The sequence below is a fragment of the Chroicocephalus ridibundus genome, chromosome 12, assembly GCF_963924245.1.
Source record: "Chroicocephalus ridibundus chromosome 12, bChrRid1.1, whole genome shotgun sequence".
Taxonomy (NCBI): Eukaryota; Metazoa; Chordata; class Aves; order Charadriiformes; family Laridae; genus Chroicocephalus; species Chroicocephalus ridibundus.
In genome coordinates this window covers 17,453,003-17,519,696 of record NC_086295.1, presented here as the reverse complement: position 1 = coordinate 17,519,696, position 66,694 = coordinate 17,453,003, and the positions used below count along the sequence as shown (strand labels likewise).

At 56.2% G+C, this 66,694-nt stretch overlaps 4 protein-coding genes across 8 annotated transcripts in view; 3 read left to right on the top strand and 1 right to left on the bottom strand.

Annotated features, from left to right (window-relative positions):
• The window catches only part of SRSF6 (serine and arginine rich splicing factor 6), a 4,793-nt gene extending 2,292 nt beyond the window's left edge, over nt 1–2,501 (top strand). Inside the window, exons 4-6 of the mRNA XM_063349951.1 lie at nt 193–401; nt 748–837; nt 957–2,501. Coding sequence (XP_063206021.1) covers nt 193–401; nt 748–837; nt 957–1,320 — 663 coding nt within the window. The 3' untranslated portion in view covers nt 1,321–2,501. The remainder of the gene's footprint in view (nt 1–192; nt 402–747; nt 838–956) is intronic.
• Nucleotides 2,502–10,391: 7,890 nt separating this feature from the next.
• Nucleotides 10,392–40,386, top strand: L3MBTL1 (L3MBTL histone methyl-lysine binding protein 1). Of its 2 annotated transcripts, XM_063349861.1 has the most exons (23): nt 10,392–10,527; nt 15,833–15,990; nt 16,242–16,404; nt 18,393–18,616; nt 19,276–19,420; nt 19,544–19,682; nt 20,379–20,502; nt 21,139–21,226; nt 23,419–23,510; nt 24,146–24,250; nt 25,133–25,268; nt 25,783–25,883; nt 28,016–28,167; nt 29,115–29,191; nt 29,640–29,725; nt 30,301–30,411; nt 30,685–30,799; nt 31,055–31,154; nt 32,697–32,894; nt 33,199–33,245; nt 34,179–34,336; nt 35,185–35,247; nt 36,232–40,385. In XM_063349861.1, the coding sequence occupies exons 3-23, from the start codon at nt 16,269–16,271 to the stop codon at nt 36,364–36,366; spliced, it is 2,532 nt and encodes an 843-aa protein (XP_063205931.1). In that variant the 5' UTR covers nt 10,392–10,527; nt 15,833–15,990; nt 16,242–16,268; the 3' UTR covers nt 36,367–40,385. The 2 variants fall into 2 exon arrangements, with proteins under 2 accessions (XP_063205931.1, XP_063205930.1); XM_063349860.1 differs by lacking the exons at nt 10,392–10,527; nt 15,833–15,990 and having other exon boundaries at nt 16,222–16,404; nt 25,792–25,883; nt 36,232–40,386.
• Nucleotides 40,387–40,435: 49 nt separating this feature from the next.
• On the bottom strand, nt 40,436–43,072 carry LOC134522309 (leukocyte immunoglobulin-like receptor subfamily A member 2). 2 transcript variants are annotated; one of them, XM_063349862.1, is made up of 6 exons: nt 43,010–43,055; nt 42,733–42,927; nt 42,612–42,647; nt 42,166–42,435; nt 41,637–41,918; nt 40,436–40,990 (listed from the first exon to the last, which is right to left on the bottom strand). In XM_063349862.1, exons 2-6 carry the CDS (start codon nt 42,764–42,766, stop codon nt 40,875–40,877), a joined length of 738 nt encoding a protein of 245 aa, XP_063205932.1. In that variant the 5' UTR covers nt 42,767–42,927; nt 43,010–43,055; the 3' UTR covers nt 40,436–40,874. The 2 variants fall into 2 exon arrangements, with proteins under 2 accessions (XP_063205932.1, XP_063205933.1); XM_063349863.1 differs by having other exon boundaries at nt 40,437–40,990; nt 42,733–42,907; nt 43,010–43,072.
• A 6,402-nt stretch (nt 43,073–49,474) lies between these two features.
• Nucleotides 49,475–63,854, top strand: LOC134522426 (sacsin-like). 3 transcript variants are annotated; one of them, XM_063350091.1, is made up of 7 exons: nt 49,475–49,569; nt 49,950–50,037; nt 50,227–50,329; nt 50,675–50,821; nt 51,182–52,514; nt 52,751–52,839; nt 53,465–63,854. In XM_063350091.1, exons 1-7 carry the CDS (start codon nt 49,547–49,549, stop codon nt 63,604–63,606), a joined length of 11,925 nt encoding a protein of 3,974 aa, XP_063206161.1. In that variant the 5' UTR covers nt 49,475–49,546; the 3' UTR covers nt 63,607–63,854. The 3 variants fall into 3 exon arrangements, with proteins under 3 accessions (XP_063206161.1, XP_063206163.1, XP_063206162.1); XM_063350093.1 differs by lacking the exon at nt 50,227–50,329 and having other exon boundaries at nt 49,522–49,569; XM_063350092.1 differs by lacking the exon at nt 49,475–49,569 and having other exon boundaries at nt 50,199–50,329.
• Nucleotides 63,855–66,694: the final 2,840 nt, after the last annotated feature.

Here is a 66,694-nt window from a genome sequence, read left to right as displayed (position 1 = left end):
GCGGGAAGCAATAACTTCCTTTAATATCAATGTTCACTTTGATTTAGGTGGAAGTAATTGAGAAGTATTTGTGCGTGAATGCTTAGATGCAATTAATGCTTCTTGCATTTGCTCAGACTTGTCTTAAGTGAATGTTCTTGCAGAGCATAAGCACGTGGAATGCTTACGTTATTCTTCATCTACTCCCTCAAGGATTTCATGAGGCAAGCTGGTGAGGTAACTTACGCAGATGCTCACAAAGAACGTACAAACGAAGGAGTAATTGAGTTCCGATCTTACTCGGACATGAAGCGTGCCCTGGACAAACTGGATGGCACAGAGATAAATGGCAGGAAGATCAGGCTGGTTGAAGACAAGCCGCGGTCGAGCCATAGGCGATCGTACTCTGGCAGCAGGTCAAGGTAACGTTTGGGACACGTTGGTCTCTGTGTGAAGGCTACTTACACTAAGAATGGGGATACCTGCAGTGGTTATCTTCAGTTGATACTTAGGAATAGGAGGATGCCTGGGAATGAATGTAAACGGAATTCTTTTATGTCATACAGCAAAGCCAGGTTTGAGAGTTTTTCATGTGTGAGATGTCAGAGGTAATTCAATGCTATATGGAACCTGGGTGGATTAAGAATACGTCTTCATGTGGCCATACTTGTTTTTGAGGAGTTCTTTAGCAGCTTTTCTCTGTTACATAGCATAGGAGAGCACACCAGACAAAGAATAAGCGACAAATTACATTTTTACTGCTTCTAGGTCACGGTCTAGAAGACGGTCTAGAAGCAGAAGTCGTAGGAGTAGGAGCAGCCGCAGCAGGTCCCGTAGCGTCTCCAAAAGCCGTTCCCGGTAAGTGATACGTTGTTTTCTGTTAGTACAGGAATTGCTACTTATTAATTGATAGATCTTTACAACTGCTATAAGTACAGTTCAGTTCATGCAGAATAAACCCTGTCTCTTTTTGAAAGATCCAAATCCAGGTCACGAAGCAAAGACCGCTCACGTTCCAGATCTAAAAGCAGGAAGTCTAGATCAAAGAGCAAATCGAAACCGAAGTCTGACAGGGGTTCCCGCTCGCACAGCAGATCCAAGGAGAAGTCTGAGAAGTCTCGGTCCAGATCCAGGTCCAGGTCTCGATCTCCCAAAGAAAATGGTAAAGGAGATGCTAAGTCTAAGTCCAGGTCAAGGAGCAGGTCCCGTTCCAATTCTCCGCAGCAGCAGCCATCTGCCAAGGCTCGCTCAGAGTCACCACCCAAAAGAGCTGCATCGAGGTCCCGCTCCAGATCTCGCTCAAAATCTCACTCACGATCAAGATCTAGTTCAAGAGATTAAGACTAGAACTCTCCTCTTACATTGCACACTATTACGGAACATTTTCCTACTTGTCAGGCCATTAGTGTTACGTTAGTACTTCAGAAGTTGGTTTTCTCTCTTGCAGGAGTGAATGGCCTAACTGAGGCATAAGGGTTTAATTTGTATCCCAAATTTGAAAACATGAGATCGGATGGTGGTACAAAGCAGGAAAAGTCCCCCTTTTGTAGAAATTCAGCTAAAAGTTTGATTTTATAGCATTTCCGCAGGAGTAACTTAACTACTCTTAAGTGCAAAGTGGTTTTTATATTAAAAATAAACTGAATATAAACAGGCTTAAATCTGGGCTTTTTTGAAAGTATCATTTTTTCCTATTTTTTTTCATGGATTTAGAACTATGGGTATCATTAGCTTAATAGGTTACAGCTTGCTACCAAAGGCAGGATTGCCTTGCTGGGCAGGTCACATAATTCTCTGGTTCATCTTAATTTGTGGAAGCAGGCTGCAAACTATATAAACCGGTAACAATACTAGAAAGATTTTAGACCAGCAATAAACTTCAAGTTGGAGCATTTGTGTTGTACCTTAACTTGCCAAAAGAACATTCCCCCCCCTGCCCCCCCATACTGTGACTGTATTAAAGGTAATAAGGGTACTCGGGAACCTGTATCATACAGTATTGCTGAAAAATCCTACGTTTCAAACTTGAAAGAATGAAAGCTTTCCGACCTTTTTTTTTTTTTTTTTTTTGCTTGAATATCAAGTGTCACTCAGTTGTCGGACACTAACGTGTCTCTTGGATGTGGTCCAAGTCACTAGTATGTTGTATGGTTTGTCAGCCTCTAAATACCTATTGGATATGAAAAGTAGGTAAAAAAAAAAACAACAACTTGTCTTCCCTCCCTTTTGACTCGTTTATGTTAACGTTTTGCTTCAGACTAGGAGAACTATAATCCTATTGTGTGTAAGTCTGACCTTTATTGGAAATGTAATCTCTTGGAGCTAGAGTTCTAGTCTTAACAAAGGCTTTGCTAAACCACAGTTGCCAATTCACTTAAAATTGTGGAATAGGACTCATCCCAAAAATTCCCCTTTATAGCTAAATTGATTTTTGTAACATGCAATAGCAAACATTAGAACTGCCTTGTACTCTTTATACAACGTGTAGTTTGACTTGTATAAAATTAAATTGGTGACTCAAACTCTTGTGTTTATTGCAGTGTAATGGGATTGGTTTTCTGCCTCTCATGCTGGGGAAATCACAATTTATCCTACTTAACCTCTTTTGCTGAAGTAACTTCTTTGGTTTAGTAAGAGACGTGGGGAGCCCTGGAGCCCAGCTAGCCAGCCGAGCACCGAGTGTCCCGGCACCTTGTCCTTTCTTCCAGCGTGGCTTGGATGTGCAGCAGCGCCTCTGGTCAGAATTTAACCCAGCTGTTCAGCTGAATTGCATCAGGCACAAGGAGCACATCAAGTGCATGATCAAATGCAACCTAATGCCAACTTCTCATTCCTGGAATTGTTTTATGATCTAAAGAGTTCTCTTGAAAATTATTATTTGGTTTCTTACCATTTTCTGATCATATCTAGAAAGCTGGTTGCCTGTTGCATGCGAGTAGCTGTGCTAGTACAAGAAGGGATCCCAGGAGGAGTGAAGTTGAGCCTGATGAGCTCACATTCGTGATGGGACCTGAGTGGAAGCGGTTACGTGGTGCGTGTTGCCATCAGATCGCATTACTGTTGCTTTTATATTGCGCGCTTCTCCATGCTGTTTCTATCCCGAGCATGGAAAAGCGGCTGTGTTTGAGCTGCCGAGCCAGGCTTCCCCGTGATTGTATAACCGTGGAGCTTCACGGATGCTTCTGGCATGACTAAATCCACAGTTCCGCGGGGTGCACTTCGAACTAAAGTTTTATTCTTTGCACCTGGAACGAGGTAGACTCCTGTGTTTAGTTAATTTGTGATAAGTAATTTAAAAAAAAAAGAAGCTGTTTTAAGGTGTGTATTAGCGTAATGACTAGTAAAAAAACCACATGCTGTAGTTCCGATCGCTGCAGGCAGCGCCTTCCCTGCATCGGATTGCAAAGGTGGGGGAGTGCTGGGCGCTTTCTGCAGAAGTCAGACTGCGCGAGAATAGTTTATTTCAGGTTTACAGCCCTTGTGGAAATACTCGCCTGCCTTAAACTTGACACAAAGGCATTTATGCCCCCTTGACTTTATTTACGCAGATGATGGAGTAGGTCAAGACTTCATGGAGAACTGCTCTTCCTTGATGAGCCTCCAGGGCTTGCCAGTAAAATATGTTGCACTCCTCGAAACAGGAATTGAGCTGGTGGCTCGGTTAACCTTTATTATTTTGCACGTGCTTGTAGATATCAGTAATAGCTGGTTTCTAAAACCAATTCTCGCTGCCAGGATGAGAATGGCTTGGCCTTACAGCAGCCGGTAGCCCCCCAGTCTTGGTTAGCAATGCGTAACCATGGCTTTTGCCATCTATATTCTCAGCTTCCTGATACGAGGCTCTTAATGGTTATGTTTGAAGTCATCTTTATTCATGAATTACTTACGGGGAGGGCTTAGATGGGATTTAATCAATTTGCCTGTAACTCCTTTAAATATCGAAGATTTCTTTTTCTGTTTCTGGCGCCACATGCAATGTCTCCCTTGGCTGCTCTGCAAGAGAGAAACGGCCCTTGCCTGCGTGAATGAAGCAGGAATTCCTTGGCATGGCTTGCATCCTTCTGGATTTGTTTGCCCTGGAAAGCGAGTGGGATTTCAGTAGTGCCAGCTACCGAGCCAGTGCAGCTCAGCGCGCGGCTTGCGATAACTCTTTATAAAGAACTCACCAACAAAACCCAAACACCGTCAGCCCTCTGGTTCTGGCAGTGCTTTTTTTTTTTTTTTTTTTTTTTTTTTTTAATGAGTGAAAGACTCAGTCTGGTGTGGATTTGTGATCACAAATGGGATTATTTCTGAGATCTCTTGTAGGTGTTAGGAAAGCGCGGCTTGGATGGGTGTCTTGAGCTCCGTAGAAGAGTGAAAGCCCGCGGACGGCTTGCGTGGGCGCTGCGCTTTGCAGCTCTTGCGTGGGCTTTGCGCTGGCCCGCAGCAGTAGCAATAGTCGGTGGCGAAACCGTCTGGCGTTGCCATCATCTCAAGTTTTTAACCTAACTGTGGAGCCATCTTTTCAGAGATGTGCTTTAGTATTAGGCATCCCGACTCTCCTTTTCTGCATTTGGTATGGAAAATATAAATTTGTTCTTAAAAAGACAAAGAAAGAAATACGCCTTCTCGTCAAATGTGGAGTGCAGGATTGACTTAAAATGTTAGTGTCCCGTAGGAAATTGTGAAGGAGAAATCAACAGTAACATTTAAAAAAAAAGCAAAACTTAGAATCCAGGGCTGTGTTTGGAGTCTGTTCCCAGCCTTTTCCTGTATTTAAAAAAGCATCCCTCCCTGTACGTTGGTGTTCGACAGAAATGCAAGTTCTGTCCTTAAATCAGTGATGCCTGTGAAGTAAAATACCTGCTTTAAAGTTAAATGGTGCAAACACCTTTTTGCCTTTAGCGTGTCTCACTTCAACCCCGGCAGACGGTGGGCGAGTGTTTCTGCATCGCTGGGGTGGCGAGTCCAGGGTGCTTTTCCTGAAGCCGCCTGGAGCCTTGGAAGCAAATTGGAGTCTTCCTTGGACAGCAGTGGCACTGGCTGTCACACCCAAATGGGGAAAGCTGGGATGAACCAAAGTTCACTCTTGCTCAGAATTTCTGCGTGACCCGTCATTTGTGCGCTTGGAACTTAATCTCCTTGACTGCCCCTGCCAGGAGGTCATAAAAGAGAATTCTTTTTCTCAGCTCAAAAAGGTGTTTTCTTCCGTGCTGTGGCTTCTAGCCCAGCGCTTTGAGGGGGAAGAGCCGAATCCCTAATGCCGCTGGTCTGGTGAGGAAGCAAGCTGCAAAACGGGATTGTTCCTGACCTAGGTGGGTGACTGGCTCCAGCCCTGAAGCGTGACACGGGCAGTGCTTTGGGGCCTGGGGGCTACCGTGAGCATCTGGCTGGCGAGGATGGCAATTTGCCAGCCCACAGAGCCAGTGAGGGGGGCAGATGAAGAGAGATGGTTACCTCCTCCGATGCCGCGGCCCAGAAACGCTTGCTTTAGCTTTTGCCTCCGCAGCGTGGGGTTTTTGGAAGCCGGTAACACCGCTATTCGAGCCCCTGCAAGTGGTTCTGCGTCAGCGAGCCCCTGTGCCGCTGTGAAGAACAGCACGCTCCAATAGGCAGGTGGACAGGCCTGTTTCAGGCCGAGCGTAGGGAAATCGCTGCTTAAAAAAGAGCAGGAGGTGGACAAAGAGGAGGATTTAAAATGTGCTGTCACAAGACAGGCCTTTTGAAAGGGCCATTGCCGTTGCGTCACGAAGGGGAAGCGGGTACAGCGTGTCGGTTCGCTGTAAGGAAGAGCGCAACTTTTGTGTTTGATGCACGCCAAAACGCGTGTCTTGCCTAGCGATATTGCTATGCTTGGGGCAAAGCTGTGAGGGGGTAGAATAGACAACACTCCTTGTTTCTACTATAACATTTCTACCTCTTAAATGTTGCGGTTTTCGAGCCCATTTACAACGGGGAGATTACTCTGTCCCAAACAGGATTTGTAACCCTCTTTGTGGGAGGGGCATTTAAAGCATGATTTTTGGGTTTATTCTTCACACATGGAGTAGCTTGAACTGTTTCCAGTTCGTGCTCACACCTGGCTCAGGCTGGGATTGTAACAGCCACGGCGCAATGACCTAAATCAAAGAGCAAAAGTAGGAATTTGGCTCAGGAGCCTGGAAATCCCCAAAATTTAGCTGAGCTGCCATTCGGTACCTCCTTGAGAGATGATGCAAAATGCCGTGGTCGTTTGAAAGATGCGTAGTGCAAACGTTCATCAGAAGGTAAAGTTCCCGCGACAAAACTGGCAGGTCTTTGCCGCGTTTCTCGTGCGCTTTGTAACTGTCTATTTAATGGGAATAGGAATGCATTACTTGGAAAGGTGAGAAGCAAAACTACCAGAAATGTTGCTTTGCGTAGTGGCGGCTATTAACGGTTCAAGAATTTTAACTCTCTGTTCTTGGTTTCATAACGGTATCTGTTAACGTTGCGCTGGGCCCTTTTCCCCCATGTTTGGTTTTGTGGTTAGGTGGAAAGAATCAAAGGCTCTTAACTCTCACAGCTTCTTCACGCATTATTATTTTTGCTAAATGTGGATGCGGGTGGCAGAAGGGAAGTTGCAGCTGTTTCATAATCCAATAAAAAATCGAAATAAACTGCTCTGAAGTGGCTCATAAACTCCGACCCTTTTAGCTACATCTGTCAAGAACGTGTCTAAGTCGGTTGGGTGAACGTAGGTGCTCTCCTCTGTAAGAGGGAATGGATCGCAGCAGTTGGTATGATCCGCTCCGCTGACAAAGTAGTGGCATCGGGAAGGTGTCTGCAGCCAGCGCGTGCTTCGGGATGTACTCCACAACCGTTCCTACTAATACTCTTAAGTTTTGGGCATGACTCTGGCTGCTTCTCTGTGATTCTCCAACTCAAGGGCTACATCCTCCTCCTTTTGTTCACAGAGGCTGACTTCTGCGGGGTGGTCTGCTTCAGTTTCGAATCTCTCAATTACTCGTTCTTAAAAATCAGTATTTTTACTCCTTTTCAAAGCAAAAGCTTAAGTTTTGCTGCAATGTTTTGCCTTCGGGGAAGAACTGGGCGAGTTCAGTCCAAAATACTGCAAACAGCAGAGGGAGAGCTCTGCGGGTGACGGCGGGGTTGGGGGTGCCGGGAAGACGCAGCCTGTGCTCTCTTGTGGATGGAGCTGTGGGAGGAATGAACTTGGGGAAATTTATTGCCGGTGCATGCAGCTCCCGGGAACAGGGTTATCCTGTAAACGTGAATAAGAAAAGTTAGTGCCGTTAAGTCAGTCGGTGTAAAACAGATCACATCTCACCTGCTTGGTGTAATCACGACGTACAGTTGCACCCGGCTGAAGAGCAACGTTTCTCCTAGAAATGGGTGAAGTGCAAAAAGCTTTCCCCTGCGCAACGTTTCTTCCTGGTTCTGCTCGGTGTCGGCTGTCGGAGTCCTTGCTTGGCACCGGCAGCAGAGGAAAATACAGCAGATCGTCTCTCGTGGTGCCAGTGGTGCCCAGTGATGCTGTACAATGAATGGGGAGGGGGGGGCAACGGCGGGGTGCGGCAGCTGCCCTGGGGCGGCACCTCCTCTTCTGCTCAGCTCTCCATCACGGACGTGCCACCCAGCCGGGAGCAAGCACTGGCTATCTGGGGAGACAGGAGAAGACATTTGGAAAGAGCCTCTCCATTTGCCTCGTCCGGTTCTGTTTGCTGACAACTAAAAATCATTGCTCTTTGAGCTGAAAGGGTAACCCACCGCTGCCATAATTCAGGTGTCACCTATGTGTGTTTGACTACCCAGAGCAGAACTGTTTGGTCGTTCCCCGTACACGAAAACCCCCTAGAGAGCAGGAAAGGCAGGCACGGAATTGCAGTCACTTGCCCAGCGGGAATAAAAGCTAGGGATGCCGCTTTGTACTTCGAGCTTAGTCCTCTTGCTTCATGTTTTGTAAGGTCTCTTTCGGGTCAAATGAGCGTGGGACGTGACTGTGGGGGAGGACAGGAACGGCGGGCACAGCCACCCTGTGAACAGCAGAATGCGCGGGGAGGAACCCTGGCCCGACGCGTGCCAGAGCATCTCTCGGAGAGCACAGCCCTGCTGCAGCCCGCGCTGGTAAGGTCTAGTGGTATTCGTGGCAGAGCGGAGTCAGAATAAATTAAATAATGAAAGCACTACGAAGAGTGAAGTTTAAATAAACAAAAGTTCATAGAATCACAAAAGAGCTCAAGTTGGAAGGGACCCGAAAGGATCATCGAGCCCAGCTCCCTGCTCCTCACAGGACTACCTGAAACCAAACCCTACGACTGAGAGCATCGTCCAGACGCTCCCTGAGCTCTGACAGGATCGGTGCTGCGACCCCTTCCCTGGGGAGCCTGTTCCAGGGACTGACCACCCCCTCAGTGAAGAACCTTTTCCTCATGTCCAACCTGGACTTCCCCTGACGCAGCTTCATTCCATTCCCTCGTGCCCCGTCGCTGGTCACCAGAGAGAGGAGATCGGTGCCTCCCCTCCGCTGTCCCCCTCGAGGAAGGCGCAGGCTGCCATGGGGACACCCCTCAGCCTGCTCTTCTCCAGGCCGAGCGTGCCAAGCGACCTCAGCGGCTCCTCCTAAGTCTTGCCCTCGAGACCTTTCACCATCTCGGTCACCCTCCTCTGGACACACTCCAATAGTTCGATGTCCGTCTTCTATTGAGGTGCCCCAAACCGCGCTCCGAGCTGGAGGTGGGGCCGCTCCAGTGCGGTGCAGAGCGGGACAGTCGCCTCCCTCGCCCGGCTGGCGATGCTCTCCAGCCTCTCGTCCCCCGGTTTGTATGTGTAAATTAAGATGCATTACAACAGAGATCGCGGAAATGGAAGTTAAGGCACAGGAGGGAGAAATGGTCTGGTATCACATCAGCCAGAGGGCTTGCTCAGAAGCCACAGATGCCACCTCTTCTTTGCCATTCCCCAGGAATTCCTGATTCTGAATTCATAATTTTTTTTATGGCAAACATAGCCGGGAACAGGGAACCGACGGGAGAAGGTGAATCCCGGGTTGCTTTTCAGGTATCCGAGTTTCACTCTGCTCCTGATTCGAACCTATCTGAAGCCCCCACTACAGCATAAAAGGGTTTATACGGGAAGGCCTTTTCCCATACTGTGCCACCGAAGGTTTATTTGAAAAGCGTGAAGGCGGCGGCAGCAGCAAAGGAAATTCCTGTTAGTTACTTCCTGATTTTCAGGAACTAATTGCTTCATCAGAGTCGACTTCAACTTTTTTTCACGTATTAAAAATTGTTGGGAGTACAAAACTCAAGGGGATAAAAAACTGGCAGATCCTTACACTAGAAACACAAAACTGCCCTCCCTGAAGCAGGAGTGGCCCTGGCCCTGGGCTGGCTCCGGCAGGGTCCCGAGCTGGCCATGCGGCGAGCGGCCCCTCGCCTCTCCCCGGCCGCCCGACAGGCACCGAGTGCTGTTCTCAGCTGCTTTTTGTTCCTTGTGCTTCCAGCCTTGGCTCCTTCCACTCCCACCTTCCGCAGGTAAGTGGGACCGACATTGCGGAAGTGTCTAAAAGGCACGTTCCTCGTGTGGCCATAAAAATGCCAACTGGGTGGCAGGTAAAGCTGCCCCAGGTTTTGAAGCACAGCGCAGGAGCAAGTCCTGCCTTTCCTCCGGAGGACTCGTTGGAGCGATCCTCTCGCTTCCCGCAGATCCTGGGGAGTCGTGTCCGTGTTCTCTGGTTGTTCCTTGAGCCTGAGAGGCTCCTCCACCTTCGCCGGGTCAGCCCGTGCCTGTCCCTGTCGGAGAGGGCCCGGAGAGACGGTGTGGTCTCCGGGGAGCCAGTTTAGGCTGCTGAGGAGAGGAGGACACGTCGTCATCCCCCCGCCTACCCTCCGAGGGGGATTAGGTTAATATCAGTGATTTTAGAGAAAAAGCAGCTTCTGGCTTTCAATCCCCCCCCACACACATCCCCATCCCATCTAACCCCAGAGAGAAAAAAGCAGTGGAAAAGGGTGTTTCAGCCAGTGTGGGCAGCGAGGACACTGGCACCCCGCAGCCCGGCCTGTCCCGGGGTGACCGGTGCCACCGGGGGCTCCTCAGCGCGGCGGGGACAAGCCCAGGCCGGGGCGAGGAGTGTGTGTGTGTGTGTGGGGGCGGCCCCGGGGGCCCGGCCTGGGGGGCGTGGGGGGGTGGCGGTGGTGGTAGTGTCCGCGGCGTCGCCATGGCGACCCCCCCCAATCCCCGCCAGGCAGCTCCCCGAAATCCTGCGGCGGGATTAAACCCCCGCCACTGCGGCGTGGAGGCACCCGCGGGTTGCCATGGCGACGGCGCTCATTAAGTGCATTGCATTTTCACCCTGCCCAATTACCGCCCGCCCCCCCCCTCCCCGCACACACCCGCGCCCCGCCCGGCGCGGCCCCGCTCCCTCCCCCGCCAGCCCCGGGCCGGGCCGGGCCGGGCCGTGCGGGCGCCGCCGCGGCCCAGCCGTACCGCGGGGCTCCGCGCAGCGCAGGCCGGGCCGGGCCGCCCCCGCTGCGCCTCGCAGACAGCGCCCCGGCCGGGCCCCCGCCGCCGGGCCCCGCCGCTCAGGTAAGGAGCGCGGCCGGGCGGGCGCTGCCCCGGCCCCGGGGGCCGCCTCCCCGCCTCGGAGGCGAGGCCCGGGACGGGTGAGCGGGGCCGCGGCCTTGCCGGGGTGGGGTGGCCGCTCCGCGCCGCCCCCTGCAGCCGGGGCGGCCCCGGGCCCGGTGGGGGAGGGACGCTCCGCCATCGCCGCCTTTTATCGAAAGCCAGCTCGGGCTGGGGCAGGGCGGCCCGGGCCCGGCGGGGTGCCGGGGGGCGGCCGGGAGCGGAGCGGGCCGGGGGCTGCCCGCCCGGTGCCCCGCGGGGGGCGGCGGGGCGGCTGCGGGTCCGGGTCCATTTAGGGATGGAACGCTGATGTGCAGCAAAGTGGTTTGTGTTTGTTTGTTTGTTTTTTTTTTTTCCTCTCAAGGCAACCACTATGCCCCAAAGTGGGAAGATAGCTTACTAAAAAAGAAAAAAAAAAATAAACACAAAAAGAAATGGAGGTGCAGGTGTGTATCTTCTTTGGAGTAGTCCCTCCCTGGAGGGGTTCAAGGCCAGGTTGGACGGGGCTTGGAGCAACCTGGGCTGGTGGGAGGTGTCCCTGCCCAGGGCAGGGGGGTGGAACGAGATGATCTTTAAGGTCCCTTCCAACCCAACCGTTCTGTGATATGTTCTGTACTGGTGTGGCTGCAGGTCCCGCTGGGCTGGCTGGTCCCAGCTCCGTGTGTGTGGCACGAGGCACTGCCCAGGCGTGACCCAGCGGTGTCCAGCAGAGACAGGGAACGGGACTGTTCTTCCCTAGCTTTCCCAAGGGATCCTCTCTGGGGGACACAGAGGTTGGAAGCCCCTTCCAGGGTGGCCACCTGACCTTCCTTCTGGTGTTTCTCAAACACCGCGTGAGCACATGCTGTCCTGGAGGCTGACAATGACACCGCTGCCGTCCTTGCAAGGGTCCTGCAGCATGGCGGGCATTAGTCCAGCTTAGTAGGACATGCAACACACAGCCCAGGCTACGGAGAGGATGCTCCATGTGATCTAGGACAGGTTCTGGATTTATTTCTTCATTAGTTGTTAAAGACCGGGCATTTTGAAATATTTCGGAGTCATGTATTAATCCTCTTTGGACGTTTCTGCCTGCTTATAAGTGTAACTTGTACTTGTGGAAAAATACCCTGTGTTATGCCCTAACTCTGTGCGGGGCTGGGTGCTGCAGCAGGGCTGGCGCTCCCGAGAGGCAGTGGCTTACAGCAGCAGAGCGGAAGGTGGGATGCGGGTGTCCCCTTTGTTGCCCCTCTCAGTGGTGGCTGGGGGTCTGCGCTCTGTCGGAGCTGCCCAGGCTTCAGGCTGCCTTCTGGCTTCAGCCTTGAACTTCGGTGGTGTCACCTTGAGCCATTTGGGGTGGCACATGGATCACCAGTAACTGCTCATTCTCCCCACGTGCGGGTCTGAGCAGATCCACAGGCCCAAGAGCAAGTCCCGGTGTCAGTGATGCTCCTGGGGGAGGTAGGTGACACCCAGCCTGAACGTCTCAGCTTTGGTAGCTGTGTCTGAACCTAAAGCTGAAGGCAGCTTGCTGCTGTCTTGCCCTTCTCTCACCGATCTCTATCTTCACGGAATCTATTTGCTATTTTGAAACGTGCAACACGAACAGCTTCTTACTGCATGGAAGGATGTTTCATCCTGCTTTGAGATATTGATAAATCCCGTGGTCCATTCCAAACCTCACCCCACGCTGCAGCAGAACCTAGGAGGGCTTTGTGGCTCCTGATTTATTCCAGAGGAGGCATTGCCTCCTGGGTTTAAAGCAACAGTCAGAGTTGGAAGGGCAGAGGTGTGTGTGCTTGCCTTTCCCTGCTGGGCCACCTACCTGTGCAATGGGTGTTACTGAGTGTGCTCCTGTGTGTATGTGGAGCAAATACTTTCTGCTGTGCCGATAGCCTGCCCTGGGCAATGCCAGAAGATGGGAAGATCCAAGGGAGCAGCTCGCAGTCCATTGTGTCTCTGCAGTGCTCTGGTGTACCGCTTGCAGTTTTAGCATGATCCCTGTTGGTGCTTTTTCTTAAAGGCTCAATTTTGCCGCTGGAGGTAATTAATAATCCATACCTCAGCTGTTGTTAAGGATGGGGAAGTTCTCTGTTATAGCTGAGGAAATTCCTGAAAAAATAATTTGCAGAATCACAGGGTGGTTGAGGTTGGTGGCACCTCTGGTGGGCACCTCTGGTGATCACCTCGTCCAACCCCCTGCTCCATCAGGGCCGCCCAGAGCCAGCTGCCCAGCACCGTGTCCAGGAGCCTTTTGAGTATCTCCATGGATGGAGACTCCACCACCTCCCTGTGCACCCTGTGCCAGTGCTCCGTCACCCTGACAGTGGAGAAGTGTTCCCTGGTGTTCAGAGGGACCCTCGGTTTGTGCCCATGGCCTCTGGTCCTGTCCCTGGGTACCACCGGGAAAAGCCTGGCTCCGTCCTCTCTGCACCCCCCCTCCAGGGGACGAGCTCCCCCGGAGCCTGCTCTGCTCCAGGCTGAACAGCCCCAGCTCTCTCAGCCTCTCCTCGTAGCAGAGACGCTCCAGTCCCTTCATCACCTTCGCTGGACTCTCTCCAGTCTGTCCCTGTCTCTCTCGTACTGGGGAGCGCAGCGCCCGACCCAGCACTTCAGGGGTGGCCTCAGCGGTGCTGAGCGGAGGGGAAGGATCACCTCCCTCCACCAGCTGGGACACTGCTCCTAAGGCAGCCCGGGACACCCTTTGCCGCCTTTGCTGGCTCATGGTCAAGCTGGTGTGTCCACCAGGACCCCCAGGGCCTTTTCCATCAAGCTTTATCTTTCCAGCTGAGTGGCCTCCAGCATATCCCAGTGCAGATTTCAGGAATATTTAGAAATCTGAGAAGCCACAAAGTCAATAAACATGTTAATATTGTTTGAAATACAGTTATTTGCAGCCAATTTTTTGATGAAAAGAAACACATTTTGACCAGACTGTGCTTTCTAACGTGCTGATGGGGCTGTACAGCATCTCTGTGCTGGGAGCTGCTTTTCTCTGTGCTCCTCTATGGCCTGTTGCACACAGCATATCCCTCCTCTTTCCAAACAGAGGATCATTCCCTGGCTTTGCCATGGTTTTGCGAGGGGGCGGGTGTGAAACTGTGGCAGAGTTTGAGGCTTGTGTGTATGGCAATTGTAGAAATGCTTGCTTTCCAAGCCCCTGTGCCGCTGGTCCGAAGCACTGGTGTGCCAACACCCAACGTTTCTTGTTTGATGAACTAGAAACTTTGCGAGCAGCAGAACCAGTGAAGCCCGGTTGCCTTAAGTTGTGTGTTTCGCGTCCAGTTGCCTCTGCACGTGTGAATACGTGTGTGGATCAGCTGTCCCCAGCCGCGGTCTGGTGCTCGGGAGGTTCAACCTGTGCCCTCCCCTGCAAGGTGAGGGGTGATGCGGGGACCCCGTTCTCTGTGCAGGTCCTTGGTTTCCCAACTTGAAAGTTTTGCTTTAGTTCTTCTAGTTTAAGGAATAGCGCCGCAATCTATAGTCCAAATTCATTCTGTTCAGCCTGAACTCACAAGGCCCAGGAGAACCAGTCTCAACAGCATCGTCAGGCAGCCCCGCAAGGCTTGGGAGAGCTTTTTGACGCGTGATAATTACTGCTGGTTATTTCCTGTGCAATTATTTACTATTGTATTTATGTCATAGGCTGCTGTACAGAGATGAGTTTGAGCATCACCCAGCTTTGTCACTGGATCTAGTTATTCCTCTTCCTTTCTAGGCGCTTCCAGTCCCAAGTTCTCTTTAAATAAAAAATAAAAAAATAAAAGAAAAGCCGACAGCTCCCACAAGATGAGGAGTTGTACTTGAAACATTTGACCCGAGTGAGGAGTCAAGGATAAATATCAGATTTAAGTGCCTAAGAAAGCAGATAGGTTCCTAGGTGGTATTAGGAAGCAGCGAGACAGGTTGGCTTGCCCAATTCGTTTTGGCTTTCAGTTGGAGTCTGGTGTCCAGCTGAGTTACTCATTTCCTTCAGTTCTCCTGACAATTAACAGTGTGTTTCTGATGTTGCACCTGGAGGGCCTTAAAGTTCCGTACTATTTGTCAGTTGAACATCAGGTATTTCTGATCAGAAACCTGGCAGCACTGTAAGAGAGAGGAAGAAGTAGAGCACATTGTCCCACTCTTTACCCGTTGGTTGTAACACCTTGATATTAATGTGTCAGGTTTTAAAATTCCAGACTTTACCTTTTGTAGCCAAATTCTTATTTAACCGTGCTTCACTGAAACGGTTATCCCGTTTCCCACATGGCTGTCTTCTCTTTCAAATTCACATCGCATCAAAAGCACCCAAGACGTGAGCGTGGTCCCCTGCTTAGCCCCATAGCGGCCCTGCCTCCATCCTGGTGGCAAGTGCTTTGAAGAGGGTGTGGGAAACAGGGCAGGTCCAAAATCCTTCCCCAGCCCAGTGTCCTCAGACTCCAGCAGTCTCTGGGACACTCAGACCATCATTTTCAGTGGGCATGGAGAAATCTGCCTTCCCTGAGTGCATCCGATTATACTGAATCATAGAATGGTTTAGGTTGGAAGGGACCTTGAAGATCATCTATTTCCACCCCCATGCCCTGGGTAGGGACACCTCAAAGCCCCGTCCAACCTGGCGTTGAACACCTCTGGGGATGGGGCATCCACAGCTTCTCAGGGTAACCAGTGTCTCACCACCCTTACGGTGAAAAACTGCTGGTTTCCTGCTTAGCTCTGTGTGTCCATTGCGTTTTTCATGAGGGCAGGAGCGGCACCGAGCGCCCTCCCTCGCCGAGGCACCCTGGGCACCGGGAGGCAACTCTGGTCTTCCTCCCGGCTTGCAGGCAGGCCCTGGTCTGGGGACATGCTGGTGTAGGCACCATCCTGCCTGCTGGGGCACGGCAAGGGCCAGCTGCTGCCCTAGGGACAGGGAACCGAGGAAGACAGCCGGCAGGGCCACTGTGGCCAGGTCCAGCTAGGAGCTCAGGTCACCAGACAAGGTCTGAGATCAAGCCAGGACAAGCTGGCCACTCAGGTCCTGCTGCCGCCAGACAGCAGCTGGACACCAGCACTGCTGCAGCACGGTGTGGACAGGTTGAGGGTCGGCTGACGTGGGGCCCCTGGGCCCGTGGGTCCCAGAGGAGGCTGGTCAGGGCCACTAAGGCCCAGTAGTGCCCTCAGGGCCCTGACACTTTGCCTGCTCCTTGAAATTCATGGCTAAATGGGTTGAACATCACCAGTTCTGTGAGAGACTCAGCTGCATGCAGTGGACTTCATGTTCCCCACCACTACCACCCCGGTTAACTTGTGAAATTCTCTCTTACAGCCACTTAGAAGATCAGGGACCTCCATCTTCTCCAGGGTAGGATTTGACAACCCTCAGTCATAGTCTGCGTCAGAGTGGTGTAGGCCCCAGTGGGAGCCAAGAGCAGCCATTGCTTGTGGGGAACCTCCTGTGCTCAGACCATCTTATGGTGGGGCCAGGTAAGAAAAAACCCTTGGCGTTTGCAAGACTGAGCTGGGATCTCGCAACAGGGGCTTTACTAGGTCATGTTGGTACCAGCTGTGACCTTCATGCAGTTCTCTCTTGGGTTCAATGGGCCTTTAGTACGTCTTACAGGGGTTTCTACTGGGAGATGGTGGAAAGGGAGGGACCATCTTCCACAGTCTCTTTCTCACTCTTTTGTCATGTTTGTACTTGTACCCAACTCGATTTCTTTCTTGCTGTCTTCCAGTGTCTCGCTCTGTGTCCAGGCAAGGGGATGGACAGCAGAGCAGAGATGGAGGTTGTGAGAAGCACGAAGGGGAATGCCGCTGGGGAGGTCAGCGTCCATGTGGTCACCACCGAGAGCACTGTGCAGAGCACCCACCTGCCAACGACTGCCTTCATCATACCAGGTATGCATGGTGGTATGCCTTCTCCCCGACATTGACGCCTCACAATCCTTGTATATCTGTGCTCCTCCAAAACCTTGGCAGCACAGTGTGCTGGGTGCCTGCTTTGCAGGGCACGTGGGCTCCTGGGTTGCTGCATTATCATACTACCGTAGGATATCTCGAGTTGGAAGGGACCCAAAAGGATCATTGAGCCCAACTCCCTGCTCCTCGCAGGACTACCTAAAACTAAACCATGTGACTAAGAGCATTGTCCAGAGTCTTCCTGAACTCTGACAGGCTTGGTACCGCTCCCTGGGGTGCCTGTTCTACAGATCGACCAGAAGAACCTTTTCCTCATGTCCAACCTGGACTTCCCCTGACGCAGCTTCATTCCATTCCCTCGTGCCCCGTCACTGGTCACCAGAGAGAAGAGATCAGCGCCTCCCCTCCGCTGTCCCCCTCGAGGAAGGCACAGGCTGCCATGGGGACACCCCTCAGCCTGCTCTTCTCCAGGCCGAGCGTGCCAAGCGACCTCAGCGGCTCCTCCTAAGTCTTGCCCTCGAGACCTTTCACCGTCTCGGTCACCCTCCTCTGGACACACTCCAATAGTTCGATGTCCGTCTTCTATTGAGGTGCCCCAAACCGCGCTCCGAGCTGGAGGTGGGGCCGCTCCAGTGCGGTGCAGAGCGGGACAGTCGCCTCCCTTGCCCAGCTGGCACGCTGCTGACTCCTGCTCAGCTTCCATCAACCCAAACCCTCAGATCTTTCCCTGGGGCTGCTCTCCAGCCTCTGATCCCCTGGTTTGTCTGAATAACCAGGATAACCCCATCCCAGGTGCAGAATCCATCACTTGCTCTTGTTAAATATCATACAGCTGGTGATTGCCCAGCTCTCTAGCTTATCCAGATCTCTCCGTAAGGCCTCTTTACCCTCGAGGGAGTCCGCCGCTCCTCCTAATTTAGTATCATCATCAAACTTACTTAATGGACATTCAACTCCTGCATCCAGATCATTTATAAAAACATTAAAGAGCAGTGTCCCTGAAATTGAGCCTTGGGGAACCCCACTGGTGACTGGCCGCCAGCCTGATGTGCTCCTGTTTACTGTAAGTCTTTGAGTCCAACCCGTCAGCCCATTGTTCACCCAGCGTGCCAGGGACTTATCCAGCTGTATGCTGGATGTTTTGTCCAGAAGGCTGCTGTGAGAGACAGTATGAAAAGCTTTCTTAAAATCCCACACCCCCACATCTGCTGGCTTCCCTTGGTCAGCTCGATGGGTGACCTTTTCATAAAAGGAAATTAAGTTAGTTAAGCAGGACTTTCCCCTCATGAACCCATGTTGGCCATGACCAACGACTGCATTGTCTCTCAAGTGTTTTTCAGTAACTCCCAGAATAACCTTCTGCGTGATTTTACCAGGCACTGAAGTGAGACTGACAGGCCTATAACTACCAGGGTCGTCCTTCTTGAAAATTGTTCTTGAAAATTGTCCTTGAAAATTGGGAGAACAATTTTCAGCCCCACTGACCAGCGTCTTTCAGGAGGTGTGTGAGAAAAGCGTGGATATATGTTAGGTGAGATCAGGGGCGTTCTTTAGCAGAAAGTCTCCCAATTTTTCCTGCTCCCGGTGCCTTCGTTCCCATTGTGGAGAAGCCCTGGGCTGCACAGCGTGTTCCTTTGAAATGTAACTAGAAGATGCAGTCCAGGAGCTCACCAGCACAATCTTGCCACATCAGGGCATCCTGGTCATGGGAACAGTCTGAGGTCAGACTGAAGTAGGAACCCTTGAATGAGGATATTGTTGGTGCCACCCTCCAGCACAAGCCATTGCTGGCTGCAGATCTTGTTGGGTCACGCTGCCTGCTTGTGGGTGCTTTAGCCCACAGCACTGAGCTCTTGGCTGGGAAACCATCCTCTTTGTCATTTTGTGCTGCCTTTGAGCATTGTTTGCATCAGTTAAGTGTTCTGTGTATGCCTCTCGTTGTTTGTTTCCTTTCTTCCCTTCTCAAGCAAATGCCACTACCATCAATCTTCCCACGAGCACCTTAGAAATTCAGCGATTCCCTCGGGAGCCACAGAGGAGCACAGGGGCCGAGAGGCCAGAGAGGGGAGCGGGGAGCGAGCCCATCACAGCTACTGTCATTCCCCAGATCAGCGGGGTGCAGACCTGCAGCACGGTCCGTGTGCTGGAGTGGAAAGACGGGGTGGCTACTTTGCCTGGGAGTAACCTGCGGGTAAGTGTAGCCCTGGGCCACTGTGTTTCCTCCCCAACCTTGCCACTCCCCGAAGCCACTTGTCCTTGTAAGTGGCAGTCCCCCAGCCTGTGGCAGGCAGGGACCACCAGGATGTGACATGGCCCCTGGCAGTACCCACACCCCAGCTGGAGGATCCCTCAGCTGTTCCAGCTCTGCGAGGCTCTCCTTGTGCCCCATCCCGTGTCCCTGTGTCCCTCCCGTCTTGTGAACTCAGCAGAGAGAGCACACACATGGTGCCCCGAGGGGCTGCAGCACATCTGCCCTGCACAGGGACGCAGAGGGATGCCCAGAGAGGTGGTGGAGTCTCCATCTCTGGAGACATTCCAAACCTGCCTGGATGCATCCCTGTGCAGCCTGCTCTGGGTGACCCTGCCCGGGCAGGGGGGTTGGACTAGATGATCTCCAGAGGTCCTTTCCAACGCCTACTATTCTGTGGTTCTGTGAGGGGCAGCAGGACAGGTGACTTTGGGGCAGTGCTTGCCTCTGTCATCGAAAGCACTGTCCTCTTGTTGGATGCACTAACGACCAGACAATGTCCCTCTCATTTTCAGAGCTCACATGTACCCACTAGCTATCAAGTTAAATTTCTATCCGCCTTGTTAACTATTTTTCTTTGGTTTTTTTGTTCAATAACATAGTTTCGAATAAATGAGTACGGAACGCTGAAGGTGGTGAGTGCTGATAAGGTGCCTCCAGTGGAAGCTATAAAGGAGGGTCCCACAGAGAAAGATGGGGAGTCAGAGGTGGCACCCACCAGCAGGGACAATCCTACTGTGGCTCAGGGTAAGGGCACCATGGTGGCACTTTTGGGGTGGGTACCATCATCCAAAGCAAATGTCTCCTGCATCCTGCTCCCCTTCCTTTGCTGCACCTTGTGCCTCACTGCTCTTCTCCTCTCTGACTCAGATGTGCCAGAACAGACCAAGCTGCCACCAGCAGAAAGCATGTGCCACTGTGATACCTGTGGCCGGAGGCACGTGTCGGACGGAGCCCGGGAAGGCAGGGGCTTCTGCAGTGAGCACTGTCACCAGCAGTTCAAAGAAAGGTAAAGGAAGGGGAGTCTGCTCCATGCAGAGCCATCTCCATCCATCCGTCTGCCCTCCCTCCCCTCGTCCGCGTGCTCCAGCAAGGGATGCAAGTGCATCTGTCTCTGGCAGGTGCTGGGGACCCCACTTGTTTCCCTCCTTCCTGTAGGCAGGGCGCCCTATCTGCAGAGGCGCGGGGTGAAGACTTATCCCAAGGGACAGCAGGAAGCACGGGAGCCAGACTCTCTCGTGCCCGATTTGTGGCCTCATAAACACATGTCTGCTGGAGCAGGGCTGCAGCGGGAGGTTGCTGCAGTGGGTGCTTCCGGGCTGAGCAGCACTGGGAGGCGTGGGTCATGAGGGCATGTCTAGCCCCTCTGCTTACTAATGTGTGACTCCTGGGACTCGTTTTCCAGCATCTCTGTGTGATTCTGATGCAGCTTAGAGGCCTGCTACGAAACTAGATCGCTTTTGATCCGTCCCTGGGTTCAGGTTTCTGACACCCGAGCGTGTGAGGGTGATTCTGGTCTGTACCCTGGTTCTAATCTCTTGCCAACTTGTGCGCTGAGAGGAGTGCATACGTTAGTTGTGGGGTATGGGAGCATGTGTGAGTAAGAATGGGGTGACAGTGATTCTCCAGCACCTACCTACTCCCTTGCTGACACCCCAGCCATTGCCACGTGCCATAGTGGTTTACTCTTCCTTCCTCTGTGCAGGTCTGTCATTGTGGAAAACTCTGCCAGCAGCACCAATGCCACTGAAATCCTCAAGCCGGTGAAGAAACGAAAGAGGAAGGACTACCAGAGCCCTTCAGAGGAAGAATACGAATCTGAGCAAATGGTAGGAAGAGGGCAGGGAGGGCCCGTGCGTGCGCGTGCCAATGTCAAGGGTGGGCCATGGGCCGCCCCTGTATGCACTGCGGGTGTGCGCAGTTCTTCTCAGTGCTATGTCAGCTATATGTCAAAGGGGTAACCTGTTGGCTGTTAATGCCAAAAAGACTTGAATGTGTGGAGCGTCAGGGCTTCTAGCCGCTTGGCTGGCTGCTTGGCATGCCGAGCGCCTTGGATTCGGCAGTGCTAGACACATCCTGATTGGGCTGTAGGTATCTAACGCTCTCAACTGCTCTCTTGAGTCTAGACCACCAAAGTAAGTGTTGAAGTAAGAGAGTGTCTGTGTGATGTGTATCCCGGGGAAGGAAGAGTGACTTTGACAAGGCAAGGAAGCTCTGCTTGCCAGCCCTGATTGTAGCCGATCCACTCCAGGTGTGATTGCTACCACTCAGCACCAAAATCCCCCTTGGGCTCCCACCATCAGTTCCTCTTGCCCAGCCATTTCTGGGCCAAGCATCAGTCAAATCCTGGATGTTGCGGAGGCACAGTGTGGCCCTTGGCACCAGTGTGAGGGTACAACACAGCATAAACCTCTGTGCAGACCTCCAACATGATGGGTTTCTGTTTTGTCTGCTCTCATGACTAGGAGGAAAAGCAGGAAGAGAGGAAAAGCTCTGCAGGAGACGCTGCCATCAGCAATCCAGAGGCCAACGCGTGGAATGGGAGCCAGCACGGTATGTAGGGGCCGGGTGGGTGGTGGGGTGGGCACTCCTGCCACGGCTGTGGGGTCCCACTGCAGTGCTGCGGGGCTGGGCCAGCATTTTGGTGCTCCAGCAGAGTCAAACACCCAGTGCAATGCGCTGGTACGTGTTCCTTGAAGGCTTGTAAGCTCCTCTGCTTGCTTGATCCTGCTCTCTCTGTCTCTTTCCATTTCTCTCCTTTCCTCTCTTTCTCTCCATGGGACGGGGCACCCTTACAGATACGGCTGTGTCTTCTTCAGGCATTGGGCCGTCCTGTACAGTGCTTTCTGGTCCCTCCGCTTGGGAGCTGATTTTATTACGTGCTCGTGGATACTGTGTTTGTTCCAAGAGGCACTGTCCTGAGCAATAACGTGGTTCTGCGCCGCATCTGGCTTTGCCCCGGCCTTTGGACAGTCTTATGGGGAACTCCCCTCAGGTGATCGGGAGCTCACAAGTTTGGGAGCTGCTCCTGTAGGTCTAGTGCCACTGAAGCCGGGTGATTTGGGGTTGTCTCATCTCTTGGGGATCTGTTCCTGGGCCATATGAGAGGAGATCTCAAATGCAGAGCTGTCGACACAAGAGGGCAAGGAGACAAGCTGAGGGGTGCAGTGTTTGCTTGTTCGTTTTTTTTTTTCCCTGCAGCGCGATGGGGGCGAGGGGGAAGGAGAACATGGGAAAATACTGCAAATAAACACTTACGGGAAATCTTTTGTCTTTGAATAGTGAATGGTCATACTCAAGGTAATTTTTAAATGAAACTGTTCCAGCTTCATACTCCTCTCCATAGCCAAATGTAGGGACAGTAACAGGGGCCAGGTGTTAACCCCTGATGTTACACTGAGTTAACCACTATTAAAAAGGGATCTCATACTCACTTGCCAGGTCCTTTTCTCTACAATATGAGTCCTGAGCATGTAACCTTCCCTGTTGCATACAAGTAAGCAGTGTTGAGCCTTGTTATTTCGGCATTTTATTTCCTCTTACTGTAGAAGTACATCATCAAACAAAATGCACAGCTGGATGCTTCAATGCAGCAGAGTCGATGTATGCTCTGTCTCCAGGTGTATTTGTCATTCTCCAGAAGTGCGGAGCTTGTACTTAATGGATTCCCCAAACATGCCTTCCCCTTTTTTTCTATGTCCTAAAGAATAATAAAGGTGTTCATCACTCCTAAGTGTGAGCAACGCATCTAGGTTAGTAACCTTGCTCATTGAAGCTCAGCTTAATTTCGTCTGTAAGTTCGTATTTTTTTCCATCTTCACTTCCCCTAAGCCCATGGGAGGAAGGAGTTGGTCTGTTCTTCCCCTGCATTTCTGGCCTGCTCTACCCAAGGCTCTCTGCCATGGCTGACCTGTAGCTGTGAATTACTCGGTGCTGGATTAGGCACAGCATTCCTGGAGTCCCTTCAGGCACTACGAAGCAGGGGGAGAAAGTGGCTGGAGAGCAAGAGGCTTGGGTTGTTTCTCATGTGCCTCGGACAAGGCCTTTGTGGCTGTCCCAAAGGTGTCGAAGGCATGAAGGATCACCTCCCTGCCTATGAAGAGACCACACTATCTTCTTTTTGTGAATACCACGGGGGTAAATGCATCATCTGTAGGGCATCAGGGTGGCCCTGATGCACCATGGGGAGATGATGTGGTTGTCTTGGAGCAGAGCATAGCAGAGCTGGTGCCTCTGGAGTGGTGGTGGGAGGTGAGCCCACTGCTGGTTTGACTGGCCGGGAGTCCCTTGCAGCTGGGAGTGATTCCCAGACATCTGGATGGCTCCTGCTCGCTGTCCCAAATCCATCAGTGGTGTGGCCTTTTCAGATGTACTGGCTGGAGGAGGACTGGTTGCAAGAGGTGTCCTGATGCTTTGCACAGGATGGCTTGTCCCTCAGGCTCCTTGGGTGCCTTACTAGGGCGTTGTACAGCAACAGAGGACATCTAGGTCATGGGGACCTGTGTGAGAGGGGCCTTCTTGGCTCTGTCCCTCCTCAGACAGCCAGCCAGGTTTGCTGGAGAAGGGGCTCTGGTAGGATGGTGCTGAGCTTTGCAGGGATGCAGGACTGTGCGTGAGAGCAGGATGCAGCCCCAGCGGGACCCATGCACTCGCCTGCCCTCCACACTGCCCCGAGGCAGGCAGGGACGGAGGCTGGAGCGGACCCTCAGCAGCGCCTCTTGTGTGTGCGTTTGTGCTGCGCTCAGGTGCCAGTGAGGAGAAGAAAGAAGGCTGGTCTTGGGCGTCCTACTTGGAGGAGCAGAAAGCTGTCGCTGCCCCTTTAGATCTCTTCCAGGATGTGAGTTGGGATTTTCCTGTCTTTTTCCCTCTTCCATCTTCTCTTTTCTTTCCCTTTTTTTTCCCACCCCTCCTCCTTCGCCTCTCTTCCTTGCTTCCCTATGTTGCGGGGCTCTGAGCAATAAGCAAGCTCCCGTCTTCACCTGGAGGTGAAGATCAGTCAGCCTCCAGTTTTGATTTGCCCCGAGTCCCCAGCGGGGTGCTGTCCCCACTCCCAAGCGCCCCACATTTGCCTAGGACACTCCTGTGGCTCTGGCAGGGTGCTGGAGCCTTTCCAGCCTTTCCTCAAAGCCAGGTGTGGGATCTCCTGAGGCCACCTTGCTGCGCTGCACCCCTGCTCCCAGGCCTCTGACTGCCGGAGCGCAAGAGGAGCCAGGCCCATGCCCCACTCTCCCCAGCTGCAGCTGTTAGCCCGGGGACACCCTGCCCTACCAGTAGCAAGAGACGCAAACCCACAAGGAGGTGGAAGAATGTGTTTTCCTATGGGAAAAGAATTAACATTTGGACAGAATAACCTGTGGCCCACAATCTCCTGGTCCCAGCAGCTCCCATTGCCTGATGGTTGCTCCTTGGGATGCTTCTGGACCCAACTACCCGTGTCGTGTTTTTACATTGTAGTTTATTTTTTGTTTCCAGTACCAAGTAGCTTCCCAGCACAAGAATGGCTTTAAAGTGGGGATGAAGCTGGAGGGGATCGATCCGCAGCACCCATCTATGTACTTTATCCTGACAGTGGCTGAGGTAAGGCGGCTCCGGTTCCCATGTTCCTTGGTTTCTCCTTGTGTCTGCGCAGTTGGGAGGCTCCATGGGAGGGGAGGTGCTGCCAGCTGGCCCGTGGAGGAGATGGGCTTTGGGCCCTCGCCTGCATGTCACTGCATGAGATGACCTCAATCAAGCAAATGGGGGGTTTCCTTCCAGTTCGTAGGGGCAGGAGACTGCTGTGGAGCAGCCATCATGCCTCAGCCTAGTTGGTCTCTCTCTCCCCCTGACACAGCAGAGCCATGGGGGGAGAGACTGTGGTGACGGCAACAGCTTCTTATCTTTGAGCTGATGCCCCTCAGACAGGTCTGAGCCCTTGAGGTGGAGGGTGTGGAGGGATACCATTGCTCTTCCTTGTGTCTGTGGAGGCCCTCTGTCTGTGGAGCTCTCCTCTCAGCCATGTGGCAGCCGAACCATCTCCCCAGCTCCTCACAGTGCTCCTCAGGCAGCCAAGGAGATCAGCCATACAACAGTGGCTGCTCTTCTTGCTGCTGGAGAGATTTCACCAAAGGAGAATGGCATTCAGCCAAAATCCCTGCGCCAGCATCTCCTCTGGGTGCAGAAAAAGGAATCCTTGGTCTTGCTGGACCCAGCAAGGTGCCCCACCGTGGCATCTCATGCACCACCCTGAACCTCCCTTCTCAGGGCTGGCTTGTCGTGGCCTTGCACTTACCTTGTTCCATGCTGGACATCTTCTGAGACTGGCGTGTGCCTTCCGATTTGGGCACTGACCTATGATTGACCCTTGGCTGCCCTAAGTGGTACTCTGAGATTGCGTGCGGGAGGGGAGGTGCGTACGATGCTCAGCCAGGGACAGGAGGAGGTTTCCATGGTCCTTTCCTTTTCCTGCCTTCCCTCTGGTAGGTGTGCGGTTACCGGATGCGCCTCCACTTTGATGGCTACTCTGAGTGCCATGATTTCTGGCTGAATGCTGACTCCCCCGACATCCACCCCGCTGGCTGGTTTGAGGAGACGGGGCACAAACTCCAGCCACCAAAAGGTAAGGAGTTAGCGAGTCTCAGTTGGTGGGTTGAAGGCGGGGGACGAGTAGTGGGCCCCCAAATGTAGAGCTGGAGATGGGGACAGGGTGGCTCCATGAGGCCCAGGAGAGGATGCTGCTGTGCTGGGGGAGGTTCTGCACGACAACCTTTAAGGCACCCATCACGCTAAAGGTCTCTGCTCGCTCCCATTTTGGGGCAAAGCCCTGACAGCCTGGATGTCCCCGCGCCAGGCGGAAGCCAGCAGCTGTGCCCCAGGGCAGGTGAGGCTGATGCTCGCCAGGGAGGAGCTGAGCTCTGGATTTCCACTCCACTGCTAACGTTTCCTAGCACCACTTCAAAATCAGCTGTTGGGCCTAAGCCATGGGCTTTGGGTTTCCCAGGGCTGCTGTGGACCCCATCCGCCCGCGCAGGATGTGCCTGGCAGGCTGAGGGCTGGTCGGGGATGGCCGGGCTCGGTCTCACGACCTCCTGGTTCCTCTCTGTGAACTCGCTGCTCTCATTTCTCTTCCTGAGGGGTTGTAGGTTATAAGGAAGAAGAATTCAGCTGGACAAACTACCTGAAGATAACAAAGGCTCAGGCAGCTCCTAAGCACCTCTTCATGGTCCGAAACACTGTGAGTAGCAGCTTGTCCTTCCTGCCAGAGCCTGCAGGTTCGTACAATCATAGAATCGTTTTGGTTGGAAGAGACCTTTAAGAAGATCAAGTCCAACTATTAACCTAGCACTGCCAAGTTATCACTAAATCATGTCCCATAGGTTCTCAAGGTATCGCTCGTTACCTGCGAAAAGAGACCGACCCCCCCCTCATTACCCCCTCCTTTCAGGGGGTTGTAGAGAGCAAGAAGGTCTCCCCTCAGCCTCCAGGTTGAACACCCCCAGCTCCCTCAGCCGCCCCTCACAAGACTTGTGCTCCAGACCCCTCACCAGCTCCGTTGCCCTTCTCTGGACACGCTCCAGCACCTCAATGTCTTTCTTGTGGTGAAGGGCCCAAAACTGGACACAGCACTCAAGGTGGGGTCTCACCAGTGGGGGGGGGGGGACGATCACTTCCCTAGTCCTGCTGGCCACACTATTGCTGACACAGGCCAGGATGCTGTTGGCCTTCTCGGCCACCTGGGCACACCGCTGGCTCATATTCAGCCAGCACTCAACCAACACCCCCAGGTCCTTTTCTGCCAGGCAGCTCTCCAGCCGCTCTGCCCCCAGCCTTGTAGCATCCATGGGGTTGTTGTGACCCAAGTGCAGGACCCAGTACTTGGCCTCGTTGAACTTCACACCATTGGCCTCAGCCCATCGGTCCAGCCTGTCCAGATCCCCCTGCAGAGCCATCCTGCCCTCAATCAGATCAACGCTCCCACCCAACTTCTTGTCGTCTGGGAACTTACTGAGGGTCCCCTCATCCAGATTGTTGATAAAGATATTAAAGAGAACTGGGCCCAATACTGAGCCCTGGGGAACACCACTTGTAACAACTGCCAACTGGATTTAACTCCATTCGTAGCCCTCCAGCCATTTTTTTTACCCAGCGACACGTACACCCATCCAAGCCAGTTTCAGGTGTGACTTCTTCCCCTCCAGCTGAGCAGAATGCCTCCATCAGGGCTGAGCTTTTTTCTGTCATAGAATCATAGAATCATAGAATTGTTGAGGTTGGAAGGGACCTTTAAGATCATCGAGTCCAACCTTTAGCCTACCCTGACAAGAGCCACTTCTAAACCATGTCCCTAAGTGCCCCATCTACCCTTTTTTTAAACACCTCCAGGGATGGTGAATCCACCACCTCCCTGGGCAGCCTATTCCAATGTTTAATAACCCTTTCAGTCTACCCTATGCTTCTCAAGTCGCAGTGCAGAATGATGAGACGTGGCATGCTTTGCCGCTGAGGATCTGTAGCCAGGACATTAGTTTGGTGTGCCCAAAAATTGAGGTTGGTCTGATTCACTGTTTCATCCAGGTCAGTCTCACGGACAGTTAAATATATTGCAAAAGTACTGGTGAGGAGAAGTAACCGCTACTCTCAGTTATTTTGCCAAAACCTCTCAGTTAATGATTCTTAAGTATAAGTCTTTTGTCTTTGTTTTGTATCCTCATTGTTTCTGCCTCTGCCTTTATTTTTCATACGGCAGCTTGGGTACAGAAAGTGGGAATACAGCGGAGCGCAAAATGCTGATGGTTTCCTTGTCAGCTGCAGAGGAAACTCAACCTACTGATAAATCAGCCTCTCTGAGTTATTTATTGTGTCTAAACCCTCCTGTTCATTGCTGCAACAATCCCACTAGTGTTGTGACCCAGCCTTTTGCACAGATTTTGTGTCCAAGAAATCAAGGCAAGGTAGGATGAAGAGCCCCATCCCAGCTCCTCCTCCCAAGCCTAGGGCTTTGTTAGCTGCTAATACTGGAGGAGCGTGACCGCGAAGAAGTGTTTTGTGGCAAAATGTGAATCAGTGTAGGTTGGAGGCTGTTTTTCTCTTGGGGGTTACTACTTATAGAAGGTCCTGAGGGTCTGAAGATTTCTTTTCCTCTTTCTTTGCATGGCCAAGCTGGGTTACGTGCCCTCTGCCTCTTTTCTTACACGCACAGCAGGGCACTGCCCTTCTGGGATCTTAAGTGGTCCTGGGCCTGCCTGGAGGCCAGGGAGGATCTGGTTTTGGGAGGGTTTGGGCAGGTGCCTCCTTGCAGCAAGGGAAGTGGTGAGGAGGGTGCTGGGCCTGCGGCTCCGAAAGAAACCTGCCCCTCTCTCCTCCCAGCACGAGGCTTCCCCAGGCTTCGAGGTGGGAATGAAGCTCGAAGCTGTGGACCGCATGAACCCTTCCCTCATCTGTGTTGCCACAGTGACTGACGTGGTCGACAATCGCTTTTTGGTGCACTTTGACAACTGGGATGATACTTACGACTACTGGTGAGTGCAGAGAGGCTCCTGGGGTGCCAGTGCTGGGGAGACACCCCGCTGGTGCCTCAGCAAGAGTGACGGGGTGCTCGCGAAAGTGTGGGATGATCCCAGCACGCTGCTGCAGACAGGCCACCAGTGGTCCCGTGGGGCAGAGGGTCGCCTCCCTGTGCTGGGGAACAAACCTTTACCTGTTCCATGTCACCTTCTGGGAAATTGCCATGGCCCTATAGTTAATGTGGAGCAGAGACAGATGTGATCACTCTGAAACCCACCTAGGGGACAGGGCCACTTGCGATGCAGAGACTGAAGGCCTGATCTTAAAAGTAGCTCCTGGGTCTGTCGCAGGGGATTGTGGCCGGGGTGGGGAGGTGTCCCAGTTAAAGCTAGTTAAAGCCAATTAAAATGGCCAGTTAGCACAGTTCTGTTTTCTTTGTGGCTGGAACCCTCTGACCTTCTCTTACTTCTTGCCCTGAGGAGCTATGGGGCTGCAGTGGTTTCTGTCCCCAACTGCTCCTCTCTCACTGGTGCTGGGCAGCTGCCTGCTCTGTCCCAGGGCAGAGCTGTGAAGCAGCACCACCTGAGTGTGCTGTGACCTTCTGGAAGCTGTGACCAGGACATGAGCCCCCCCGGATTGCTCAGGTCTCACCTCTCGGAGCTCTGAAAGGCACAGCCTGTCTCCCCGCTCGCGGCAAAGGATTGCTGTTCCCCTGGGCACCTCTGTGGAAGGGCTTGCACGGGGGGCGCGTTCGTGTCCTGCCCCTCTGAGCTGGAGTTCCCCTGCTCTAGCCCTTCCCTTGCCAGGGCCCGTGGTTCCCTGGGTCACTCAGGGACAGGAGTGCTGTAGAAGAACTTGGCTTCGGCAGGGGCTTTTGCCCTGGGCCCCCTCAGCCTGCGCTGCCTGGTGGTGATGAGCCGGGTGTCTCAGCCCTGTGTAAGAGTTCGGGTGTGTTTTCCAGGTGTGACCCCAGCAGTCCATACATCCACCCAGTTGGATGGTGTCAGGAGCACGGCAAACCCCTCACACCTCCTCAAGGTGAGTCAGTGGCCCGGGAGCGCAGCCTTCGCTGGCAAGTCCCCTTGGGGACAGGCTTCCCAAAGTGGCATGGGGATTCAGGGCGCACAAACCCCATGGCCTTTGCTTGTCTGCAAGCCCAGGTGGTTTCCTTCAGCAAGGCCACAGCCAGGGAGGCAGCACGCTCCTGACAAGGCTCCTGTACATGTGTTCAGGTGCATCATAGTGGTTGTGTCGGGCCAAGTGGAGACACGAGGAGGACCCAAGCTGTCTGTGCAGGCCCAGATCTTTCTGCTTCCTGTACCCTGGATTTCAAGGTCCATGAGAAAATAGTAGTACTCCTTGAGGTCTCTTAGGCTCCCGTGTGCGTGGTGCAGACTTGCTTGGTCCTTCAAGGCAGTAGGACATTCTAGGGTACTTGCCATCTTCCTGCAAGGGGGTCTCACCTTCTGCATCTTGCCCTTTTTAGATTATCCTGATCCTGACAACTTCACCTGGGAAAAGTACTTAAAGGAAACCGGAGCATCTGCTGTCCCGGCTTGGGCCTTTAAAGTGGTGAGTGCCACATCATCTGCTCCACTGTGCCTGGGCAGGAATTCAGGTTTTCTCTGTTGTCAGGTCTTTGCTTTTATGAAAAGTCAATTGATGTTCAGTATGCTCCGGCCACAGGCCCGGGGTTCGGATCTACACTCAAGGTTCAGAAGTCAGGGCTATCCTGGGCAAATAGTTCAAAACTGGGAAAAATGGGAAATATGACCATCCCCTCAGCTAGACAGGAGCTGGATGATGGGGACTTGTTTAGGCTTACTTGATAGTTGTCGTTTCCAACTGCAATAACATCAGCTGTGTCCAGCCAAGCCTGGCTGCAATATAGATCCCCAGAATATGTCTCTTAGCGACTTTCTTCCCTTGGGCACCGCTTTCCCATCTTGTTAAAACACGGCTCACATCCGGGAGGCCTGTCCCCACTCTCTCCTGTTGCCACTGTGAGCTGGGATGGCTCTTACCCAGACAGGCCGGGGCTGGGAGCTGGGCTTCAGGAGCACACGCTGCTGGGAAAGCTGCCGAGTGGCACAGGAGCCCGAAGCACGTCCCTGTTCTGTGCTAACCTGGGTTCTTCCTGGCCCCAGCGCCCACCCCATGGCTTCCTGGTCAACATGAAGCTGGAAGCAGTGGACAGGAGGACTCCTTCCTTCATCCGAGTGGCCAGTGTGGAGGACGTGGAAGATCACAGGATAAAGGTGAGTGCTGAAGTCTCGGTGCTGAGCCTGTGTCCAGGCACTGTGCTGGCTTGCTCCTGCACTTCCCAGCTCACTGCCAGTTGTAGAGGCAAAGTGTGTGGAGGTCTGTGGAAGCACACCATGTGGAGGATGGCAGGTCCCAGTGCCAGGTTCCCGGAGTGGACCAGATCCTTGTGCTGCAGTTCATCTCTACCCTGCTGCTTGGAGGGCTCCAGAGCTCCTCAGGGAGGTGCCCTGAGGCTTGAAGTGTGACCTCTCTACTTGTCTCCCTAGATCCATTTTGATGGCTGGAGCCACGTCTATGATTTCTGGATTGATGCGGATCATCCAGACATCCACCCCATAGGCTGGTGCTCAAAAACTGGACACCCACTGCAGCCTCCTCTCAGTAAGTCCTGCGCCTGGGTCAGTCCCTCATACCAGGGGCAAAACATGCCAGGTCCCTACTGCCACCATCACCTGCCCATGCGCAGAAATGGGAAGGCATGTGCTGGCTGAGGATGGGCAGGGAGGAAGGGCTTTTCTGTGGAGTTATCAGTTGGAAAAGGTGTCCGTGTTTGGTGCAGGCAGGGACCCTAGAGCCCTGACTCTGCCTGGGGCTACAGCCGTGACAGTCTCTCTCCTGTTTCTCCTCCTTGTCTAGGGCCAAAGGAACCAGCCTCCTCCGCTCATGGGGGCTGCCCCACCCTGGGCTGCAAGAGCATCCCTCACACCAAGAGCTCCAAGTACAGCTTTCACCACAGGTGAGCTCCCAGCACAGCTCAGAGGGGCACAGCTTCCCTCTGGCCCTTCCTCCGCTCCTCCACACCCGCCACCCCCACCAGCAGCCAGCTCTTCCCTGCACCCACCCCACGCCTGGCTCTGCCCCCTGCTTCGGGGCAGCCCTTGCTCTCCCCAGGCCAGGCCCCAAGGTGGCCCAGAGCCTGCGGCTAGTGTAACTCCTGTGAGTTCCTACCCTGCGCCTGTCCTGCAGCACCCAGAGCCCCTGGGGGTGCCCTACGTGCTCATCTACCTGTGGGGACATGTGGGCTGTGTAGGGGACAGTGCCTCTAAGTTGCTGTTCACTGATACCGGCTTCGAGGGCAATGTTCCTCCTGCCCCTCATGGATGCCCTTCACTGTGAGGTTGTGAGCTGGGAAGGCCCGAGAAGGAACAGTGCGTCTCCCCCAGCTCAGTCAGTCACTTGCGTCACCTTTGCCAGCAGAAACCGGGCACGGTGTAGTGCCGACCCCAGCACGGCAGGCTGGCATCAAGAGAAGCGAGTATGGTGGAGCATCTGTGAGGATGGGGAAGGCAGGTCTGGCTCCCAGGGGTTTCTCTGCTGGCCACACTTGTCACACTTGCTTCCTCCTCGCTCTGAGGCTAGTCTGGATGCCTGCGAGGGCAAGGAAGGGAAGATGGAGACTCTGTGAACCCGTGATGTGCTTCATCAGCACTGCTCTGGTGACTTGGACAGTGTCGCTGTGACAGCAGCAGAGGTGGGATGGGTGTTTGTAGAAATAGTGTGGCCAGCAGGACTAGGGGAGTGATGGTCCCCCTGTACTGGGCACTGGTGAGGCCCCACCTTGAGCGCTGTGTCCAGTTTTGGGCCCCTCATTACAGGAAAGATATTGAGGGGCTGGAGCGTGTCCAGAGAAGGGCAACGGAGCTGGTGAGGGGTCTGGAGCGCAAGTCTCATGAGGAGCGGCTGAGGGAGCTGGGGATGTTCAGCCTGGAGAAGAGGAGGCTGAGGGGAGACCTCGCTCTCTCCAACTCCCTGAAAGGAGAGTGTAATGAGGGGGGGTCAGTCTCTTCTCCCAAGTAGCGGGCAATAGGACAAGAGGAAACGGCCTCAAGTTGCACCAGGGCAGGTTTAGATTGGATATTAGGAAAAAATTTCTTCGCCAAAAAGCTTATCAAGGTTTGGAATGGGTTGCATGGGGAAGTGGTTGAGTCGCCATCCCTGGAGGTATTTAGAAGATGGGTAGTTGCGGTGCTGAGGGACATGGGTGAGTAGTAACATGGCAGTGCTGGGTTAACGGTTGGACTTGATGATCGTAAAGGTCTCTTCCAACCAAAACGATTCTATGATTCTATTCTATACCTGGAGGGTATCTAGACCTGGGTGTGCCCTGCCCGTGCACCCAGCGTCCTCACCCCTGGAATTTGTTCAGCACATCTTTACTGTGCTTTTCATGGCCAAGGCTATGGCTTCCTGTGCTCAGGAACGGAAGGGCGGACCTGATGGCTCGCCTCCCGTGCTGCTCTGAGCTGGGTCCGACGCTTGCCTCCCCTCTGTTCTCTAGGAAGTGCCCCACACCGGGTTGCGACGGGTCAGGACACGTGACTGGGAGATTCACGGCCCATTACTGCCTCTCAGGGTGCCCGCTGGCAGAGAAGAACCAGGGCAGGCTTAAGGCGGACTTGTCTGACACCGAGGCCTCAACTCGCAAGAGGAACCTGATTGGCTTCCCTCAGCGAAAGAAATCTCGGCACCATGGGAGGTAGGGACAAACCCCGTGAGCCCCGTGCAGCAGCGCAGGGCCCCTGTGCCATGACTTCTGTCCCTGGGAGGGATGGCCAAGCCAGAGAGGCTCCTTGACCGCGGGGGAGCACAGTTGCTGGCAGCTGGCGTTTGTCCTTCCGGCTCTGTTGGGCACCTCTCTTGGTTCTTCTTACCATGTTTTATATCTTTAGCTGTCAACCCTTTGGGTCAGGGTCCGAGAGGTAATCCTTGCTCCCGCTGCCAAGGCATTGCCCTCGGGCCAGTCCCAACCCAGTTGGAAATTAGTCTTCCTGTCTCTTTAGAGGGCGACCTCCAAAGTACCGGAAGATCCAGCAGGAAGACTTCCAGAGTAAGTGCCATCCTCTGCCGCGGTGTCATCCCAGGGGCAAGGCTGGAGGAACTGGGGTGGTGGCTGCTTGAGGCAGGTCTCCCTTGGCTCACTCGGTCAGACCTCACGGAGGTGAGCACCAGTGAGGAGCTTGTGGTCGACTACCAAAGTTGCGAAGAACGTCCCTGCCTCTTCCCAGAGCTCTGCTAGGACCCTCGTCATGTCTCTTGGTTTATGTCTGTGAATCCTTGAGTGCGTTAGGGCAGAGAATTCGGATCCCCTCTCTGTGGCAGTGTGTTTTCCCTGGCACTTTGTCCTCTTCAGGCAGGGGTGCTGTGCCTTCATCCTGTGGCTGCCGTACCCCGAAACATCAGCGTGGTTGTGAAGTGCCAAATTATTGCTGCAGCCCAGAGTTTCCTTGGCGTTTAGTTCTGATGACTGACGTAAGACGAAGACTGACATTTATTTCAGCCAGTATCTGTTTTACCGTGGGCGGGTCCTGCTGCCTGCCCCAGCGCTGGGGGTGAATGATGAGGATCTCTTCTTGGGAGCCATCCTTGACTACTTGGAGCAGCGAGCAAGGGAAAAGCTTTGTTAAAAATGTGAAATGAATGGAATGATGTGCCATGGGATGGCATTCTGGTGTGAAATTTGACATTGAAATCTAGTTCAGTACGGAAAATGAAAGACTGAAGGTGGTGAGAACAAGGCAAAACCAAGCTTGTCTCTAAACATCTTCCCCCGTCATCCCCAATCCCACCAAACTGAACACTTGGATACACTTATGTCCTATTAATTCAAGGGACAACAACTAGCTCTGGATTCCTGGACCCATGAGACCATCTGCTGCCAGTCCTGGGCCCTCCCCAAGACTTGTGGGATGGGATGGGATGGGATGGGATGGGATGTTCTCATCCTTCTACCTTGTATCGCATCTTGCTTTTTTATTGCCAGCTATTTCTTCAGACAATATGCACCAGTCGCTCTTCATGTCTGCCCTGTCTGCCCACCCCGACCGCTCCCTGTCGCTCTGCTGGGAGCAGCACTGCAAACTCCTGCCGGGGGTGGCTGGCATCACAGCAACTACGGTGGCCAAGTGGACCATTGATGAGGTAAGATGGTTTTGAAGACCGTGTGCTGGCTCCTAACCCACTGGCATGGCTGGGAGCACTCTTCCTGGCTGTGCAGCACCATGGTACATGCACCAGGCACGGAGGTATTCCAGTGGCGACTTCCCTGGGCTAGTGAGAAGGCAGTCTGCTGGACACACTTGTAAGGCCCTCTGGGGACAACTGCCAGACACGAGCCCTGATGGCAGCTTCTGGGAATTACATGCAGAACTACCAGGTTCTTGCTTGGCTTGAATGTGGCACTAGCCCAGGGCAGGCAGGTGAAGGCAAACAGCAGAATCTTCATTTAGCATGTTCCAGTTTTCCAAAGAAATCAGTTTCGTCTTTGCCATGTTAAAAAAAAATTAAACCATAGACTCTGCAGATAAGAACTCACTCCACTGTTTCTTTAAAAAAAGAAATTTTTACCTCAAATTCTTCGTCACCTTCATTCACTTTCTTGAGCATCTGTGATGGCCCCTCTTAAGGCCTGGGTAGCTGGACCTCTGGCACCAGCCCCAGCAGCCAGCCCTGCCTGATCTCCCCATTACCCTCCTGTGTGCCCCTCTCCTGCCCCCACCCCTCACTGGGAAGCATCTCGCTGTGCTGGAGGTGGCTTGTTGGAGATGAAGCGCTGTAGCATTTGCTGCTGTGGGGCTGGAGGAGGCCAGCGCCTGTGCCCTGGTCCGAGGGTGGTCTCTAGGCATGGGAGGGTGCTGCAACTTCAGCCTGTGCCCTGACAGCCACGCCGTCACCTTACAGGGTGCAAAGTGCGTCTCTGGAAGCGAGGATGTGGGCTCACGGGAGGTCTCCTTGCTTCTGTCTTGACATTTTTCTCTGTTTGTTCCAAGGTCTTTAGCTTTGTTCAGACTCTGACGGGTTGCGAGGACCAAGCCAAGCTCTTCAAGGATGAGGTGAGAAGGGCTGGAGGGTTGAGTGCAGCTGGCCAAGGACAGCTGTTTGCCAACGGGGTAGGGAGGAATGGGCTAGTGGCCTTCCTGCAGCGGCTTGCTGCTGAATGCGGAGAGCATGTCCAGCACCTGGCAGCGATCCCACCCTGCAGCCCTGGGGGCAGCAGCCCCACTGCATTCGAGTGTCTGCCCGTGCAGATACGGCGGCAGGAGGGGAGATGCCGACCCCCAGGGAGCTGTGCTGCCCCCTTCTCCCGGCGCGGGTGAGCGAGGGCCCCTCTGCGGAGGCCGGGAGCGGGGAGCCAGGGGGAGGATGATACTGCAGCCTTAATAGCGCCATCACCTCCTGAGGGAAGCAGCTTGCTCCTCACCCGTTCATCCATCCCCACCTGCATCCTCTCACCGGCACAGCGGTTCGATGGCGTTGCTGTCTGTCAGCCAGGTTCATTGTTTTTAGACTGCTCTGTGGGCAGACGCGCGGAGGGGCTGCTTTCCAGCATGGGGGGTACGCCCGGGGCAGGCTGATGCTGGGGACGGCGAGCGTCCCAGCCTGTTAGTAAACGACCCCTGCGCTTTAAGGGTGCTCAGGCAGGCGAAGCTGAGCTGGGGTCAGCTTCCACGTGTGCCGGGACCTGGAGCTGGGAATGGGCAGGTGTTTGCCCAGAGCGGGTTGCCCGCTGGCCGTGTGCTGTGCCCGTTGTGCTCTGGCACAGAAGCCCGGGCCAGCTGCAGTGCGAGCTCGTGGGGCAGCCCTGGGAAGGGCCTTTCCCCTTCTCTACCCTGTTCCTGGGCACGCCAGCTCCCAGCTCTGGTTTATCTGGGACAGCATGGGAGTGCTGTGGGTGCCCCTGACTGGGATCATCTGTGGTCCCTGGCTGAGGGTGAAGGCGACTGTGCATGTCCCCAGGTTCTGGCCGTGCTGGCTGTCCCTAGGAAGCCACAGCCTGGGTTTTCGGTGACTTCCTTTGTCCCTGCTCTCCTCTCCAGATGATCGATGGCGAGGCGTTCCTCTTGCTGACGCAGGCTGACATCGTCAAGATTATGAGTGTCAAGCTGGGCCCAGCACTCAAGATCTACAATGCCATCCTCATGTTCAAGAATGCTGATGACACCTTAAAGTGACTTTTCTTGGCCCGATCGGGACCCTCCCTCAGCACCGGTGCTGCCAAACTGTCTGGTCAGGACAGAGATTCCCCCCGACCGACCGCAGCTTGTCATGTCCTGCTCATGTCCCCTCGGGTGCCGCATCTCCTCCCTCCCACCAGTCCATCTCCCATCCTCTCCGCTCCCCTCCACACTGCCCTTCTCCTCCGGCGCTGGGCACAGGCTGACGCCAAGCCTCGGGGGTGGCTGCAGGGACAGAGGGTGGACGTGGGACCAGCCTGTCTTCACGTGACAGCTGTCCCCCATGTCCTGCTGTGACCGCACTGCTGCGGGGGCTGTGTTGAGGGCCAGGGGAGCAGTGTGGCCGCTGGGGGCTGACACCACTACGCAATTCACCCAGATAAGGGAAGGGACTGGCTGCCTGCGCACGTGCTTGCACCCGTTTAAAGGCTGGTCTTGGCTTTGCTCAGCAGCTGAGAGAGATCTATTTTTTTTTTTATTTTTTTTTCCTGTGATGTGTTCCTCTGGGGGGGAGCTTGTGTTAACATCGTTTCCAAGGGATGCTCCTCAAGGGGCTTCTGCTCACTTTGCCTTTTTCTCTGAGTTCCTTTGACTTTCCCTTTTAAGGCCAGATGATGACTTTGCTTTGCCCCTTCACCGCACTGGGAACCAGTGGCCGACCTCTTGTCCCTTCCAGGGACCAATGTGTCCTGGCTGCTGCTCTGCCCACGACCAGCATCTGCGCTTTATCTGCAGCAGCCCCAGGGCCCCGCGGGGCCAGGGCTGGGTGGATGCAGAACAAGCTCCATTTCCTCTTCCTCTGGGAGGAAGGGTGCTTGGTTAACTTCTTCCCCTTGCAGCAATTAAAAAATCCTCTGCAAAGGAGAGTCAGACCCTCTTTGGTCCACGTATTAGGAGGAAGGCCCTTTCTAGAGTGGAGACAGCTTCCAAACATCCACTCCTCTGCAGGCGGATTCACAGCTCGCTTCCGAAGGCGTTCCGGAGTTGGCTGACTCGATCCTGCCAAGCCGCCTTCTCCCCCTTTTTTGCCCTGGCGAGTCCCCCTGGTTTTGCTGCCAGAAGAGCAGGATCTTTCGCTGTCCCTGGATTCCTTACCTGCAGAGCTAAAGGAAATTCAGCAGTTAACTGTTTTGGAGGTTTTTTTCTGTCCTTTTAGTAACAGAGCACCTTTTCAACAAGGGTGCAGGCACTTCGGGAATGCCCATGTAACGCTGTCCCCCGTAATGGAGGAGAGGCCGAGTAGGCTAGGACACGCCAACATGCCTGGGGGCTGCTGGCAGAGTCCCTGGCAGCTTCTGAGAGTCCCTGTGTCCCCTGGCAGCACCCGTGCTCCCCTCGCCGTGGTGTGTCCCCGTCCCGTGCCGCCTGCCGTGGGTGCTGTTGGAGCAGCGGTGTGGCAGTGCAGGGCTGGAGGGCGGCCACCTGCCCCCAGGGCTCTCCACCGTCCGCAGCGATGCGATCTGAGTCCCATGTCCGCTTTCTTTCCTGTTCCCAAGAATGACATATCGGTAGCAAAACAATTTTTCCCCCTTTCCCAGTGCCCAAAGACAGGGATGAAGGGATCTGAGCGAGTGCACCAGCAATGCGTCTTGGAGCAGCACTGCCTTGGGAGCCGCTGTCACACCTGAGTCAATCTGTTCTAGGCTTCCCATGGAAATGTAGCATTTTGACTCTTTCTTATTGAATATTTGGGGTCACATTTGACCCGCTCTTGAAACGTCTGCTGCTTGCTCTTCACGCAGGACTTGCAATTAGTCCGTGTATTTGTTTTCTCAGTGCTTGGGTTTGATTTAGGCAGCTCTCTGTCTCCTTTCCTGTTTTTATTTTCTTCTGTCTCTTCAAGCACTGCAACGTGGGCAGCTGTGGAGAGAGGGGCAGTGGGTAGGAACGCCACGTCCCTGGGTCCCACAGCCACTCTCCGGGTCACCCTTGATCCGCAGTGAATGGTCCTGAAGTTGGTCTCTTCAGCTGATGGGGAGTCTCTTCGGGGCCACGGTGTGCTGGGGGAGAAGAGGAGCCCTGGGACCTTCAGCTGTGAGACTCTGCGCGACCGGTGCTGAGACCTCTCCAGGCGTGATCTGGAGTGGAACGGCTCCTCTGTGGCTCTTGATACCCTTGCACGGGACATGGTTATTGAGCTTGTGAGGAAACATCTTAACGAAGGCGTTCTGTTCTTGTCTGCTCCATTCCCTCGTGCTAAGTCATTCCTCCTCTTGGGCAGGGGACCGAGCACTGCCCCGGCTGCCGGGAGAGGAGTTGCCACCCAGGGGTCAGATCTGAAACTAGCGTGAAGGACGGAGAGCCTTGTGAGAGCGGCGGTGGTGGTGAGCTCAGAAGATCCCTGCTGAAGGGGAAGAGGAGCCATGGCTGGCCCACAGGCCTGGGTACGGCCAGCACCATGGGCTCTTGCTCTGCAGTTGGGTGCAGTCAAGCCGTGCTCTGCCTGGGCACCAGCAAAATGGGCAGAGGGGCATGAATTCAGACTGTGCCAGCCACGGGCAGCAGCGGGAAGCTGTGCCCACGGGCTACTCCTCCTCTGGGCTCTTTCGACTGCCAAGAGAGCAGAGGGCAGGACTGCCAAGGTGCTCCCCCTTGGCTGTGGCGCGGGGCTGGAGCCTGGGTCTCTGCTGGGTGCAGGAAAACCAGCCCCACTGGAAGGGTGATGGGAGACACGAGGGTCTCTGTCACACACACTTAGTGGTTCTGTGAGCATCGGTTCCTCAGCCTCTCGGGCTGACTCAACCGCTGGGGTACAAAGCTTCTGGATTCATCTGGGTGAGAGAGTTACGGGGTTTGCAGGTGGTCAAGGGCTATTTACTGTTAAAACTTCTAACCTTCTTGTTTTCCTTTCAAACCAAACCCAACCCAAAGCATTGTGTGTGTACGTGTGGATGGGTGTTTGTCGAAATACCACAGCGCCTATTTCCTCTACTGTTGGTGTGTCGCTGTTTTAATGTGGTGGTTTCTGTGGCTGTGGAGGCGGCAGGTTCTAGTCCCAGGCAGGGTCTCGGGTGCTGTGTCCTCTGTGAGCAGAAGTTGTCTCTGGTCCCAGCAGGGAAACCAGGAGAAGGAGGGATTGCTGCACCCTTGACCTTGCAGGTCCTCCGTCTCCACAGAGTATTGTTTGGGAGTCCCCCCTCAGGGAGCATCAAGGGCAGCTGTGACCAAGGCAGAAGCACCAAAGTTTTTCATCCTTTCCCTGTTGCCTGACCAAACTCCTCCCGGGGATGTCCACCGCTGTGTCACTAGGAAGCTGGAGAGGACAATGGGGCTGTGTCTGGCCCACAGGTTCCTCTCTGGGGTCTTTCTGAGAGACGTGACTGCAGCCAAAATTTCGAAGTCAATGAAGAATTTTTCAAGTCAAATGTTTTTTTGGAGTGGAGGCCCCCAAGCCTGCGCAGGTGTCGTTCCTGCCCCTGCTGCTGCAGATGGTGTTGGCAGGGCTTAGCGGGAGCTGTGGGAGATGTCCCACCACGCGCTCCAGCCTCGGGCATGGAGTGTCTTCTGGGGCGGCTGGTCCGCAGGTGACTCTGGGGGCGTGGGAGCAGCCGGAGCCTCTCAGGAAGGTGTTTCTCCCTCCTCGTGGAAAACAGGAGGTGGTGTGCGCAAGGTCGAAGTCTCCATTTCTGTGAGAGCAGCCAGCCTGGAGCTCAGCGAGGAGGACGGCCATGCCTGCCTCGCCGGAGCGCAGCTGCCTGCCGCTACCATCCTCCGGTGATTCCCGCGTCCATCACAAGCACTTTTAGTAAAGAAAAACCCTCCGAATTGTCTAGGAGAGCTGGGGGCAGCTGCTGCCTGCGGAGGCAGATCTGGGGACGCGAGTGCAATGAGGGGCGTTGGAGAAGAGGAGGCAGCGTGAGGACGATGTGACTCGGCCGCTTCCGTTCCTCACTCCGTGCCCTCCGGAGGGGACCCCGCGGTGCAGAGGAGAGGGAACGACCTGGGGGCTGCAGCCGGGCTCCCTTCCTCCAATCCCCCCCTTCACCTGGGGCCTGAGGCTCGCCCGGCCTCGGGGGGCAGAAAAGGACGGGGGGGGGGGGGGGGGAGGGGAGGGGGCGTGTTTTGGAAGGAGCGTTACGATAACAAAAGCTTTTTTGCACTTTCATTCATTTTGCACTCGTTTTTAATTTCTTTATTCTGCGTTTTTTGATATTCGCACCTCCTCTTTGTGTTTTCATAACAAGAATACTTTTGTTGTAGCCGGTGAAGCTATTCTGGAACTTTGTGTCCTGAGTATACAGAGGTTTAAAGGTCCTGTATATATAAATTTATACCTGCATAAAAGTAAATTTATATATATAGGTCACGGTGTGATGTGTTTCGTCAGTGTTTTAAAATAATAAACGAATGTGAGCAATGGAAGGCTCTGGCTGGAGACTGGTTATTCAGCCCCGCTGCCTCCCCCGGGGGTGGGTGCTTGTCCCTGCTGGGGACAGAAGGACACGGACACGGGTGGGGGGAACGGGACACAGGCCGAGGAGGAAGGGGGGGCTCTGCGCCCCCTCCTAGCGAGGCCCCGTCGTGCGGCGGGGGGTGCACATGGCCTCGGCCATGATGAGCCCCAGCAGCAGCAGGACCCCGGCCCCCAGCACCAGGCGCACCACGTTGTTCCAGGTGTAATCTGCAGGGGACAGGAAAGGACAGTCACCGACGGGGGGGCCCTGGGAGGAGCCCCCCAGAGCTCCCGGACGGACCAAAAGAGTCCCATGGGGGCAACAGGGGACCCAAGGGGACGTGGGAGTCCCAGGGCAAACAGACACGTGGGGAAGGGGATGCGCTGGGGAGCTCCTGGGCTAAGGAGGGATAAAGGGAAGTTCAAAGGGAGCCCCAGGGGCTCCTGCTGGATCTACCTCCCACGTCCCAGGCCCCTGGGCCACCCCCTACCCACAGTCTCTGACCCGTCACCCCACGCAGTGGCACCAAAGCCAGGGAGGAGGACAGGAACATGGAGCTGGCCCTCATCTGCCACTGCCAGCCAGCCCCTGCCGCTGGGCTGCAATGCGACGTACAACTGTCCTGCGGCTGGCGGGTGTCCCCTCACCCTTGGCCCCCCGCTGGTAGCCTAGCAGCCCTGGGTCTATAGGGCATCTGTAGGGGCTCTGAGGAGCTGGCAAGGCTCAAACGCATCTGGAGGAAACTGTAACCCTCTGCTTGGCCCCCAATTACAGCCGCTTTCTTTCACCACATCCTCCTGCCTAGCTCTCTCAGGACATGACAGATGCCAGGGAGGAAGAGAAGAGTAGGATGTGGGTGGGGGGACATCTCACCTCTTACCACCAAATCCAGGGTCTTGCTGACAGCAGACCATTCGAACGAAACATTCCTGGTGAAACACTGGCAGCTGTAGCGGCCCTCGTTGCCTTTATGCACGTGGGAGAGTTTGCAATCTTCGTTCTTGGGGATAAATTTTAATTCTTTGACGCAGCCCTCCAGGTAGAGGAAACAGCCAGCGTTGGGGTGTGCGATGGTGCAACGGAAAACCACGTCTGCTCCTGCAGCCACATTGTGCCCAGGCAGGACAGAGAGGACAGGTTCGGGGAGACGGAACTCTGTGGGGAGAGGAGAGGGCATGAGGAGGTGTGCAGGGCTTTGACACGGTGCCAGCAGCCACTGGGATCTCCGTGACCCCACCACCTGGGTCAAGCAGAGATGAAGACGGTCCCCACCTCTCCAAGCCAGGGAAGAGGGGAAAAACCCTGCCCACCCTGTGGACGGGGAAGCCAAGTGGCTACGTGCCTCCCGGTGTGCCCATGTGGCGTCTGACCCCACGTGAAGAGGTAACAGCATATCCCTCACCTTGCACCCGGATTTCCACGGTTTCGCTGTGAGCCAGCACAGCGCCTCCATCCCGGTACTGGCAGCTGTAGCCACCTGCGTCCTTTTGGGTGGCATTGGAGATGGAGAACTCAGCCCTGCTGTCGTGCAGCTCCAAGGTACGGACCCAGCGGCCACCCTTGTACAGATCAAATTCCCCTTTGTCACACTGGCAACTGCAGCAGATGGTGGTGGAGCCTCCCGGTGGGATCACCCCAGCCGGCTTCTGGAAGATGGAGATGGTGGGGGCACCTGCGCAGGGAGAGAGATGCTGCCAGACGGGGAGGCCCCAGCGCCCGGCTGCCCTGGGTTTGCCACCTCCACGCAAGGGCAGGTTTTGTTCTGTGGGGCTGGGGAAGAACCCTGGGAGATGGATGGGGGCCCAGAGATGTGTCCAAACTCCCCATCCACCACCTCATAATACTCACTCGGTGTAGCCTTGCTCTGTGCCACCAGCCAAGCACCTGCAGGAGAAACAGCCATGTAGCGTTTCTGTGGAGCCTCCGGACGCCTCATGTCCCCCCTCCAGGAGCCCATACTGGCACTCACCGAAGGCCAGCACCTGGGTCACGGGCAGCATCATCTGCCTCTTGGCTCTCTCCGTCCTCGGCTCAAGCAGGGTTTCTTCAGAGGAAGGCGTTGGCCGGAGGCGCTGAGCAGCCGTGTGGCTTCCTGTGGGTTGCCTCGTTGACAAAAGCCACCTTCTGTCCCACAGCCTGGGATTCTGCAGACACAATTACAGGCCTGGGATGGTTGAACTGGAACCAGAATGTCCCAGTCACCTGCCCAGGTCACCATGATGACCAGGTCTTAGGATCCCACGGACCTTAGGAGAGGAGCTATCGAGGCTTTTTGTTTCTCTTCCTCGCCTCTGGTCACTTGATGGGGAAACGGCTTCCTCTCAGCCCTTGCGAAACAGGGTGAAGTTCTGCAACTGGGGTGGGGAGAAGGGACAGCACAAGGTTCCTCTCGAATCTTGGTGAGAAAACTGCAACAAGTGGTATCATAAACTAGCTGCGTTAATAAGACAGGATAAAAGGGGGACCATAGATAGCAAGTAAATCTTCCATCCCTTCGGAGGCTGGGGACCCCACTTCCCTGGCAGCACCGAGGGACCCCGCATAGATTTTCCCATGGCACGGAGGGGAAATCCCGGCTGCGCAAATCCCATCTGTGGAGATGTGCCCAGCATCCGAAGGGACGTAAGATTTACTTCCTCTTTTTTATTCCGTGCCATTAAAGCAGACATTTCACTACTCCATTTGTTGTCAGGCCTTCCTCACCGAGGTCCAGGAAGACCTCTGCACTGTGTCGTGCCCCCTCGTCCCGCCCAGAAACACTGCGTGGTGCCCCCGCCGCAGCGCAGAGCAGCTGGTGGAGGACACTGAGTCCGGGCACAGGCGATGTCCAGGCTGCCTCTTCCCCACGGCTGTGGGGCAGGTTTGGCAGCTCCACAGAGTGGCATAGGAGGGAAGTAACTTGGTGTCCCTTTTGGCCTCCTCAGGGACTGTTTCATCCCACCTGACCAGTAGTGTCTTTCACTGGAGGAGCAACATCTCCTGCCTGCAGGTCTGGATCCACCCCACAGGGCTGGCCCCATTCCTCATCCATCCAAGCCTCCCCACTCCCGTGCTGGAGCAACGGCGAGGTCCTCACCCCACATAACTGCTCGCTTCCACCACACCTGGGGCCTGGCCTCCAACCTCCTCAGCTGCCATCTAGTCTGGGTGGTGTAGACAGAGCTCCCTTTGGCAATAACGAAGGGTTAATTAAACAGGGGAAGTCGCTTGCACCTTTGGGTGATGCGGGAGCAAGGAGAGCAGGGAAAAGATGGGTTGTGGGACTGGAACTGTGTAGCAGAGGTGGCAGCTTGTCCAGGGATCTCACATGGCTGAAGGCTGAGGACTTGGGCGTGCTGGTGGATGAAAAGCTGGACATGAGCCAACAATGTGCACTTGCAGCCCAGAAGGCCAACCACATCCTGGGCTGCATCAAAAGAAGCGTGGCCAGCAGGTCCAGAGAGGGGATTCTGCCCCTCTCCTCTGCCCTGGTGAGACCCCACCTGCAGTACCGTGTCCAGCTCTGGAGCCCTCAGCTCAAGAGGGACATGGAGCTGTTGGAGCAGGCCCAGAGGAGGGCCATGAAGATGATCCGAGGGCTGGAGCCCCTCTGCTGTGAGGACAGGCTGAGAGAGCTGGGGGGGTTCAGCCTGGAGAAGAGACGGCTCCGGGGAGACCTTAGAGTCCCTTCCAGTACCTGAAGGGGCTACAAGAAAGCTGGGGAGGGGCTGTTTGCAAGGGCACGTAGCGACAGGACGAGGGACAATGGTTTAAACTCGAGCAGGGCAGGGTTAGATCAGACATTAGGAAGAAGTTCTTTACACTGAGGGTGGTGAGACACTGGCCCAGGTTGCCCAGAGAGGGGGTGGAGGCCCCATCCCTGGAGACATCCAAGGCCAGGCTGGATGAGGCTCTGAGCGACCTGATGGAGTTGAAGATGTCCCGGCTGAGTGCAGGGGGGTTGGACTAGATGGCCTTTAGAGGTCCCTTCCAACCCAACCCATTCTACGATTCTATGGGTCTGTCTCCAGCTCCCCGCCCTCCCCCAAGCTGCAGGCGGGCGCCTCCTGCCCTCTTGTGTCTCTGCTCAGCCCCTGCCGCGACTGGCCCCCGCAGGGACACAACGGCAGCGCTCCGGGCGAGGCAGAGGGTGTTTATGTGGCTGGATTCCAGGGGAAAAAGGGGAAGCGGCCACTGGACTCCTGCAGGGCTCTCAGCTGCCCCATGTGGTCCCCCCTAGACCCTTCCTACCCTTTTCTTTCTTCCCTCTTCAGCCTTTTTGGGCTCCCTTGGAGACGTCACGGGGTAGAAGTTTTGCAGCAGGGTGCCTTCTCCTTTGGTGGGGCACCTCTTCTGGCCCCGTCTCCTGCCTTAACCTCCCTTTGCCTCCCCCAGTTCTTGGCATCTCCTTGGACAATCCCCCTTCGGGCCCATTCATCCCAACAGCCCCCCGCTCTCCACACTGGGCTGAGGGACACCAAGCTGCTCCGGCCTCACCAGCGCCCAGGGGAGAAGAACCCCCCCCCGGCTGACCTTGCTGGCTACCGCCTGGCTAACGCAGTCTGGGACAGAGCTGGCGGCACTGCCACGGGGCTCCTCCATGGGCACGTTGGACTCCTGGCCCCCCCCTCTGCAGAGCCTTTTCTCACATCCCCCAACTGGAGACCTGCCTCCGGGGGGCAAGCCCAGGGCACAGGACCACGGGAAGAGCTTTGCCCTCCGTCACCACTGTTAGGGGTTGTTGCATCCAGCGGCCGGAGAGGAGAGAGGCGAGGCCGCCCCAGCTCCAGACCCCCAGGTCCACCCAGCTGTGGAGCCGACGGCGTGTTTCCAGCAGGCAGATGTGCCCATAGGACACAGGTACGGGCACATGGGCACATCCAGCCCCGCAGATCGGTCCGGAGCACTCCCACAAACAGCACCTGCCCCCCCCCGTCCCCCCCCGCCTGATCATGATGTACTCCTTATTTTACCCCCTGAGGCGATTTTGAGCTCATCTTGAGGGCTATCTGTTGTTTAGCCTAAATAAGCAAGTTTTAATTAGAATAAATTACTTAGGATTATAATGCAGTGTGATTTGGGCTGTTTTCTTAGCTTTACGGAGCAGGAGCAGCTGGATTTGCTGAAGCCCCAACAGAGGTATTTTTCTTAGTAATTTTCCTAGCAGCTGGTACAGTGCTGGGTTTAGTCTTTCAGCATGGGAAAGTGTTTTGATATCACGCTGATGTTTTGGTGATGTTTTTCCCAAGTCCAGGACTCTTCAGTTCCCCGTGTTCTGCCAGCGAGTGCAGCTGCACAAGGAGTACGGACCAGAAGACACGGAGGCTGCAGCCCTTGCCGTAAACTGCAGATCAACCTGTGTCTTTCCCTGGACACGGGAAAAGGATCCAATTAGGTGTTAGAAGAGCCCAGACCAAAAATCCCCATTGGACTAGAAGACGCGTGGACAGCGTGTGAAGGGCGCGTGTGGCACGGCCGTGTGGGTCACAAGGGCACCAGTGCCCAGGGATTCCTTTGTTCGGGGTCCCTCTTTTCGGAGGCACCCAGCCCGGGCTCTTCTTGCTGCCGTACCTTCCAATTAAATTAATTGTTTTATGAAATCCAACGCCTGAGACTCTGCTGCGGGAAACCGAGGGTTCAGCCTGAAGGAGGAGGAAGCGCCCGGGAGCGAGTGTGTGTGTGTGTGCGCGATGCCATGACTGGTGTGTGAGTGCTCGGGCAGCAGCTCCTCCTTTAGCAGCTTAAATATCAAAAGCTGTAACGAACAATGCTTGGGCAGAGTCCAGTGTGGCTCCACGGGGAGTCCTGCGTTGCAAGACCACGCATTGCACCGGCCCCGAAGCACCGATCCTGCGAGCACGGGTTCATCCCCGAGCGCCAGCTCCGCTGACCAATGGCGGCCCCTCAGCGAGTGCGTCACACGTTGGCTAGAAGACAAGTCTGCCGGCTTTCTACCTCATCAGGGAGGGAAGTTTCGTTTCCCGGCAGGAGTCAAAATCCCTGCATTCCTGCTCCCAACCAGTTTAACCCTTTCTGCAGCTGGGCATCCTCACCTTCCGTGCCAGATCATTCCTTGGTCACAAGTTACCGTTGCTGAGCAGTTACACCTGTCATAGAATCATGGAATCACAGAATAGTTTGGGTGGGAAGGGACCTTAAAGATCATCTCATTCCACCCCCCTGCCCTGGGCAGGGACACCTCCCACCAGCCCAGGTTGCTCCAAGCCCCGTCCAACCTGGCCTTGAACCCCTCCAGGGATGGGGCAGCCACAGCTTCTCTGGGCAGCCTGGGCCAGGGGCTCACCCCCCTCACAGTACACAATTTGGTTTCTCTGTGCTCCACGTGCCTGCAGATGAGCTTTGTATCGCATAGTGTAATAGCCAGTTCCAGGGGCCATTGGATTCCCAACGGGACACCCGGCTCCATCCTTCTGGCGCAGCAGCAGGCTCGTGACCCACTATCCACCTGGCTGGCCAGCGGATCCTGGCAGTCCTGGGGGCACCCATCTCCATCCCTGCACAGGAGGAACATCACATCCCAGCACTGGCACGTGTAGGAGATGCTCATGGCTGTCCCCAGTCTCACCACAGCTCTGAGGCTCATGGGGATGAAGAGCTCGGGAAAGAGTGGCTCTGCATGGAGATAGAGTCAAGCCATGAAGCACTGACCTGCACGCTACCCCGCCGGGTTCCCTGTCCCTCCCAGCCTTGCCCTTAGCATTGATGTTCCCCTGTAATGTCTCCCCAAGGAATCCATGGACACTCACGGGGGTGCTGCCCTGCCTGAGCAGCCAGCGCCCTGTAGTGAGATGGTAAAGAGACAGAGGGATGGATGGATGGATGGAGGGAGGGAGGGAGGGAAGGAAAAGGGTCTGCGAGGCCCCAGTCCGAGATAGTTGCCCTCTACAAACGTACATCCTGGTCCCACGTCATCCTGGACTCATGTCTGGCTCCCACCTCTTGCCCCACATACGTCTTCTTCCCTCCCCACCCTTGACACATGTTTTATCCCACATTCCCCACCTGGACACATGCCTGGTGTGGCGGTGTGCTCTCCCCTTTTCCCCCTTCCCCCCCGCCCCGGCTGCTGCTCAAGCCATCAGTGGGAGGTGTGATGAGTTGCACCTGGACTTTGGGGGCGGGCTGGCAACACAGACAAAACCCTGCCTGCAGTGGGGACCTGACTATTTCGCTCCCCTGCGAATACGACTGTAGGTCAATTCTCTTACTCCATAAATAGTGGGCAGCCCAGGAGCCCTTTGAGCTCTCCCGCACGGCAGCGCGCCAGCATCTCCCCGTGAGCAGGGACACTCGCTTAAGGCTCTTCTCCTCGAGGCTGAGAGATTCCTTGCCGCAACAGATCCTCGGTAAGTGACTAGTAGCATGCTAAACTTTGACATCTTAGCTAAGGGATATAAGGATTGACTGTGCACAAACCGTTGACCAAGTCTGGGACTAGGGTTGGGTCCAGCCGCACCCAGACTCCTCTCGGAGAAGGAGTTGAGAAAGCCAGGGGTCCTTTCTGAACCTTGACTCAACGGGAGGGTCTCCCTGACAGCTCTCTCTGACCCTGGCCTCTGGGCAGTAAATAACCAAGCGTACCACCTTGCCATCGAATGTTGTAAAACACTGTCGCATTCACTGCTAACTTTGTTAAATCAGGGTTTTATATTGATAAATATTTCGCCACTTCTTTCTTATGAGCGAAGTGAATCACTCCGCCCGTGACACCTGGTCCTACCTCACCTCGGAAACCGCTATGGACGGCCATAGGCCCATCTCAGTGCCCAGCTGAGTTCACAACATGGATCCTTGCTGGCCCCATACCTCACCAGGCCTTCTGTCCTTAACCACCCCCAGGCTCAAGACAGGGACAGCCCATGTCCTTTTTTTCCCCAGTGCCTATGTCCCTGGAGACGCCTTTTTCAGTGTCCTCCAGGTCCTCGTATCCTCCCATTCCCTCTGTTCCCACAGTTCTTGTGACAGGGGATGTCCTCAGCTGCCTGTCCATGGTGACATGCCACGTACGATCTACCGGATCCACCAGGCAGGGACATGCTTCTAGGCACTGACCTTTTTGAAGGAGTCAGGTGGGTCCATGGTCACCCAGAATCTCCTTTTGACCAGGGGCAAGGGGAGTTGGAAGAGACCTGCTAAGCCTTCCCTCTCATCAATCCCACCACAGCCCTTCAACCCATGGCCGTGTTCCCATATATACCCCACCCCACAGCAATCCCATCCCACGGACATGTCCCAGAGTCCCCCCCTACTCCATGGCTATGTCCCACATGTACCCACCACCCCATATACATGCTCCACATCCTCCCTGCTCCATTTCCCTGTCTCCATGTTCTCCCCACTCCGCTGCCATGTCCTCTGCACCCCCCTCCGTCTAGCACATCCCAGCGTCTCCCTGACCCATAGCGATCCCACCCCACAGCTACATCTCCATGTCCCCGTACGCCGTAGTGATGTGCCCCTGCTCATGGGGATCCCACCCCATAGCTACGTCCCGTGTATCTCCGTCACCCCATAGCCGTATACCTACGGCTCCCACCCCATCGCCGTGGCCACCTGCACCACAGCCATACCCCAAGGGACCCCATCCCACTGCCATGGTCTTACACTCCTTTTTTGGGTTAAAAAAAAGAGCTGAGAGGCTGAGGCGTGTGCAGCCGAGAAACGAAACTGCCGGCTCACGGGGGCGGGGCCAGGGCCCCCGCGCTGTTGAAGAGGACCCGGGTGGGTGTCGGCGCAGCAGCTCCTCACCAGGGACCCAGGTGTCCCCCCCTGCAGTGTCCGTCATGGCCCTCAAGCAGCCCAATGTGTGAGTGGGGAGGGGGCACTAGGATGTTATTGGGGTTTTATGGAGGGACATGGGGGGTTCCAGGGTTCACTGGGGGCTCAGGGGTTACTGGGGAGACCCGAAGGGTTACTGAGGGAGGTGGGGATTATGGGGGGGGGGCTCAGGGCTTGCAGGGGGGTGTATGGGGAAGTTTCAGGGCTGCTGGAAGGTCCCAGGAAGGTATGGGGGTCTTGGGGAGGTGGGGGGCGGTCCTTGGAGGTGGTTGTTTCAGTGGGTCCCGGGAGGAGATAGCGTTCTGGACCCCAGAAGGAGGGGGACATCCTGGGGGATTTGAGGAGGACATGGGGGTCCCGGTTACCCATGGAGACCAGGCCCCCCTGACCCTTCTCTCTGCTTTGCAGGGAGGCCTTCTGCCAGCGAGCACCCACCTTCCTTGACTACCTGCACAACGTCCTGCAGAAGTACCCCGACGGGGGGCAGATCTTCAAGGTGAGACCCCGGGGAACCCAGCCGCCTGGGCTTCTCTTGCCCAGCTGGGCAGACAGGCTGCAGGCAGCTGGGGAGGGTGGTGGTCCTTGCCCAGCACCAGCCTCTGGACCTTGATGGGAGAGCGGGTTGGTGGTTTTCTCTGGGGGCTGGGGGGGACCCAGGTGTCCAGGCGCTGATCCCTGAATGCAGGAGCTGGTGCAGAATGCGGACGATGCTGGTGCTAACGAGGTCGTGCTCGTGTCCGATGAGCGGGAGTTCGACGTCACCAGAGGGGGACTGAAGGGCACCCAGGGTGAGAGGCGCTGCGGGCACTGGGAGAGACTGGGCAAAGCGCAGGGGTGGCACTGGCAGATACTGGGAGGGATTGGGGGGTACTGGTGAAGAATTGCAGAGGGATGAGAGTGGACTGGGAAAACTGAAACCAATGAGGTGTTCTGGGGTGTGTCGGGGGCACTGATGGTACTGGGAGGACTCAGTGGTATTGGGGGCACTGAGGGGGATTTTGTGGGACTGGAGGGGGGACTGAGAGGGTGGGGTCCATCCCCAGGTCCATCAGGGGATGAGGGGCTGAGTGCGGGTGGCAAACCCCCCCCTCCATATCCCAAGTCTCCCTTAACCCACGGTCTGGATCCCCTAGGCCCAGCCCTCCTGGCCTACAATGACGCCCCAATGTCCCCCCGGGACTGGACAGGGCTCATGCGCCCAGGGGTGTCGCACAAGCGGGAGGACCCCAGCACTGTGGGACGCTTTGGCCTGGGCTTCACCTCTGTCTATCACCTGACCGGTAAGGAAGCACTGGGGGCCTCCACTGGGATTGAATTGGGGACGTGGTTTGTACTGGAGGCACTGAACTACGGGTGCTGGGGAGTACTGGGGGGCACTGAGGGGGTGATAAGTGGAGGGCTGTGACTGAAGCGAGGAAAACTGGAGCACCGGGAGGCTGGGGGGCAAAGGAGGGCAGGGCTGCAGGGGTAAACTGAGGAAGGACTGATGAATAACGATTAAGCTTGGGATCACGGGAGGCACTGGGGAGCTGAATTTGAGGGTACTGGGTGGGCACTTGGGCCGCTGGTGGGTTCAGATGGTCTGGGGAGGCAGTGGTGGCCATGCCATCCCTGTGGCCTCATGGTTCCCATGTCCCCAGACCTGCCAGGTGTGCTGAGCCCCCCATCCTTGGGAGTGCTGGACCCCGAATGCCAGGTGCTGTCAGATGCCGGTGGCCGCTGGGACATCTCTGCAGCCCAGGACTTTCCTGGTCTTTTCGAGCCCTTCTGGGCTGGGCTGGAAGCTGTGGGACAGCACCGTGGCTCTGCCCAGGGCACCCTCTTCCGCTTCCCCCTCCGCCGGCACCCCTCAGGAATCGCTGCAGGGGTCTCGGATCCTGAGCGCCTCCGTAGCCTCCTCCAGGCCTTCCTCACCGAGGCCCCTCTTGCCCTCCTCTTCCTTCGCCATGTCCGCCGTGTGGCCCTGCACCGCGTGGCCCCTGATGGGGTCCAGACCCTCCTGGGGACCCTTGTGGCATCCCCTCAGCCTCTCCCTATCCCAGGCCCATCAGGGGATGAGGGGCTGAGTCTGGCGTGGTGCCTGATGGCCCTGCACAGGGATGGGGGGCGGGACAGGAGTGAGTGGCTGGTGGCCACAGGCAGAGCCACGGAGGGGCCGGCAGTGGCGCTGGGCGCAGGGCTGGGGTGCTGCCCCGAGGTAAGCCTGGCGCACCCCCTCCGTGGGCCCTGCCGAGGCCGGCTGTGCTGCTTCCTACCCCTGCCAGCCACAGACGAGACGGTCACAGAGCTGCCCCTCCACGCCAGCGCCCCCTTCGCCCTCTCCGACGACCGCCGCCACCTCCGCTGGCCTGAGGAGGGTGAGGAGGGCGAGAAGGGTGCCCGCTGGAACGCCCTGCTGCTCCTTGGCCTCCTGCCGCGGGTCTACAGGCACATGGCTGCCGTGGCCGCGGCTCTGCCTGGGGCAGACGCCTACAGCATCTGGCCAGACCCCGAGCGCACGCCGAGCTCTGGCCGCATCCGCACTTTGGTGACCCATGTCTGCCAGGAGCTGGCAGCTGCCTGCACCCTGGCGCCAGCCGCAGAGAGTGTCACAAGGTGGCTGCGGGCCCCTGAGGCCCTGCTGCTGCCGGAGGCCGCGGGGGACATGGCCACACAGCGGGTGCTCCGGGCCTTGCTGGTGGCAGCTGGGGAGCCGGTGGTTGAGGTCCCAGCCCATGTCCGGAGGGCGCTGGCTTTGGGGATGGCGGAGGGTGTGCGGGAGGCCACGGCCGGCCACGTGCGGGAGGTGCTGCGGCGCCATGGGGACGCAGGCCTCCCGGCTGCCGACCGGCTCTCCCTGCTGCGCTACGTGGCCGGGGATGGGTGCCATGCTGACCTGCGGGGTCTCCCCCTCCTGCCTCGCGCCAATGGGACCTTCGTGGCCTTTGGGACTGCGTCAGACATTGTCTACGTGGACACGTCCGACTGCCCCAGGTGAGTCCGCGGCCCCAAGTGACCCCATTCCCTGTGGGACTGGGCAGGTGAGCCGGCTGCCCATGGCACAGCTCCTGCTCTTGGGCTGAAAGGGGGGGCCAGGGTTGAACCTGGACATGCGGGCACCTCACCGCCCTCCTCCTCTCCCCTGGTTTCACCGAGTGGGAGCTGAGCCAGGAAGCTGCCTGCCCCCCGTTACCTCTCTAGTCCCCCAGCACCTCCATTTGTTCCCACAGGGAGCTCCTGCCTGGCCTGGCCGGGTCCTTCCTGCCGTCGGACCTGGAGCCAGGCTTGGACAGCCTCCTGCGAGGCATCGCCAAGGCAGGTAAGAGACAGGGGTGCCTGGGCCGCCTTTGGGTCCCCTGATCTCCCTCAACCCCAACAGCCCTAGGCCCCCTTGTACATCCTTGGGCTCCTCTGCAGCCCCAATGTGCCCCTGTACCAGGCTGATACTCCCTGTACACACCTGGGGTCCCTGGTCCCTGTCTGATGCCCCCCTCTGGGCTGCCCCCATCCGTTCAACAGCACTGTAGATCCCAAGTCTCACCGTCTCTCTCCGGTTTGGGGTGCGTTGTCTGAGCTCAGGGCCACCTCTCCTACCCTGCATCTCCCCGTGTCTCTGGGGACTCCCCTGTCCTTGCTGTTTTTCCCACGTTCCCTTATTCCCTCCGTGCTCCCTTGGATCCTGGGTCTCCCTGTGTTCCCCATCTGAGGACCTCTGTGCCCCCTAATACCGGTCCCCCCAACACCTCTTTCCCTTCCAGATCTCCTCTGTCCCCACCAATGCGGGGTTCCCCTGTTCCTCCTATTCAGGCTATCCACTGTCCCTCCAGAGCCCAGGTCCTCCCACCCCCCTGCAGATCTCAGGTTCTTTCCCCCAAATCCTGGGATCCCCTGCCAGGTCCCGGGTCCCACATACTCCTCATCCAGCCTCTGCCTCTCGTACGCAGGTCTCTTCCCCAACCTGGTTGTGCTGGACCCAGCCGTGACTGCCCAGACCCTACGCTTGGCTCTGCCCTCCACCTGGACGTCCCAATCTTCAACCCCAGTGACCTGGTACCCAGCTGAAGGCCCCCCGCAGCCACCAGCCTCCTGGTTCTCAGCCCTGTGGCAATTCCTGGCTCACCACGTGGAAGACCTGGGCCCTCTGGAGGGGCTCCCTCTCATCCCTCTGTCCGCACTGGATGCCCCTAGCATCCGTCTGGCTCCACTGATACCCCAGTCTGGACTTATCTTCCAGGCATGGGAGGACCAGTGCCTGCCACCTGCTGTGACCTCTGTCCTGGAAGCCCTGGGTTGCCCAGTGGTGCCACCAGGCACGTGGCACCGCTGCCTGTCCCGCTATGTCCTGCCTCCATCCCCCCTCAATGCCTTGCGGGCCCTTGGCAGGCAGGAGACTGCAGTTGTGGCCTCCCGCCTGGCCACACTGCCTGCTGCGGATGTGGACACCCTCCGGCTCTATGTGGCAGACATCCCATCCCTGACAGAGCAGGATAGGGCCACACTGGCTGCCCTGCCCCTCTTCAGCCCACTGCCCTGCTTGGCCACCCCGCAGCCCACGGAACTGGTACCGGCTGGTGACACCCCGGCGCTGGAGCCACAGCTGGAGCTGCCCAGAGAGGTGGTGCTGCCAAAGGCCATGTTGCAGTGCCGGGATGAAGTTGACCGGCGGCTCCTGGAGAGGCTCCAGAGGTCCTTCATCGGTGCAGCCCACGTGGCGCTGGAGGCCATCAGAGCCGTGGCCTGTGGTGCCTATGCAGGGCGAGCGGCGGAGACAGAGGCTCTGCTACTCTGGGTGCTGCAGCACGGAGACATCCTCTTTGCACAGAGTCCCCCGCTCCTCCAAGCCTGCAGCACGCTGGCCTTCCTGGAGACCCCCAAGGGCCCTAGGTGTCCGCGGGACCTCTACGACCCCTGTGAGAGCACCTTGCAGGCACTGCTGGGCCCTGAGCACTTTCCTCCTGCCGCCTTCTGCAGTCCACCTGTCCTCCGTGCCTTGAGAGCCCTGGGCTTGCGGCACGGCGAGGGGTGCCTGTTGCCTTTGGACATCCTAGAGGCTGCAGCAAGTGTCAGTCAGGGTGACACAGCGGCTCTGGACAGGGCACAGGCACTGATCAAGGTCTGCAACTGCCCCAAGACACTGGCTGGCTTCAGCAGTGCAGAGCTTAGGCAGCTCCAGGCCCTACCATGGGTACCTCATTCCAAGTGCACTGGAAAGCCAGACCGGCCCTTCCTGCCCCCCAAGGAGCTGCGGTCTGCCCAGTACCAGCCGCTTGTGGGGCTGGCCATGCACCTGACTGACGCCTTTGTGCCAGAGGCAGAGAAGAAACTGGGACTGAGCCAGACCCCGCCACCCGAGAGAGTGTGGGAGCAGCTGAGACAGCTGGCAGGATGCAGGGACATGGGTGAGGTGGGTCCCGCACTCCAGCCCGTCTACAGGCACATGCAGGAAAACCTGAAGACCTTTGGGGCTGCCCCAGATGATGCTGTGGTGTGGACCGGGAATGGGTTTGCCCTGCCGTGTGATGCTGTGCTGGCCTGTCCTGAGGAGCTGGAGCTGGGGACACTGGTGCCCCAGGTGCCCCCTGACTTTCTGCCCTACAGCTGCCTCTTCAGGGCCTGGGGAGTGGAGGCGAGGGTGAGTGAGGAGAGGGCGGTTGCAGCCCTGCGCTGCCTGGGGCAGGACATAGATGCACGCAGCTCCAGAGCTGGCACTGCAGCAGAGCTACAGGTGGCTGTAGCTGTCCTGGAGTGGCTTAAGAGCCGGGGGCACCAGGGCGGGGGCACGGTGCCAGTTCCCGTGAGGGTCCCGGAAGGCTCGGGATTTGCCCTCCGTCCAGCAGCTTCTACTGTGTACCTGGACATGGAGCTGGAGGCAGAGGAGGATGTTCAGGAGGTGGTGCATGAGGCAGTGCCATCCACCACGGCCATATTCCTCGGCACGGAGCTGCTCAGTACGCGGGTGCTGGGGCCGGAGCCATTCACAGCCTGCGGCCCCTCAGAGCCCATCACCTTACGGCTTCGCAACATTCTCCGGGAGTATGGTGAGGAAGGTGACATCTTCACAGAGATCGTCCAGAATGCAGAGGATGCTGGAGCCACTGTGTGCCGCTTCCTCCTGGACCTCCGACGCTGCAGAAAGGCCAACTCTGGGCTGCTAGACCCCGGCATGGCTGCCTGCCATGGCCCAGCTCTCTGGGCCTACAACAATGCCTTGTTCACAGAGGATGACTTCCATAACATCACACGGGTTGGGGCTGCTACGAAGGAGGGCCAGGCAGGCCAGATTGGACGCTTTGGGCTGGGCTTCAGCTCTGTCTACCGTGTCACAGATGTGCCAGCAGTGCTGAGTGGGGAGACACTGCTCATCTTTGATCCCAATGGCACCCATCTGAGCAAGCACATGCCCAGGGCTGGCAGCCCTGGCATCCGCCTGGACTTTTCCAGACGACCACGCATCCTCCGTGCCTTTGCTGAGCAGTTCTGGCCTTACCACGGTATCTTTGGGTGCCGCCTGCCTGAGCCAGGACCCTTCCCAGGGAGCCTTTTCCGCCTGCCTTTCCGCACTGAAGAGGAAGCTGTGACATCACAGATTTGCTCAGAGGCCTTTGGTACAGAGCGCATCAAGTCCCTTGGCACCGGCTTCCTTGGCTCTAACCGGCTCCTGCTGCTCTTCCTGCGGAAGGTGAGGGAGATGTCCCTGGAGGTGCTGCCAGACACGGCCACCTCTGTGGAGGAGACCGTGCCTCTGGCCATGCTGCGGCGAAAGGAGATCCGAGACTTGGGAGCCCCTGGGGACCCCTCAAGCTGGGCAGCCCTCGAGCAGCTCACAGCCTGTGAGGAGACATCCAAGACCACATGGCGCTACCTAGTTTTGGTGTGCCAGGATGATGGGGAGTTGCTGGAACTGTTTCACCGGAACACACAGGCAGGGCTCCACCCTCTGCCTCCCATGGCTGGTGTGGCCCTTCCCCTTGCCCGAACTGCAGATGGCAAGTGGATGTCACATCCGGATGCTGAGGAGGGGCAAGTCTTCTGCCACCTTCCCATGCCAATTGCCTCAGGGCTGCCAATCCACGTGCATGGAGCCTTCAGCATCCTCTCAAACCGCAAGGGGCTGTGGGACACAGCGGAGCAGGGTGAGTGGAACCGGGTGCTGCTCCGCAGTGCCGTGCCAGCTGCCTGGATCCGGGCGCTGGACCACCTCCGCACCATGCATGAGGCAGGTGAATTGGAGAGCTATGAATATCATGTCTTCTGGCCGGACATTAACACCGCCCGTTACCCCTTTACGGAGGCTGTGACTGGTTTCTACCAGGCTTTGGCAGCCAGGAATGGCCCCAGGCTCTTTTCGGATGGCTGCTCATGGTGCTCACTGCAGGACGCCCGCTTCCTGCACCAGGCTGTGATCAGACACCCCACTCTGGGTGCCATAGCGAGGCGTGTCTTTGCCACCACCCTGCCCCATCCCTTGTTACCTGTGGCATTGCCAGAGCAGGTGCGGAGGGGCCTGGGGAAGGCAGTGGATGCTGGCACCTATGACTGGCCCCGCTTTTACTGCGAGCTTGTGCTTCCCAACTTGGAAGACCTCTCTGTTGTTGACCGGGATGCACTGCTTCTCCATGCGTTGGATATGTCCCACGATGATGTGAACAAAGTGCTGCAGACAGTGCCCTGCATTCCTGCCACCCCTCATGGCCAGCTGCAGCTCATCAGTTACCTGGTGCATCCCAGAGGCCGCGCTGCCTCTCTCTATGACCCTAAGGATGGGCGCTTCCCCACTGGGGATGCCTTCCTTTCCCCAGAAAGACTAAGCCAACTGGAGAGGCTGGGCATGGCTAAGGACACAATGACCCTGCCAGAGCTGCTGGAGCGGGCAAAGACAGTGCAGCTTCTCTGGACCGAGGACCATGCCCAGGGCTGCTGTAGGGCTGCTTGCATCCTTCATCTGCTTCGGGATGCAGTGGAGGAGAGGGTGAACAACACCATGCAGGCAGCTTTCCAGACTGTGCCCTTCCTCCCTGGTACACTGCCCACTGGTGAACATGTGCTCTTGCCAGCTGCCCAGCTCTACCATCACCTCAATGCCCCTCTAGCGGGACTCATCCACCCTATTTTGGCTCCTCAAGTGCTGGGAAAAAACTTCAGCCTCCCCAAGGACGTTGCATCCTTCTTGGGGCTGGACCGTCAGCCGCCAGCAGCTACAGTCCTTAAGCAGCTGCATGCACTGAGCCGCAGTTCCAACGCTCTCCCTTTGGAGAACCTGCAGACCAGCACCGACCGCTGCTACATGTACCTGGACATGCTGCTCCAGGGAGATCGCTCCATCTGGGGTGAGGTGGCTTCTGCAGCATCCCAAGGGGAGCCCTTCATCTTGGTGGGCTCCCGCTTTCTGCCAGTCATGGCTGTGGCTGAGAAGTTGTCGTTTGAGGCTGCCCCGTATCTTCACCAGCTCCCAGAGCAGTACCGGTCCTACAGCCATCTCTGGGAGTGTGTGGGGCTGCGCCACACGTTCACATGGGATGATTATGCCCAAGCGCTCTGCAGCCTGGCGAAGATGCATGCTGGAGAGCCACTGCCTGCCACGGAGCTGGCTCTGGCCTTGCGGCTGGTGTCTTGTGGCTTGATGGCAGATGACAAAGAGCCGGATGCCTACCAGGCCCAGCAACTCTTTCTGCCTGACCAGGAGGGCGTTTTGCGTCCACAAGACAAGCTCTACTTCAACGATACGCCGTGGGTGCCATTGGACAGAGATGTCCCGCTGTGCCATGAAAAGCTGTCCCGACACACGGCCCTGTGCTGTGGGGTGCCTACCACACGTCACTGGGCACTGGAGAGGATCCAGCTGCCCACTGCAGATCTCAGCCTCTGGGCAAAGCCATTTGGTGCCCATGAAGACTTGCCTACACGTCTGAAGAACATATTGGCTGAGTACCCAGCATGCGCTCGTGATATGGTGACAGAGTTGCTCCAGAATGCGGACGATGCTGGTGCGCAGCTTGTACACTTTGTGTGGGACCGCCGGCAGCACCCAGTGCGTACCACTTTCAGTGAGAACTGGAACAACCTGCAGGGCCCTGCCCTCTGCATCTACAGTGACAGCCCCTTCCAGCAGCAGGACATTGAAGGCATTCAGCGTCTGGGGGTGGGTGGCAAGCAAGGCCGGCAGGATGTGACAGGCAAATATGGCCTTGGCTTCAACACTGTCTTCCACTTTACTGACTGCCCAGCCTTCCTTACTGGAGACAGTGCCCTGTGTGTCTTTGATCCCCATCAATGCTACGTGCCCATAGCCACAACGGAAAGTCCTGGTGGGATGTTCGCTGTCAACCCTGAATTCAAGAGGAACTTTCCGGACATTTATGGCACCTTCCTGCCCTCCCTCTTCAACCTGAACCAGGGTGTCCTTTTCCGGCTGCCCCTGCGCACTGCAACTGGGGCTGCCACCTCCAGGGTGTCTGACCTGGTCGTGCGGGACCAAGACATCAGGGACATGGAGACAGAACTGGCTGAGAAAGGTGAGGACTTGGTGCTCTTCCTCCGGCACCTCCGCACCGTGGTTTTCTCTGAGATCCCCCCACATGGGAAGCAGCTGTTGGAGAAGCTGCGGGTGACCACAGAGCTGTCAGATGGCGATGCAGAGCTGAGACGGGATTTTCAAGCGAGATTGAGCCAAGGCACGGATGGGAACAGCCCCATCTCTGTCTCCTATATCGTGACAGTCAAAACCAGCAAGGCCAGGGACAGTACCGTGTGGAGGGTGGTCTCCCAAATTGGCGTTCAGGAGGGGGCTGAGGAGTCTCCAGTGCGTGGGCGGCTGCCCTATGGGGCTGTGGCTGGCTGCCTGAAGCCATTGAGTTTACACAAAGTCATGGGCAAAGCTTTCTGCACCCTCCCACTGCCGCTGACCACAGGGCTGCCTGTACACATCAACGCCAACTTCTCTGTGGATGCGGCCAGACGCAATCTCCGCCAGGACAAAGGCAGCACAGAGGCAGCCTGGAATTGCTTCTTGCTCCGGCACTTAGTGACTCCGCTGTACTGTGCCTTTCTCACGAGGCAGTGTGAAGCCCTGGGGCCTGAAGGACTCCAGTTCAAGTGCCTGGAGGACTGCCAGCTGCGCCTGGTCTCTCGCTACCTCCGTTTCTTCCCTGCTGTGGGAAAGGGCACTGTGACACCTGCCTTTCAGGACATGGTGAGGGGTGTCTATAGGCACCTCAGTCACGCACGCCTGCCCCTGGTGCCTGTGTACCGTGTGCAGCCCCCTGGCAGCACGGTGACGATCACCTGGGCATCTCCAGGTGGAAGGGATGTGCTAACAGAGCCATACTTCCTCACGGCGAAGCCTGAGTTAGAGCTCCAGGAGGTGCTGCAGCGCCTGAACATGAACCTGGTGCCAGCATTCACCAACCTGCGGGAGATCTATGAGGAGTTCATTGCAGCCCAGGTGGGAGCTGTAGCCTTTCAGCCGGCCTCTCTCCGGCGCTTCCTCAAGGCCCTGGCACTCCCCATGCCCTGTGTGCTGGCTGAGACACCCGTGTGGACCCCAGAGAGCTGCTCCGTCCTGTTGAAACACTGCCTGGAGCCCAGAGATGTAGCCAAGGAAGAACTGGAAGGCCTGCCCTTGCTGGCCACAGAAGATGGCCGCCTGAATGCCCTCAGCATCCACCACCCAGTCTTTCAGAACACCTTTGCCCACCTCTTCCCCCGCCACTGCCACCTCTTTGCCCACAAGTTCCTTTCTTATTTGACCCTGCCTTGCTTTGTGAAGAAGCTCAGCCTCCTGGAGGCCGAACCGTTCATCCGGGAGGCACTGGGCCAGCTGAACTGGACCCCAGAAGGGGAGAAGTGGCTCAAGGACCTGTGGCAGTTCTTCAGCACTGTGGTCCGCACAGATGCAAAGACCAAAGAGGATTTGGAGGTGAACATGAAGTCATTCATAGATCGTTTCCAGCATATGGCAGTGCTGCCTGTTCAGGGTGGTAAGACAGACTTGAAGCCTTTACTGCCACTCTCCTTCCTCCCCAAAGTTCTTTTTCAGTGTGCGACGGATGTGGACAAGGTACTGCACAAACTGGGCATCCCTGTGCTCCAGCAGTCCCTGCTGCCTTCTAGCTTTGCCCTATTCCACCTGAAGACAAGGACACTGCAGGCCACAGAGCCCAGGGCTGTTCTCGCTCAGCTGGCGGACACCAGAGATTGTCTCCACTGGAAGGACTTAACAAAGCAGGATGTGACTTGCCTGCTGCGCTTTGTGCAGGGAAAACTGGATTCGGTGGGACTGGATCAGCTCCGGCTCCTGCCTCTCTTTCAGAAGTATGGTGGGGACTATGTGGCTGTGGCACCCTACCGCGACGTGCTGTTGCTCAGAAGCCAGTGCCCAGAACTGACCCAGGGTGCACAAGCCCTGTACAGCCTGGAGAAGGACATATTGCTGCTCACAGCAGACGAGATCCACCAGGACCTGGCCAAGGATTTCCATTGGAAGATCACAGATGACCGGCAGCTCTTCAAGACTCTGGTGCTGCCTCGGCTGTCCCAGCTCACAGCGCAACAGCATATGGAAGCTCTGCGCTTGTTCTTTGCCCTGCAGACCACCCATGACGATGAGTTCACAGAAGATGTTGTGGCAGCTTTTAAGACTGTGGCCTTTATACCCGATGCCAGTGGCGTGCTGCGCCTGGCCTCCTACTTCTACAATAACACAACCTCTTTCCGCACTCTGCGGCTCCAACACCGCTTTGTGCCCGAGTCTTTCTTTGTGGAGCTACATTGCAAGCAGAAAGCTGTTATGGACTTCCTGCATGAGGTAGGTGTCCGCACCAGCCTCTCTGTGGAGGATTTTGTGGCACTGGCCCGGGAGATAGATCATGAAGCCACTCAGGCCAGGTGCCACGCTGCAGATCTGCAGGTGCGACAGCAGGAGATGCTGCAGACACTGTTGGGTGACACACTTCCCTTGTCAGAGAATTTCCTGCAGCAAATTGCCTCAATCCGCTTCCTGCCTCCACTGGACATTCCCCCAAATTTGATGAAACTCCACCCCCCTTTCGCAGCCTGCACTAAGCCCGTAGCCCTGAAGGGCAGTGTTTACTACTGCCAAGAAGATGTGGCTGAGCTCCTGTGGACAACAGCCACCATCCTGCCGGAGTCCTTGGCACTCAAGAAGAACCTCCTGAAGGCCATAGGAGTCCTTGTAGAGATCCCCACCGCCCTGGTGGTGGCCAACCTGGTGCAGGTGTGCAGGGCAGCCTGCCAGACGAAACAGCAGGTGAAGACACGGGCCAGCGTGCTCCAGAAGGTGTACAACTTCTTGCAGTCCCATCTGAAGGAGGTGGACACAGGGCGCCTCGCTAAGCTGCCTGTGGTGCTGGCCAAGTCAGGGAAAATGACCGTGCCACGGCAAGTGGTGCTATTGCTGCCGGACGAGGCTGATTTTTACCCCTATCTCCTCAAGCCTCACCCCTGCGTAACTGCCTATGCAGATCTCCTGCGACACCTTGGGGTGGTCCTGCTCCCCACACTGAGTCACTACAGCTACGTCCTGGCCCAAATCCACCAGGAGAGCCATGTCAGCGGGACCCTCAATCCTACCCAGAAGAAGACAGCCCTGCTGGCCACACGGCATTTCTTCCGGCTGCTGCGGGATGCCACGGAGCCCCCTGACTTCTCCGCTGTGTCTGAGCTGTACTTGCTGAGCACTGCTGACCGCCTAGAGCCATCCCACAGGCTGTACTTCAATGACTGCGTGTCTTCAAGTACCTCTAGGGCCTTGGAGAAGACCTTTGTGTTTATGGCTGAGCTGCCGGAGTCCAGGTGTAACACCTGGTGGCTGCTGCAAAGGCTACCGCAGCACCTGCGGCCTCAGGCCCTCTCAGAGGTGACAGAGCAGCAGCTGGAGGAGGGCAGTCTGCGACCATGTCGCTACGGCTCTCGCTGCCCCGCGCAGAGGCGTCTGCAGACCCTTCTGGTATCACCGTGGTTTAGGATGGGGCTGGAGGCCCTGCTCCAGTGGCAGAGCCACAGGTCTATGATGAGAATGGAGGGGGATTGTGGCTTTACAGGGGAGCAGCTGCAAGTGCAGTGCTGTGAGGTCATCCGCACTGTGCTGGTCCACCGTGGTGCAAGGGTGGAGGGCAGCTCCCAGCCACGGGTCATCCACGTGTGCCGCGCTGGTGGTGCCCAGCGACTCCTCTACATGCGGCATGCAGATACGGTGCTGAACCGGCACCAGCTGAGGGTCCTGGAGACGCTAGCGCAGGAGATCAATGTCATCCTGGGTGGACAGCTGGAGGCTCCCGCCTTGTCAGTGCTGCGTGAAATGCTGGTCTGCCAGAAGGCACAGGACCTGGCCTTTGTTCTGGAGGAGAACAATGTGCCACTGGTGGGTGATGCACCAGAGACAGAGGAGGTCATGGCACCGGTGCTGGAGCCAAAGCTGGGGAAGAGGCTGCAGGAGGCGGCTGTGGCAAAGGGCAAGCCGGGGAAGGACCGCCACAGCCTGGTGCCAGGGGTGAATGGCAACAGCCCGGCAACCCTGGGGCAGCTGTGTGCTGTCGAGCGGCCAAAGCGGTGCCTCTACCTGCAGCACGACACTGCGAGCACCGCCCAGCACCACTGCTGCGGACAGGAAGGCCATGGCTCCTGTTTGTGCAATGAGGAGGCCATGACCCTGACTCCATCCATCCCAGAGGCGCAGCGGTGGCTGCGGCAGGCCAAGAGTGACCTGCAGGCAGCCCACAATGATATCAGATGCTGCTGTCCCAACTGGGTCCTCTTCAAAGTGCATCAGGCCCTGGAGAAGGCGCTGGTGGCTGCCGTACTTTGCCATGATGAGGCTTTTGAGGCTCCAATGGAGCTGGTGGGGCTGGCCCAATGGCTGGAGGCGGTGGAGCCAAAGCTGAGAGGCCTGGCAGAGGAGGTGGAGGCGTTGCACGGCTGTGGCGTGGATGGCAAGGCCACACAGTACCCAAGTCACCACCCCTTCCCCGTCATCCCCAGCGAGGCCTTCCACAACGTGGATGAGGAGGAGCTACTGAAGCGGGTGCAAGAAGTGCTGGGGAGGCTGCAGGACTATGTGGACAGAATGTGAGGATGTCCCCAGAGAGGAGGCACTGGCAGCTGAGCCACGGCACCACCATGGACCCGCCAGAGACCCACCGTGGACCTGTCTGACCTCACCGTGGACTTGCCATAGACCTGCCACAGGCAATTTCAAACTGTCCAGCCCTGCAGCCAGGCTGGACTAAGGCAGGAAGGTTTTGGGTCCAGATAGGGGCCCTAGGCCACTGAAAGTCGTGGAGTAGCATCTACCATTGACATGCCTTGAGAGCAGGGGAAATAAAGTACCATAATAATAAATGTTGCGGTGCTGGTAGACCTTTCACTAACAGTGTGGTCAGGGGACACGGAGAAGTCGTGGGCGACTGGGGATGTGTGGCATGTGAAGGTAGCGATGATGGGATTTAGAGGACTCCAGTGGGTTGACCTTGGCTAGCCAGCAGGTGCCCAGCAAGCCACTCTATCACTGCCCCTCTTTGACAGGACAGGGGGAGAAAATAGGATGAAAATCTCATGGGTCATAGTAAGGACAGGGAGATCACTCACCTATTACTGTCACAGGCAAAACAGACTCGGCTTGGGGAAATTAACTTAATTTATTGCCAATTAAACAGAGTAGAAATAAGAACAAAGCTAAAACCACCTGCCCCCACCCCTCCTTTCTTCCTCGGCTCAACTTCACACACGACTCTTCTACCTCCTCTCCCCGAGCAGCGTAGGGGGATGGAGAATGTGGGTTGAGGTCAGCTCATGGCACTTTATCTCTGCAGCTCCTTCCTCCTCATGCTGTTCCCCGGCTCCAGAGTGGGGTCCCTCCCATGGGAGACAGTCCGGCACTAACTTCTCCAGTCTGGGTCCTTCCCATGGGCTCCAGTTCTTCAAGAGCTGCTCCGGCATGGGTCCTTCACACGGGGTGCATTCCTTCAGGAACACGACTGCTCCAGCGTGGGCCCCCCCACGGGGCCACAGGTCCTGACAGAAAACCTGATCCTGCGTGGACTTCTCTCCACAGGCTGCAGCCCCTGCCAGGAGCCTACTTCAGTGTGGGCTTTTCATGGCCTGCAGCTCCCTTCAGGGCTTCTCCAGCTGCTGTGGTGGGGGGTCCTACATGGGCTACAGGGCGGCAACCTGTGTCACCATGGTCTTCACCAGGCGCTACAGGGGAATCTGTGCTCCACCACCTGGAGCACCTCCTCCCCTCCCTTCTTCACTGGCCTTGGTGTCTGCAGAGTTGTTCCTCTCACATATTCTCACCCCTCCCTCCCAGCTGCTGTTGCACAGCAGTTTTTACCCCTTCTTAAACAATATCACAGAGGTGCTACCGACATTGCTGATCGGGTCAGCTTTGGCCAGCGGCAGATCCATCTTGAAGCCAGCTGCAACTGTCTCCAGCCAACATGGGGGCAGCTTCTGGTGTCTTCTCACAGAAGCCACTCCTTCTGTGAGCAGCCCTGCCGCTACCAAAACATTGCCACAGAAGCCAAATACAAGGATGACGAGGTGATGTCAAGGGGAGCACGGGGCACTCAAGAGGCAGGTGAAGTAGCAAGAGGAGCCCAAAGTTCCGACAGGCTGGAATCATTGCCATAGGCCCGGAGGCCATCGCCAAAGCCAAAGTTTGATTGTGTTGGTATTTTGGCGTGAAACATCATGATAGGGATCACAGGGGTTGCCAAGCTGCCATGGCATCGTCTCCCAGTGTTGAGTGGTCCCTGCCATGAGGTCAAAGGGCAGTTCCTGGGGAGACCAGATCCTCTAGTTGGGCCAAGACTACACAACCAGGATGCCATCACTCAGTGCCGAAGGCTCCCTGTCAGGCACCCTGACTCTTGCGCAGTTGTAAAAGGAGGAGGCTTACGTGCCTTCAAGGCTAGAAAGACTGAGACCATAATTCGTGTTTCTCTTGTCTGTGGCTCTCCCTTATGGGGAGTGTGGGGTGCAAGCAGAAGCGGAGGTCAGACGTGACAGCAGTGGGCAACATGTCTGTGAACTTGTGGGGACCCTAGAAATGAGGGGTGGCTCAAATTAGGAAGATGCAGTGCTGCCGTTCCGTGGGGCCCTCTGCCCCAGGGGCACCAGGATTCTATAAGCAGGACAGACGTTAAGGCTGCGGCTTCCCATTGAGGTTGGTGTGGGAACATGGAAGCTGGGGTTCTCCACAGGGTCCATCACAGGATACCTCTGTGGGTACCCGTGCCCTGGGCTTTGGGTTCTCCTGCCAGCTGGGTGGAAACCTTGAAGTTAGAGCAGGAAGAGGGTGCTTTGATCCTGCATGCCTTTGTCCTCCCATGGGTAAGAGGAAAGTGTGAGGTTGAAGGAGTCCTCAGCGCCTGGGTCCTCCTCTAGCTGGCAGGGAGGAAGTTCCTTGTGTCCTGGATATTTGGTTGCTTCTGCAGTTTGTGGACTAAGTGTCTAGTGGAAAGAGAAGGGCGAGGTGCCTGCAAACCTGGACACCTGCGTTTGTCAGCCGTTTGTGGAAGTAAAGTCCAGGAGTTAGAGCAGAGAGCATGTCCTGATGCCTTGGTTGCCTGTGTTCTTCCCAGGGCTCTGGAAGTCTGGGTCCTCTTCTAGCTGATCAGCGAGCTGCACCTCCCTCTGACAAATGCGTGTTCTGAGTAGCATCATAAGAGTAGTGGCTAATAGGCCATCTGAGAAGATCCTGAGAAGCATGCAGTTGTTATACTGGAGAAGCGTTGAGAACCCCCTGCCGCAGCAGAGGGGACGCTCACCTGAAAATCCAGTTGCTGCTCTTCCTGGCTGCTCTCTGGGGAGCCCTTCTCTCCTTAGAATCATAGAATCATCCAGATGGGAAGGGACCTTTAAGATCATGGAGTCCAACCATCAGTCTAACTCTGCCAAGTTACCGCTAAACCGTGTCTCTCAGCACCACATCTCCACATCTTGTAAACACCTCCAGGGATGGTGACTCAATCGCTTCCCCAGGCAGCCTGTTCCAAAGCGCGATAACCCTTTTGGTGAAGAAATTTTTCCTAATATCCAATCTAAACCTGCCCTGGTGCAATTTGAGGCCATTTCCTCTCAATCCTATGGCTTGTTACTTGTGAGAAGAGACTGATCCCCCCTGGCTACCCCCTCCTTTCAGGGAGTTGTGGGGAGCG

What these genes read in the sequence shown, in the direction of transcription:
- L3MBTL1 (XM_063349861.1), top strand. Translation starts at nt 16,269, where the DNA reads ATGGACAGCAGAGCAGAGATGGAGGTTGTGAGAAGCACGAAGGGGAAT. An exon ending in CACCAGCAGTTCAAAGAAAG is followed by an intron (nt 19,683 to 20,378) that starts GTAAAGGAAGGG and finishes TCCTCTGTGCAG; the next exon opens with GTCTGTCATTGTGGAAAACT. An exon ending in CTTTAGATCTCTTCCAGGAT is followed by an intron (nt 23,511 to 24,145) that starts GTGAGTTGGGAT and finishes TTTTGTTTCCAG; the next exon opens with TACCAAGTAGCTTCCCAGCA.
- LOC134522309 (XM_063349863.1), bottom strand. Translation starts at nt 42,766, where the DNA reads ATGATGCTGCCCGTGACCCAGGTGCTGGCCTTCG. An exon ending in GACCCAGGTGCTGGCCTTCG is followed by an intron (nt 42,648 to 42,732) that starts GTGAGTGCCAGT and finishes TTTCTCCTGCAG; the next exon opens with GTGCTTGGCTGGTGGCACAG. An exon ending in CGTGGAAATCCGGGTGCAAG is followed by an intron (nt 41,919 to 42,165) that starts GTGAGGGATATG and finishes CTCTCCCCACAG; the next exon opens with AGTTCCGTCTCCCCGAACCT.
- LOC134522426 (XM_063350091.1), top strand. Translation starts at nt 49,547, where the DNA reads ATGGCCCTCAAGCAGCCCAATGT. An exon ending in GGGACTGAAGGGCACCCAGG is followed by an intron (nt 50,330 to 50,674) that starts GTGAGAGGCGCT and finishes TGGATCCCCTAG; the next exon opens with GCCCAGCCCTCCTGGCCTAC. An exon ending in GACACGTCCGACTGCCCCAG is followed by an intron (nt 52,515 to 52,750) that starts GTGAGTCCGCGG and finishes TTGTTCCCACAG; the next exon opens with GGAGCTCCTGCCTGGCCTGG.